General features: G+C 39.9%; 6 protein-coding genes across 7 annotated transcripts; 4 read left to right on the plus strand and 2 right to left on the minus strand.

Annotated features, from left to right (window-relative positions):
- The first annotated feature begins 2,404 nt into the window (after window positions 1–2,404).
- Window positions 2,405–12,995, plus strand: phf10 (PHD finger protein 10). The gene is made up of 12 exons (XM_085399100.1): window positions 2,405–2,561; window positions 3,874–3,983; window positions 4,275–4,405; window positions 4,509–4,592; window positions 4,684–4,808; window positions 4,935–5,084; window positions 5,608–5,717; window positions 5,819–5,966; window positions 6,586–6,738; window positions 11,077–11,185; window positions 11,708–11,896; window positions 12,079–12,995. The coding sequence occupies exons 1-12, from the start codon at window positions 2,490–2,492 to the stop codon at window positions 12,174–12,176; spliced, it is 1,479 nt and encodes a 492-aa protein (XP_085255226.1). The 5' UTR covers window positions 2,405–2,489; the 3' UTR covers window positions 12,177–12,995.
- Window positions 12,996–14,738: 1,743 nt separating this feature from the next.
- Window positions 14,739–18,130, plus strand: psmb1 (proteasome 20S subunit beta 1). Its single transcript, XM_085399773.1, has 6 exons — window positions 14,739–14,924; window positions 15,282–15,389; window positions 15,578–15,659; window positions 15,793–15,922; window positions 16,987–17,093; window positions 17,578–18,130. Exons 1-6 carry the CDS (start codon window positions 14,824–14,826, stop codon window positions 17,761–17,763), a joined length of 714 nt encoding a protein of 237 aa, XP_085255899.1. The 5' UTR covers window positions 14,739–14,823; the 3' UTR covers window positions 17,764–18,130.
- A 1,464-nt stretch (window positions 18,131–19,594) lies between these two features.
- On the minus strand, window positions 19,595–21,273 carry psmc3 (proteasome 26S subunit, ATPase 3). The gene is made up of 2 exons (XM_085399207.1): window positions 20,302–21,273; window positions 19,595–20,051 (listed from the first exon to the last, which is right to left on the minus strand). The coding sequence occupies exons 1-2, from the start codon at window positions 21,244–21,246 to the stop codon at window positions 19,713–19,715; spliced, it is 1,284 nt and encodes a 427-aa protein (XP_085255333.1). The 5' UTR covers window positions 21,247–21,273; the 3' UTR covers window positions 19,595–19,712.
- Window positions 21,274–21,281: 8 nt separating this feature from the next.
- Window positions 21,282–28,440, plus strand: tbp (TATA box binding protein). The gene is made up of 9 exons (XM_085399572.1): window positions 21,282–21,400; window positions 21,816–22,026; window positions 23,629–23,806; window positions 23,942–24,110; window positions 24,288–24,375; window positions 25,606–25,697; window positions 25,822–25,989; window positions 26,110–26,204; window positions 26,927–28,440. Exons 2-9 carry the CDS (start codon window positions 21,973–21,975, stop codon window positions 27,004–27,006), a joined length of 924 nt encoding a protein of 307 aa, XP_085255698.1. The 5' UTR covers window positions 21,282–21,400; window positions 21,816–21,972; the 3' UTR covers window positions 27,007–28,440.
- A 973-nt stretch (window positions 28,441–29,413) lies between these two features.
- pdcd2 (programmed cell death 2) lies at window positions 29,414–34,658 on the minus strand. Of its 2 annotated transcripts, none has more exons than XM_085399464.1 (8): window positions 34,371–34,658; window positions 33,573–33,681; window positions 33,388–33,444; window positions 32,806–32,994; window positions 32,131–32,295; window positions 30,284–30,384; window positions 30,093–30,206; window positions 29,414–29,987 (listed from the first exon to the last, which is right to left on the minus strand). In XM_085399464.1, exons 1-8 carry the CDS (start codon window positions 34,548–34,550, stop codon window positions 29,808–29,810), a joined length of 1,095 nt encoding a protein of 364 aa, XP_085255590.1. In that variant the 5' UTR covers window positions 34,551–34,658; the 3' UTR covers window positions 29,414–29,807. The 2 variants fall into 2 exon arrangements, with proteins under 2 accessions (XP_085255590.1, XP_085255519.1); XM_085399393.1 differs by having other exon boundaries at window positions 29,415–29,987; window positions 32,131–32,298; window positions 34,371–34,657.
- Window positions 34,659–38,660: 4,002 nt separating this feature from the next.
- rhoua (ras homolog family member Ua) lies at window positions 38,661–48,622 on the plus strand. Its single transcript, XM_085399820.1, has 4 exons — window positions 38,661–39,273; window positions 39,697–39,755; window positions 42,198–42,386; window positions 43,891–48,622. Exons 1-4 carry the CDS (start codon window positions 38,982–38,984, stop codon window positions 44,173–44,175), a joined length of 825 nt encoding a protein of 274 aa, XP_085255946.1. The 5' UTR covers window positions 38,661–38,981; the 3' UTR covers window positions 44,176–48,622.
- Window positions 48,623–70,101: the final 21,479 nt, after the last annotated feature.

Raw genomic sequence — 70,101 nt, forward strand, 5'->3', positions numbered from 1 at the left:
ACCACAGGTTCTCAATGGGGTTCAGATCAGGTGAACAAGGTGGCCATGTTATTAGTTTTTCTTCTTTTATACCCTTTCTTGCCAGCCACGCTGTGGAGTACTTGGACGCGTGTGATGGAGCATTGTCCTGCATGATAATCATGTTTTTCTTGAAGGATGCAGACTTCTTCCTGTACCACTGCTTGAAGAAGGTGTCTTCCAGAAACTGGCAGTAGGACTGGGAGTTGAGCTTGACTCCATCCTCAACCCGAAAAGGCCCCACAAGCTCATCTTTGATGATACCAGCCCAAACCAGTACTCCACCTCCACCTTGCTGGCGTCTGAGTCGGACTGGAGCTATCTGCCCTTTACCAATCCAGCCACGGGCCCATCCATCTGGCCCATCAAGACTCACTCTCATTTCATCAGTCCATAAAACCTTAGAAAAACCAGTCTTGAGATATTTCTTGGCCCAGTCTTGACGTTTCAGCTTGTGTGTCTTGTTCAGTGGTGGTCGTCTTTCAGCCTTTCTTGCACTGAACATAAGTTCCCTGCAATTTCTGAAGAATATTACAGTAAATCTGGCTGAAACTTGGCCCAGACGTACAGCAGGTTTCCCGGAGGAGGGATGTGTTGAAAGTTGGACCTCAACTACTCAGGATGATTTTTAACGAATTTCTGAAATTTCCATAATTGTAGTGTATTGGCTGTATTGAATTGCATATAAATGTCCATTAATTTCTGAGGAATTTTACAGTGAATCTGGCTGAAACTTGGCACACAGGTACAGTAGGTGTCCCAGAGAAGGAATCTGTTGAAAGTTGGACCTCAACTATTCAGGATGACTTTTAATGAATTTTTGAAATAAACATAATTGTAGTGCATTGACTGTATTGCACTGAATATGAGTTTACTGTGATTTCTGAGTAATATTACAGTAAATCTGGCCCAGAGGTAAAGTAGGTGTCCGAGAAGAGGATTGTGTTGAAAGCTTGGCATCAACTTTTAAGAATGATTTTTAATGAATTTTTGAATATGCAACCAGACTGTCACGATGGCTGTATTGGGCTGTTCCATTGTAATTTGTGTGCGCGCGTGCGTGTGACTGTTCGCGCGCGCGCGCGCGCGAGTCTAGGCTTTCAATCAGGATATAAAGCGAAAAGGCGCTACCGTAAAGACTGGTGTAAAAGCGCAAGGAAATTCATGCGGCGGATAGGAGGCGGCTGGCTTGACCGCGGCTCACAAATGACGGCTCACTTTACCGCAGTGTTATTATGACGGACACATTTTATGAGTTCATTTGGATTCTTCCTTTTTGCTGCCATCATCCTCTCCTGGCAGCGCAGGCTTGCCGCTGCTAAAACTAAACAGAGCTCCCTAAAAGGCACAGCCAATCACATTGGCCAAATTTGTCACATGAGGTAGGACTCCAGTAGAGGACGTAATTTAACTCTTTCTGCACCGCTGGGTGAATGAGACGTTGACAGATCGTTTTTTTTTTTTCTTTCTATCGGGTTTGATTTTCTTTACTGTGTCACAACCCGGCTCATAGGAAGTGACAAACAAATGGGAGACCACACACAGGCTTTTAAAGACTGTAAGACACATTTAATGAAAATAAGGTAAAGCAACTTAAACACAAGTTAAAGGACATAACAGCCATAACTGAAACTTCCAAATAAACATAACACGTGCCAGAGGGAGCCAAAAGCCAGCCACCCTGGTTCAGTCAAGGTGTCTTTATATACACTGGGACTGGCCTCTCAGGTGTGCTGCATCAATAATTGGGTCAGCTCCACCTACCTGCAAGAAACAGGAAAAGGAAAAAGAAAAACACAAGGCCAGCCCACTGGCCGTCACAACTGGAATAGATCAAATTATTGGTGGGGACAATTTAATAATAGCTGAATATTGGTGGGGACATGTCCCTTCCGTTCATGTCAAATCTACGCCCTTGGATTTAATAATAACGAATTAAATCATAGATAAGAAATGTTTGTCCACTTTTCGCGCATAGAATTTCGAAAAAACATCGGTGAAAATTATAAGTATGTATTATCACGCCCCCATCACGATGTTGCCCTGGGCAACCGCCCATGTCGCCTATATCAAACCCCGCTACTGTGTGGATCAAAATTCGTTGTAGGTACTTTTTATGAGGGAATTCTTGGCCTATGTCAAAACTGGCCTAAACCACGTTGTCAAAGAAATGACACGTGAACAGCGTCAGCATGTAAGGGTTAATATAACTCAAACTTGTTCAAACTTCTCATCAAACGTAGTTTTAATTTATGCAGACTGTAACGACCATGAATTCACTTTAACTGTCTATAATAATTAAGATAAATCGAGATTATACCACACAGTCCCAGTCCTGTCCTGAAGTCACGCGTCCAGTCCAGCAGGTGTCGGCCATGTTTCAACGCTCGCCAACAGCCGCGAAACTTCACCAACGAAGGAGTAACGAGCTAGTATGCTAGCCTAGCTGCAGAAATCATTTAGCAAAAAATATGGCTGCTGTGCTCCCCGTCAGGCCGCCCTGCGATAGCAACCCCGCTACCCCCGGAGCACAATCCATAAAGGTGACATTTGTACGCCATAACAATATTAATAATACTAATAATAAAAACACGAGTCACTGTTTGCTCAGTTCCCTCGGCTCTGTACGGCTATAGCCTGAGCTAATAGCTAACTGGCCATTTATGGGACACTTTAGTCCATGATTGATGATCAGTAGCCACATTAGCGTCCCTCCTTTGTTTTCAGCTGTGTAGTAATTGGTTAGTTAGCTCGTTCGGTTTGAATTTCCTCGTTTTATGTATCTGCAGTGATCTGGTCTGTGTACGTTTTGAATGATCTAAGTAAAAACGCGACGTTTAATGTCGTAATATTATAAGTGATTTGACAATTTGTGCTCCTTCTGTCAGTCAGTTCTGGCGTGTAAACTCATACATGTTTTGGTCTGTATTTAGCATAAAAAGTAATTATAATCTAACTCTATAATCTAACCGTCAATAATATTGAATAAAGCTTCGTGTTGATGTAAGAGGGAAAATATCCTTATCTGAAATCATTTTTTAGTGTGTTTCAAAATGAACCCTCTGTATTAAACTGGCTAAATCTCTGAATGTTAACTTTTGCAGTTGTTTAAAAAGTTTTCATCAGGCCGGGAAATACTATCATGTCTAAAATAGCAGTAGTGTGCACTGTGTGTGATTTTTATCTCATGCCTGTGGAGCATATACAGAAAATCACACTCGGTTTAAATACACTGTGATTCATTAATAGTAAAAGTATGCACTGCTCAGCCATTAAGTGGGCCTGATTTGTGGATACAGCAGGCTGAGCAGAGATGCCCAGACCTCTCTCTCCCTGGCCCCCTCTTCTATCTTTTCTTGGTGGGATACTAAGCTGTTACCAGGCCAGCTGAGAGAAGTAATCTTTCCAGCACATCCTGGGTCTTATCTTAGAATATGAAACAACTCATCTAGGAGGTGTCGTAGTCCCTCCATGAATTGTCACATTAACATGGTGTCAACCAAGTGATCCTGGGAGCCTCTAGTGGGGTCTCTCAAGGCAAATTGGTCTTAAGCGATGATAGAATGGAAACTCTTTCAGGAACCAAGTGGGTCAGATGGGCCCCCCACTTGGAGAATCACATGTTAAAATTTGTTGTAGCAACAGGAAGATGAATCCTGCAATTATGAGTCCTAGGGTTCAGGTTTACCAAGCAAAAATGAATTTGGGCTCTATTCATTTCTGTGTCATAAAAGTGTCGAATACAAAATCAGAAAGCTCCTAAAAGCTTTGTGGATATACTTCATGCTCTGGAGTTTTCAAACATCACATTATGTAATGTTAAAAATTAATTCTGATTTTTCTTTTCCTCTGAAGGAGGATGTCATAGAAGAAGTGTCCAATGATGGCAGCCAACCTCCCAAGAGAAGGAGAATGGGTTCAGGGGACAGCTCTCGAAGCTGTGATACCTCAAGTCAAGATCTTGGGTAAGCTGGTTTGGCATTCGGCAAGAAACATCCACTGGCATAATTTTCAAGCATTCTTGACAACCAAGTAGGACAGAAAATTTGTTGTTACCATATGTCACATTCTTTTTATTTTAATATATATCCCCAAAATATACTTGTATATGATAAACCCTAAAAGCTGTAACTGTCAGTATTGATGTCTATTTAGTTCTTCCAATGGCGATTTTTTTGTCTATATCAGCAAAGATTAATCTTACAAAATCTTGTCCAATCATCAAACTCTGTTGTCCCTCCAACCTTCCTTTCCAGTCCGACGTATTTCCCAGCAGAAAACCTGACGGAATACAAATGGCCACCAGACGATACAGGAGAGTACTATATGCTGCAGGAGCAGGTCAGCGAGTATCTGGGAGTCACATCGTTCAAGAGGAAGTATCCTGGTAAGAAGTGAGATTTTTTTGTGTTTACCTGTTTTTTGTTGTAAAGAGTTACTCTAAGATATTAACTGGTGGTGTTGGTTTGTGCTTTTCTGTTTCTTTTTAGATATGGAGAGGAGAGACTTGTCCCACAAAGAGAAGCTCTACCTTCGTGAACAGAATGTCATCACTGAGACACAATGCACTCTGGGTAGAAACCAGTCCTTCAAACTCAGACTCGACCGCTGTTCCAGTTGTGATATTAGAAGGTAACATCTTTCCGTTTCTTTCCTGTTCTTCAGGTTTGACAGCTCTGAGGAGTGATGAGGTGATCGATCTGATGATAAAGGAATATCCCACTAAACATTCAGAGTATTCTGTCATACTGCAGGAGAGGGAGCGACAGAGAATAGCAAAAGAGTACTCCGTAAGTTCACAAGCAACAAAAAAAGATCCTGTAGAAGTAGGGCCACATTATTTTCATCTAAAGTGTAATGAAAATCTTCTGCATACATCTCCAAATATATTTCTAACATTCTTTATTCTTTCATAGCAAATGCAACAGCAGAACCCTCAGAAGGTGGAGGCCAGCAAAGTCCCCGAGTACATAAAGAAGGCAGCAAAAAAAGCTGCCGAGTTCAACAGTAACTTCAACAGGGAGCGCATGGAAGAGAGGAGAGCTTACTTTGACCTCCAGACACATGTAAATCCAAACTAAAGTTGTTGTTTTTTTCAGGGTTTTAGTAATAGCCCAATAGATGACTTAATTTAAATTTCAGGCATTTATCAAAAAAAGAAAGCAGAGCGGATGTCTGTCTCCCAAAACCAAAAACAGCTTGCAAAGCTTTTTTTGGCTTCCTCTTTGGAGGCTATTGTTTCACTTACTTCAACTGGAAATTCTCCAGTTTTATGCCCTAGCGGTGCAGGTTTTTCTCTTAAAACATCATTACTTCTTTCTCTGTGATGTTTCTCTATAAAGAGAAAATCCGTGTATGGCACTATGTAGTTTAAAATGACTCGTGATACACTGATATATTCACATTGGTTAGATCAAAATTTGTTAGATGGTGCACAGGTGTCAAAAAAGTAAAATTGAATGACATAATTGTATATGTGGTTATAGCTGATTAGAGGCTTATGAATGCCACAACAAACTGTCTTTTTTGTTGTTGAGGTTTTTGTTTTTTTTTTAATTTTCTTATATGTGTTGTGTTTTGTTGTCCCAGATCATCCAGGTGCCCCAGGGCAGGTTTAAGGTGCTGGCTCCAGAGCTAACCAGGACAGGGCCCTACCCTGTGGCTCTTATACCAGGACAGTTCCAAGACTATTACAAAAAGTACGGCACCCACTAAAATAAGTACTTTCACTTCTAATTACTGTTCGGTGCAATGTATCAAAGGTTTCGCCCTGATCCTCTGTTATTTTGATGTATGACAGATACTCTCCCAATGAGCTGCGGTACTTGCCGCTGAACACAGCTCTGTTCGAACCTCCACTGGATCCAGAGCTTCCTGCACCGGACTCAGAGCCTGACTCAGACGACGCTGAGGATGGCAAGGATGACAAGAAGATCAAGAACTCATCTGTAAGACAGTATTTTGTGCACAGCTATATGAATTTGTTATGGGAGTAATATTAATCCGATGAAAGAGGTTTAGTTTATTGTATAGATTTTCTATTTAACCAGATATTCACAAAAAGAAAATCAGAAGTATAGAGTAACTGGATGCTACTTTAACCAAAAAGTTAACTAAAACAAAGAGTGACTTCTATTGTAGGTGTCACTGCTGTCCATGAATATTTTGATTAATCACAAGGCAAACTACCCAAGCTTTCATTAGTCATAAATGAGCCAATCTAGTTGCCTCTTACTCATGTTTGTATGTGATTACTCACTCTTCATTTTACATCGCCCTGTTGGGTATTTTCACAGAGTGATTTGATTGGCTGGGAAGGGAGAAGTTAAACCTTTCTAAGCTTTTTAACACAAACAGTGCAAGGAAAGTGAAGCAATGGATCCACATTACAGTTTGGTAACACACTGAAGTCTGAAATGCCCAACTGTGAGACTGATCCTAGGTCTCATGTCAAAGTCACTAACCTCCATCACAGTTACCTCGTCATGGATATGCTCTCTCGCACAGCAGTGCTATATCATTTGTCCTTCACTGATCCTCCACCTGTTTAATTCTTTTAATCTATAGGACAGTTCTTCCGGCAACACATCTGATGTGGAGAGCCAGGAGGGTGTGGGGAGACAGAGCCACAAGTCCAAGGCCAAAGACAGGACATCAACAACGGGAAAAGACGGCAGCCAGCGCCACTCTGCATCCCAGAAAGCCACCGCAGGGTACAAGGTAGAGGACAAAACCACCTGAACTCTTCTCCAACAACAGCAGCAGCACTTTTCTACCCCCTCCTCCTCTTTCTACTACTACCACTCCCTTACTCCATCCATCCCGCCACCCCTCCCTAGCTTTCTTCACTTTTTTTCTCCAGCTTCTACAGTTTGTCAGTTTTTCAGCTGGGACAGCCTGGTCCACACAAACACACAAACACACACACAAACACACACTGGGAGTCCCATCTTCAGGTTTTTTGTTGTTGTTGTTTTTAGGATTGCCACGTGGCTCCCCCCCCCCCGTTTTTTTGTTCCTCTTTGTACAAGACTGTGAGCAATAAGAACTTTTAAAGGAACAGTTCACGTTTCTTTCACCGCACTTTCACTTTTTTGATGATTTTATGTTTTTTTGGTGAAGACAAAGTTTTGCTTTTTGATCGTCTTCAGTATACCTCTTGTCTGTCCTCACTTGTCAGAAAAAATACTTCCAAGACAAGTAAGTGGATGTTTTTGGCTGCTAGTTTCTTCCTTTTTGGTCAAAAATGATAAAATGATTTTGTTAATCTAATATAGAAAATATAAACCACATATAGTTTGTAGTTGTTTTTAAAAAGTAGTTAATGTTAACACTAAAGAATTTTAACATTTATCTCCTTAAGTCTAGAAGGCACTTAACCCTACTGTTTTAAGTGTGTATCGGTAAAGTAACATACTTTGTTTATACACTCTGTGATGTACTGTTAATAAGTATCAGACAGCTGTTTTGACAAGGGCATTACCTGCCCCTGTGATGTCATCATGGCGTGACGAGGCCTTGCTGACCTTATTCACACTGTCGCTGAGCTGAGCTAGAAGTAGACTGACACACAGTCGTGGAATATCCTCATTTTAAACTAAAAGTCTTTGAACTTGATGCAAATGCACCACTTTGCTTCCCCACAGCTCATTGTGCACTTTCCATTTGTCTGTAGTTTTCCAATCCAACTTTATAGGACTATTCAGATGTTAAAATGGACCTGGGTATGTCCAGTTGAGTTCAGCTCAGCTTTGTGGTGTGGGCATGGTCCTTTTGATAGTGTAAGACCTGTTAAGACTTTCAGTGTTTGTTTGTTTTTTTTTAAAGTTTGCTTTAATTGACATTTTTATCATCACAACTTTCTGCATAAGAGCGTCCAAATGTGGCATGGCATGTTGGTAGCCAGAATCAACTAGAGGTAGTCAGCTAATAAAAGTATATGATATAGTATGACCTATCATTTTGTTAAGTAAAAATATGCCTGCTTCCTGTTAAGTGATGAAGAATTTATTTTTTTCCCCAGTGGATGAAAAGTTTGAGTGATTTTTTTTAAATGACTGTTACTGTTTTTCAAATGTCACCACATGTGAAAGGCTGCTAGCTGATTAACGTTACTTCGCTCTGGTTTGGCTACCATCTACTGGACATGCAGTGCTTAATGGTGACCTCACTTGAAAGCTGTTTTATAAGCAACTCACAAATAAAAGCTAATTATGAACACCAAAGATGGAATTAGATTGTTGAATACCTGGCTCTACAGCAGACTTTTGTTCAGGTTTTGCACGTTTAATATTTAGCGTAATATAAACAAAGTAAGTGTAGTGAGTAAAAGAGAAAAATCCTACTGAAGCTTTGGCTCTAGAGCCTTTCGGTAGCTTACACGTTGTTTCAGTCCTTAAATACGTGGCTCAGAGGAACCTAAAATATGTGACGCACTACACTGCTGCATTTTAAGCATTTTAAAGATGCAAACAAACACAAATAAGTGAGACTGGAGCCCCGGCAAAAGCAAACGAAAGAGTAACAATGCAAACCAACCCCACAATAGTTAGATTCAGCATTTCTCCTCATTTAATAAACAAAAATAATAAAACTAACATTAAAAACAAGACTGCTTATAAATCCAAACCAAACTAATAATTAATAGTGCGAGTCGAACCCCATGCCTTCCCTTCTCTGGCTTCTTATGCATGCAGGTGACGCAAGCCAATCAGTCAAGAGTCAACAGGTTAATAAGGATGATAGTAAATTATTATTATTAACCGTTATTTAACCAGGAAAAAAATTAACTCTTGAGCTAAAAATATATATATTTTTTTGAGATTGGGATTAAAAATGTGCCTGCACATCAAGGCACCGCCCTGCTGGTTCACTTGTATTGGCATTAATTGCATTAACATAACAATCAATCAGTAGATTGTATTAACAGTAAATCCAGCAGTTATAATGCAATAAAAAAACGAAAGTAGATTAAGTGTCATGATTGCTCTTATTCATTTTTGCTGTGTGAAAGTTAAAAAATTATGCTTCACCGTAACATATGACGTAACCGGAAACCCCTCTTAACTCCACGCTGTAATCTTCTACGTAACCTGACGTAACCCGACCTCCTGGGAAATGTAACTACCTGTCAGGCAGATGACTTAATATTAAAGTTACGGCGTAGGGGTAAGAAAGGTTTCCTTTTGTGTCGTAAGTTTCCACCCAGATTTCCCGCCTAAGCAAAATGCAGGCATGACTTATCTACAACCAACAAATACGTTTAAAGAGTCCGTTTTAAATGGCAGTATAGATGTTACTGGTGACATCAGTAATCCAGCCAGACCAAACACATAATCAGCGGGGCTCAGTTCAAGAGACTACTCTTAGTTTTTTCTCGTTTCCTTCTCCTGCTGCTGTTTCACTCTTAGTTTTCTTCTCTGCTCTGTTTCTAGTTTTTGATTGCCACCATTAGTAAGCCACGCCTTTTGTATAGTCTAATCTAATCTGTCAGGGGATATTTTTAATGATGGATGTCACGCTGTATCTTCAGGCATTTGAAGTAATTGGACATAATGCTATGAGTTTATAAGGATAAATAAATATAATAATAGTAATAAAGGGCTACATGTGATTAATGGGATGTTTCCATTAGCTCAGTTCATCTTTATAAGAATTTCATCCTCTTTAGATACTTGCTGAGTTGACTTTTACTCAACTTTTTGTTTTTAGAGCTGTGGCTCTACCCTCAGATGTTTATTTCTTCAGCTTCCTGTACAGTTACATCAAGATTCATAAGTTTTAAATGGTTGTCCATTTGTGTGATGTCTGGACTTAAATGTCCCCGAGCCACTTTTTTTCTGCTCTTTCTGTTTCTTTACTCTCTGCCATCTTTTGAACTAGACGGTGAATTCACAGGGTGGTCGTTCCATGTAAAATCAGTCAGTTCAGGAAAAGACCTGACTCCCCAGAATTGGCTGGTTTGATGTTTGTTTGTTTGTATTTATACAATAACTTAAGCATATCTAATAAGGTCAGGTGAACTTTATCCTCATACTGTGAAAACTGTCAGTTACATGCCCTTAGAAAGTACATTGTTATGGGTTGCAATTTGCCGCCATTTGTCGTCTATTTTGAGTCCTTTTAGCTTCCTCAGTAAAGGAGATATCCACATGAGTTAAAACGACCTTTAAGATCCTTTCAGAACTGCAACCCAATCAATATAACACTACCGGGGTCAAAATCTAAAGCTTATAATATAATGGGATGTCAGTTTCACCCTGTCTGTGATGTAGAGTAAAAAGTAACAGAAACAAGCATTGGTACCCTGGATGCTTGATTTGATGTCTAATAGTACACTGGAGAAAAACTTTAAAAAGTGCATTTTGGGGTCAACTTTATCGAAACAAGTTACAACATATGAAAGGTCCCATATTTTCTTACATTTTGACAACTGGCTAAAATCCTTTTAACCCACTCCTGTGTATGTCCAAAGCCTGTAGTTCGGGGAGTTATATAGGATAGGATTCTCAAATCTTCTAGGAGGCTGATGGGTAGCACTGCCAGCCACCAGTATTTTTATAGTTTGCATGGTGTCATTAGATATGCTAAAGTTACTAGAAGTTCCTACATTAAAAATCAGGTGATTCTCAGGGGGTCAGGTGGGGGTAACTCACTGATTTTCTATGGAATGAGTCAGGTACTTCATATTTCCACATTCATAAGTCATCATGAGAGAGTTTGCACACTCGTGGGGAGGACAGAAGTTATGTTAGGGTCAAAGCATTCATTAGTCAGAGTGTATAAATGTTTTTCAAATTTATTGAACATTTTAACATCATAAAGGGTAACTTTGTGTGGTGCTGCAGCTGATTGATCAGATGATATTTTAGGGCCATCCTGGGGTCACTTTTATTTAAAGATCACATTTATAGTTAAATAAGAAACATAATAAAATCTATGTTCACCAAAACCTTAAATGCAGCTTTGACACCAAATATTGAAAGTTTTGTTTCTAATTACACCCATGACTGCAGGATGCTCGTGTGTGATTTTTATAGCATTATTCTGCCCTTGCAGCCTAAGGTCATTCCCAGTGATATATGTGGCATTTGCCAGAAGGGTAAAGAGGCCAACAAGAAAGGCAAGCCAGAGGCTCTCATTCACTGCTCCGAGTGTGAAAACAGCGGTAAGTTCACACACTCAACTCCAGAGGGCAGTTTAATCACATCTGTTTGTATTTTGCTACAAATTGTCTAGTTAGTCATCAGCAGTTAACATGTATTAAGTCACCTCCATATTTAGTCAAAGGAAACTTTTAGTTAAGTGTTAAACAGCTGGCTAACCTTATATACCTGTGTGTAAGCATGATTTAAAGTATTTGTACTGTTTATGATACTGTATGTAAGAGAGTTTAGCTTGTGTGGTTCAAAGTCATCTGTCAATTGAATTAGCAGGTATTTGGATGAAGGCTGTTTAATTGGTAGAAAAATTCAGCATCTTATTTATTATACCTGAAAATGTTCTAATGTCACAAATATTACTGTTTTAGATGATGGGCTTTAGTATGTCGGTGGATAAATGCCTTACTGGGGTCAGTAAAATATCAGGGCGGTATTTTGCCTGTCTTTTCCATGTGTCATGTATTTATCTGGGTTCGTGTGTGTCTCTCCGGCTCTTCTGCTTCTTTGCACATGTCCGTGAACTTCAGGCCACCCATCCTGCTTGGATATGAGCGAGGAGCTGGTGAGCATGATCCAGACGTACCGCTGGCAGTGCATGGAGTGTAAGACCTGCACCGTGTGCCAGCAGCCCCACCACGAGGACGAGATGATGTTCTGCGACATGTGCGATCGAGGATATCACACCTTCTGCGTGGGCATGGATTCCATACCTACAGGTGAGTAGATGGACCTACAAAGGCGATTTTTAGACCAACAAATACCTGCGAAACATGATTTGGGGCTTAGCCAAGTAACCTTCAGGTTTAATCCCAGATTTTTAGGTTTGCAAAGGAAGTTCACTTCTTGAGCTGAGTGTAGTTTTTTTCATGTTTTTGATTAATTCTCTCTGTCTCCTCAGGTCTTTGGATATGTGAAGTTTGCGACAAAAATTTCACCACGCCCAAGAAGAAAGGAGGAGCTAAAACACCCAAAAAGAACAAGTCAGCTCAGAAATGATCAGCGGTTCCATTAATCATAACAATCCTGTTATCACATTCTAGACAAATGCACTGCTATTAGAAGCTGTGGAACTGGAAAATGACAGATAAGTGTTTGGCCAAACAGCTTTGACGGAAAAAGATAAATGCACAGTTTGTGATCCATTTAAAAAGAAAAAAAAAGCAAACACAGTAGTGAAGCTTCCTTCCTAATATTAAAAAATCCAAACTGAATGTTTAACCTGCTGTTGCTGTTTGGTGTGTCTTTAATATACAGACTAAGACTTTTCTGCTACAGGCCTATAATTTAAAACATAATTAATTCCCACCAATAAACACGATCAGTGCATTACGGTTTTATTAACTTATGTATGTGTCCACATTAGGGATTACCTTCAACAGAGCAGCTCGGGAGAATGACCTCCACATACATAAATAATGTAGAAGCTAAACTGGAACTCGGATCCATCCAGATTTGCTGCACTGAATCCTTTGACCAAACCACTAACAGTGTCGCCTGTTCATTGTTAAATCGTGCAGTTTGTGCCTCGTTATGTTGCTGCAGTGATAACTTGTTTGCTGGGAAAATGGTGCTTTTGATCGTTTTACTACTGAAACAGCTGATCTTTTTTTCTCTCAAAATTCTGTCTTTGTCTTTGTTTTTTTGGTGTGTTTTTATTTTTTTTATATCTTTTGAATTACAGTTTGTATGTTGATAATGTGTGATTCACAGAGGCGGGCCAGTAAAATCTTATTCAAGTGAATAATGACATGGTGCTTATGTAAAAGACACTGGCTGTCAGACCTCATAGCTGCAGGAGTTTTCAAGTTTTGGGAGTGAGTCTTTATTAACGAAACAAAGTCTCAGAAAAATGGAACCACTCGTAATTACATTGAATTGTGATTACATTGAATTTAGCGTCCATCACCTCGATGGTTAATTGATGTTTCTGCAATTAACTTGAAAAGTTTCCTGCTGTCCTGCAATAAGCAGGTTGTTAACGGGATATTTGTTGTTGAATATAATGCTTTGGTTATTGAAGTTAAATGTGTTTTTTGTTGTTTTTTTTAAATAAAGCTTTTTTTTTTTTAAAAAGAACAGTTTATCTTTTTTTCTATCAGTATTTTATGATGTTAAAAGGAGCCCCTGTCAGTCATGTGTCCTCCTGCTTTACCTTTCCATTTATTTTTTTCACAGGCTGAGCAGAAAAAACTGTCTCAGTTCAGCATTGCATTATTTTATCTCTTAAATATCAGAGCCAAACAGCTTTACCACCGCATAGACAGATGGCAATTTAGTTAATACTGTAAGGTTATATTGTGTACATTGCATTATTTATAGAGAAGTACATCCATAGTTCATATATTACTGATAAAATTTTCAGTATGTACTAACAGGTGTGCTTTTATCGCTAAGTGTGATTTTAATTTAGGTATTTTGTGCAGAAACTATAAATTTGAGATGCATGCTCACAGCAGTTCAGCAGTGTGATGAGGCTGAAGTAATCTGATTCAGCCACTGAGCCATGTTGGAGAAAGTGGCCTGCCACAGCACCATACAGGATAACTTTTTTTTAACTCTCCCAGAGAAAATCATCCTGGATCAGGCAACTGCTGCACTAAAATGTCACACACAGACTTAAGAATAGGTGATAATTAAAAAACAACTAACTTTAAAAAACCTCGACACTTCTCTGTCATTCACTCATGACCTGCTCATTTATCAGTTTAATTGACAGTGGAACAAATAATGTTTACAACAGTTATACTTACACTGGGGACTTGGTTCCTTCTGCCAGAGTTCATAAACTCTGAGAACAGGACGTGTGAGGGGTCAGATAAAATCCTGGTAGCCTGCTCAAAAGCAGGCAAAAATATCTTGGTGACTGAGGAGTGTTGTTGCTGTGATTTTTTTCTCTCCTGCCGTTTTAATCAAATTAAAATTTGATCTTGAGTGGTAAATTTCCAAACCAGTTGCTGATGCCATAAATTTAAGACAAACTTTGTAGTAGTTCTATAAAAAATTGACACAGTGTTGCAGCAGACCCCAAAAACTCAGTCTCCAGTGAAAATGAAGCTGCTGATGAACTCTGACACATATACTTTTCACATGTATGTTCCAGGTAAGTGCATTATGAATTTGCACCCCTAAGTATTTGTACATTATAAGCTGTCTAATGGCATTACCATGTATATTAATATGGGTCAAATCTCCAACTGATTTTAGATTCTTATTAATTTCTTCCTGTTTCTTTACATTAATATGCAAGTGATGCACAAAAGTTCCAAGAAGCCAGTATCCCCAGTATTTCAAGCCTAAAATAAACTAAAACTGTAATTGCTCAAAAAGAAATGCGCTTCAAGTCAATTCAGACTCTTAAGATTCTGAAGTATCTTATTTCAAAAAAAAAAAAAAAAACGGAGCAAATTTGATCTTTCGATTACAATTTGTCTTTCTTTCTTCAATTTCAGAGATATTTTTTTGGCTAGTGAAAGCATTAAACGTGTGGTGTGCATTACTTCGAGCGGCCTGTGGAGGCGCTGTCACGCGGAGGCGCTTTGAGGACTCGGTTGTGACGACCGTAAAAGAAGAGGCTGCCATATTGCAGTGATACAGCGAGTTTATCTGAAAGAAGCTTCAGCACCGTCGGCCTTTTCCTTCAATTATGCTTTCTTCTCAGCATTTCGGGGATCCTGGGAAGATGAAAGATTATCATTATACTGGTCCAGTAGAGCACAAGTTCTCTCCATACGCCTTCAACGGAGGGTGAGGGCTTATTTTCAATTCCTGTGTAGTTAGCTTGCGTCTTTGCTAACGTTTACATCCTATTACATTGGACTCAAGCTAACCCGCTCCGAAAATGAATTGTCAACAAAGCAGTTGTTGAGTTAATGAAAAGTTTCTGATCCTGTCTGCGATATAACTGTATACCTATATATTTATCTAACCTTAGTGGAAAAAAGTTATATTGTGAGCGAGAGATTTTTGTTAGAAATTAGTTAAACCTACAGTTTCAGTTTCGGATCAGTAGCCTGTAGCTGCCATTTGCAGTTTCCTGGTGCAGCAGACTTTTTTCCGCTCTTGTGAGGTGAACAGGCTGACCTCTGTGGTGTATTTCCTCAGAACTGTACTGGCTGTTGCCGGAGAAGACTTTGCCATTGTAGCCTCAGACACCAGGCTGAGTGAAGGCTACTCAATCCACAGCCGGGACTCCCCAAAATGCTATAAGCTGTAAGTGCACTGTCATCTCTCTGTGAAGCCACTGGGAAACAACAGGTTATGAATTATGGGTAGAGCCCCGTGAGACCTTTAATAGTGTGTACATTTTTTTCTTTTTTGTGCCAAAAATGAGCTGTTGTTTTCTGGGGATAAAGCTACCAGATAAATAATATATTGATCAGAATGTTCTCCTCTTGCAGGACTGACACAACTGTAATTGGCTGCAGTGGTTTCCATGGCGACTGCCTGACTCTGACAAAAATAATTGATGCCAGACTAAAGGTGAAGTGGTACAGAAAGACTTCACATTGCATGATGGATAATATAACAGGCTATCATCCACACCCACTTCAGGACTCTCAGTCAGCATCGTCTTGCTAAAACACAGCTGTTCTAATGCTTTCTCTCCTTTCAGATGTACAAACACTCGAACAACAAGACGATGACCAGCGGAGCCATTGCAGCCATGTTGTCCACCATCCTGTACAGCAGAAGATTCTTTCCTTACTACGTCTACAACATCATTGGAGGATTGGATGAAGACGGTGGGTGCTGATATTATGATGACTACATTTTTTTTAAACTGTGTTTGGGCTGCAGATCTTTTTTTCTTGCTATGGTTATAGATTATTTTTTGTGCAGAAGACACATTTAAGTGAATAAAGTTTGTGAGACTACATTAGTTTGTATAACAACTTTGGGAAACAAACTAAAAGTTGCCAAGAGACTTCATTAAACAACTTTTATTAACATGGTAAAATAAATGAGCTAAAGCTTGAGTGGACAAGCTATGATGAGCATTTCCACTGTAATGTGTCTATATATTAAAAAAGCAATTATTGTAGATATCAAGTCAGTTGGATATCAGACCTCTCTTAGCATACATAGCCATGAAAGATGGGTAACAAGAACTTGGGAGCCTTCATCCACTAGTGTGTGAACTTACCTGGCACATAGTCTAACACTCAGAATTTTTAGTCCGGTAAAAATGTCAGGAAAGATCACAGAGAAAACAACATACTTTTATTCTAAAGGCATTTTTGGAGCAGTCCACTGTTTGGCAGGCTAACTGGATTTTAACAGCATGTCTTGAACTCTGAATTTGTGCTAATGAACTCGGTAAAAGGTACAGGATACAGTTAAATACGTTTTTACTCTCTCAGTTAAACTGATAAATGAAAATGTCTTGCAGGATAGACAAAGAAGGAGGGAGGTTTTGATCTGATCACACTTTTTTAACCAAAACTTCAAGGTTTACTTACTTTAGTGTTCATATTTAAGAACTTTATTATTATTCTCTCTAATCCACCACTATAATCTAATGACAACATGCACAAAATAATAAGAACAAACGGGCATCCCCCCCCCCCCCCCCCCCCCCCCGCGCCAAAAAAAACAAAAAAAAAAACGACAATGATCCCAAAGAGGTGACAGTCTACAAAAAATAAAATAATTCATGTGTAGTGTAGTGCTGGGTGAGGTGTTATTTTTAATGTTACTCTTATGTCATACTGTTAGTTTGTGTTATGTTTAAAACTATTAAGATTTTACTGTGTTACTGTATGTAAAATCCTGTTTCTGTTTGTAATATTGTGTAATTGTAATACAGGTAAGGGAGCAGTGTACAGCTTTGACCCAGTGGGTTCCTACCAGAGAGACACCTACAAGGCCGGAGGATCAGCCAGCGCCATGCTACAGCCACTACTAGATAACCAGGTTTTTTAAAACGCGCGTGTACTAACCTGATGTTTCCATATTAACATTACTATATTCATGTGCTTGTATCTTGGGTGTGTATTTTTAAGCTTATTTAGCCTCCCAGTATCCACCAAGTCATGACAAACCACTTCATAGCCACATTTTAGGTTTCAGAATCTCGACCTTCCAGTTATTCTGTTATAAGACCTGCATTGAGGTATGCCATATGGAAAAAAAAAAACCATTCTGTATAAAGGAGAAAAGGCAAACCTGAACTTAGCTCTAAACAGGGTGCTGGTGACCTGGTGGATGGTAAGGGTGGACCTGCTCAGAGACTGCAGGTGGAAGGGAGCCTAATCTGGTCTCTGGACCCTTTTTTCTCTCGCTCGCTCACTCAAGATTTTTTTTGTACTTGGGTCCTTTCTAAACAAAAAATCAACTAAACATATTTTTCTGAGAATACAGACAAATACAGGACTCGGTCTTCTCTCTCTCTCCACAGATTGGTTTCAAGAACATGGAGGGTGTTGAGCATGTTCCTCTGACTAAGGATAAGGCAGTTCAGCTGGTCAAAGACGTCTTCATCTCAGCCGCAGAGAGAGATGTCTACACCGGAGATGCCCTTCGGGTCTGTGTCATCACTAAGGAGGGCATTAATGAGGAGACTATACCTCTGAGGAAAGACTGAGGAGGAAACGTATTGTTTCCATCTGCCTCTAGTTTTTCTGTTTGGTGCACATTCATTTTATGGCTTTGGCACCTTTACGTCAGGTTTCTCAAAACAGGAGTGTTGATTCAAGTAGCCACCTTAGTGGCTAACTGGGGAGCTAGTTTCCTTCCCCCTGTTTCCCAGATACTCCAGTTCTCCTGTTCACATGCTCTTTTATGTGGTCTGGCAGGCTGATCCTGGATCAGCACTCCTATTCTGAGAAGTAAGTTCTTCACTCGCCCATACCTAGACCCTGCCTCTGTTATGATTTTTCATTATGTTTTCAAAGGAGATCCTCTCTGCTATTCTTTTTACATTCTTAATAAATGTAAAGAATTTAAAAGTCTGCTCTGCTTGTTCATTGCACATTCCACCTCAGATAGACCTGTCTTTTATGACCAAAAGAATACAAATGGAAACAGTATCTTAATACAATATCTTGTTAAATAATAAAATTGGTTTGTTTTTTTGGTTTTGTTTTGTTTTGCTTTTTCCATTTAGAACCATCGGTTAGCATAGTAGGCATAAATAATTCATACACATCATCAGTGGATTAAAATCATTTTAGTTTGTTGGCTATGTACAACCCAAGTGATCTCATGTGACTGTATAATAAAATAAATGAAGCACCCAGTGAACAGTCAGCTATTGAAACTGATGTGCTTGAAACCAATAAAATGAGTTAGGTCAACTTTGACAAGGGCCAAATTGTAAAAACTGAGCTTGTCACATTAAGTACTTGTAAAAGTATTTCAAAGAAATGTATGACATCATCATCGTAGGCTGATGTATAAAAGGGTTGTGTGGCTGTAGAACAGTTGGAGCGCTCAGTGTGTGTCTATATGGTTGTCAAATTAAAAGCATGACTCATGTCGTGATCAGAACAAGTGTGTGTATAGGAAAAGAAAATCTAAAATGTGAACAGCCAGCATGTATTCATTGATCCATCCATTTTCTTCCACTTGGTATACAGTCGATCCAGGGTTCGGTATTCATGGATTTTTCTGTGGAAAGCAACTCCAAAATATTTGCAGATTATTTCATGGATTTTTAATGTAATTTTTCTGACTAAATACATTTTTTATGATAAAAAATGTACTTTTCAAATTTGAATATTAATGTAAACACAGCAAAATATCATTCAAATTGTTTTTTTTTTCTTAACAAAAGATGCGCAAATTCCAAACACAAAGATTCCGAAAAGATTGAAATAGGTAGTTATAAGCATTTTTAGAGGGGGTACTGAGTATTTGTGGATTTCAGATATTCATAGGGAGTTGTGGTCCCTAACCCCGGGGAATACGGGGGTTGACTGTACAAAATTGTTGGAATAATGAAGGACTACCTCCAAATTCTTCCACTTCACTTTAGATTAACAGCAAAATAGTTGAAACTTGGAGACAGTTGGACAATGATCCCAAACGTGTTAAAACTGATTAAGGAAAGGATAAACCAGGCTGATGCTGAGCTTCTGAAATGGCCTTTCCAAAACTCCAGTCTCAACCCTTTTGAAAATTTCTGGACTATGCTTAACAGCCAAGTCAAAAGACCGGAAACCAACCAATATAAATTAACTCTACCATTCCCCAGAATTTTTACTAAAGAACATTAAACGAAATATTAGTGTGTGTGTGTTTTGACCACAACTGTATGTTGAACCCTGCCATCTATTCTTAACTTTAACTGCTTTAAGTTAAGAATAAATTCATGACTACTATGCAATTCCAGATGTGCAGCTTCTAAATAGCACCAGGTACCCTTACATTATTTTTTTTAAAATTGTTAGCGGAAATAACAAAAGATACTCGAGGCATTTTATTTATTTTATTGACTCAAGATAATGAGAAATCATAACATGTGTTTTCTCAACAGCTTTTAATAGTAATCAAAGACTCTCACACACAAATACACAGACACAGGTAGTGTCCTCAGGCATAGTACTGAAGGTTAGCCTTCTTCTTAGCTTGGACCTCCAGGATTCCCTCCATGTAATCCTCATGGTTCAGCTCTGTGGCTCCGCGGCGCAGCGCGATCATACCGGCCTCCACGCACACAGCTTTGCACTGAGCGCCGTTGAAGTCGTCGGTGCAGCGGGCCAGCTCCTCATAGTTGACGTCGGGGCTGACATTCATCTTACGAGAGTGAATTTGCATGATGCGAGCCCTGGCCTCTTCGTTTGGCATGGGGAACTCGATCTTCCTGTCCAGACGACCTGAACGGAGCAGGGCAGGATCCAGGATGTCCACTCTGTTGGTGGCAGCAATCACCTAAATAATAAAGACAGTATCATTGCAATAAACTCCAGTCATCATAAAAGTATTAATGTGGGGGTTTGGATATTGATGAAATTTTAATGTTTTTCTTAATGAATTGTTGTACAAATTCACTTTAAGTGCCTCAGATCTACTCAGATGTAGTTTTAAATGTTTTATCAGTATTGAACATTAAATAACAGTGAAGTGGTAGCAGAATTGAGGTGCACTTTTGCTGTATTCAAGAGTAAAAAGGCAAATTTACCTTGACCAGCATGTTTGGCTGAAATCCATCCAGCTGGTTGAGCAGCTCCAGCATGGTCCTCTGCACCTCCCTGTCTCCAGCCTTCTCGCTGTCAAACCTCTTGGTTCCAATGGCGTCCAACTCATCTATGAAGATGATGGATGGGGCCTTCTCTTTAGCCAGGGCGAAGGCATCTCTCACCAGCTTGGCACCGTCTCCAATGAACATCTGCACCAGCTGTGGACCTGCAAGCTTCAGGAATGTGGCTTTGGTTTGAGCGGCACATGCCCTGGCCAGTAGGGTCTTCCCGGTGCCAGGGGGTCCATACATGAGGACTCCCTTTGGGGGCTGGATGCCCAGGTTTTCAAACTTCTCCTTGTGGTTCATCGGCAGCACTATCGCCTCCACCAGCTCCTGGATCTGCTTATCCAGACCTCCAATGTCGCTGTACTGCTCTGTGGGGCGCTCATCCACCTCCATGGCCTTGACTCTGGAGTCATACTCGGTTGGTAAGGTCTCCAGGATCAGGTAGGAGTCTTTGTTAACACCTACGAGGTCTCCCGGTTTTAGCTTCTCGGCGTCCACCAGCCCGATCACCGGCAGGAAGTAGGTCTGCCGGGTTGAAGTTTTGATAACTGCGCACTTTCCTTTTCTCTGGGAGTCCAGGTCCACGTTAGCCCCGTCCTCCTCCTGGTCGTTGGGGTCCACATCCAGCAGCTCGATCACGTTAGACACCAGGTAGGGCAGCGTTTTGTTCACCTTTATCTTCTCCGTGTTTTCTTTAATTTTATCCTTCATAGCCTGAAGCTCGTGGGTTACTCTCAGCACTTCGCTCTTCATTATCTTTATCTCGCTGTCGAGGAGACGAGTGCGCTGAACTATCTCCTCTGTGGACATTTTTAACACTTCTTCGCCGATCCCATCCTCCACTTCATCCCAAACTGATTTGTCACTCAGCGACGCCATCTTTGCTGTGTCTGCGGTGAACTGTGACACGACGGAAGAAGAAGAAGCTTCCGGAAGTAGGTCGTGAGCGCCCAAGAACAAGTCCGGGGTAGTTACGGAGCTAGAGCTGAATTTATGCTGTTCGTGTGTTGATTTTAACAGCGACATCTTGATTGTAAGCTAAAGAATGATTTTCTGGTTCATGCGGACAGATTTTCGAGTTATTTGCAGTTGTTTTTACCGCATAAATCCGAAATTTTTAAACGTTTAGCTTGCAGATTCATGATTGCTAAATTTGCTAATGCTAACTTCAGCTAGCCCGTGTGCTTACACGTTTCATTTTGTGCGAGGAATGTTTGGCAACTTTATTAGCGGCATTTTGCACGCTTAACTGGTTAAAGGACACCTCATGTACTGGGCAAGATATGAACGAGAGAGTTAAAGTAATGTTAGAAAAGGTTAAAGTTATTTAAATGAGTTCGCGCCACCGCTTGCTGCTGCACGATTTTGGTTTCATTCATTTGCATGTTGTTTACGCCACTTTGTTTGAGTTTTATCTGAGTAAAGTGTGCTTCTTGTCATCTTTTCAGCCAAGACACTACTGCCAGGGGTAAAAAGAAGAGTGCAGTGTTTGCGTCTGGTGTTTGACATTGTAGGCTGGAGGTTTAAAGAGCCCTGCTGGGTTAGTTATCACGCTTTTACTGCCTTCTACTGGGTGGCAGTGAAGTAACGTGGGAATCTAAAGGGATGGACCAGAACAACAGCATACCAGCCTTCCAAGGGCTGGTGGCTTCCCCTCAGGTAACATGGGCTTTGTGTTTCATCATTAAGACTTTTTGAAAATTAAGTCACAGATTTAGCCATCCGTTGTTTCTTTATATTTATGCATCCAAGGAGCCACGTTTTCTTCTATTTTTGAAGTGGTCTTAAACAATAGTTCTTCAGGCTTTCTAAAGTTCTTAAAATGGGTGCTTTTCTCCACATTTTCAGTTCAGTCCCTGTTTTCATAGAAATCTTTTTTTGTTTGTTAAACCACTTAAAATGACGTATGAGTCATTAAAGCATTAAAAAGGTACCTAATTCAAGGCATGTACCAGTGTTGTGTCTTGTGCTTCACTTCATTCATACATCTGCTGTATACTGAAGCCTCATCAGAAATGGTCTTAGTGGAACAATTATGGTCAAGAAGCCTTTCTTAAGAAAGGGAAACTGGAGGGGGAAATGCTACAACAAATTACACAAGAACTGGATTGAAAATCAGTGGTGAAGGGAAGAGGTCTAGAGCCATTCCCTGCAGGAAGTGAATTACTGTGATGACCTAAGACCATATACAATCAGGGATATTCAAAGACTTAAATCGATACAGGGTGAAATAGGTGTTGGTGATGCAAAGTGGGTGGACACAAAGTTTTACGTTTCTCAAATTTGAGGTGACTGATTGAAGTGACTCCCAATGAGAATGAGGGATACTGCTGATGAATGTATGTTACTTATGCAACTGGAGCCTGCTTTCCAGTGATGAACCATTAGCGACAAAGTGATGGATGATGAGTAATTTCCTCCCTGTGTCAACACCCCTTAAATCATCTTATGTGTTATTAAATATTAAGGTTGGGTGATTGGACAATATATTGACTATTGACGATAGGCTGAGCCTTTCACCGATCATTTTTACAGGAATGATTTATTTATTTATTTGCCTATGAGTAAGTTTGCTAATGATGTTGGTTAAAGCTAAGACAAGCAGTCAACGGAAAAAATAATTTAACTCAAACTCATAATAGAAAAAGGCAGTAGCCTATGTTCAGAAGAAAAAAACAACAATCATATTTTTAAAAAATTAAAAAAAACCCCACACACAATGGTGGGGAGGGAAACGGAGATACTGGCTAATAATCCAAAAAGTAGCTGTAATAATACTGAAACAAACAAGAAAAGAAGGTGAACTATTCCCTCCAAACAAAACATATAAATTCTAAATGCGCAAATCAGATTACATTACATCAAAAAGCCTGCACCTGCGTGAATATATTGTATATCGTTATTTATCGGGCCGACGATTGTCGTTTGGAAAATTTTACATATCATCCAACCTTACTAAGTATGATTTATTTCTAAAGTTACGTCTTTATTTCATGAAAAAAAGACACCTTGAGCTGTCACAGTTGTGATCTTTTCTGTTCTTTCACTGGTCAGAAATGGCTGTACTTCCAACAGAACCGACATATTCTTCATGGGTTTAAAGTCCGTGGAGAGACTGCTGTCATTTAGATTTTTCGTTTTATTTGTGTAAAGAGAAGAATCAGACCTAAAAACAAGAATACTAACACTGAGGGAACTGTCTTATATCTCTAGTTAGTTTCTGCTTCATTACGCCCTTCTTTTTGCTTTATCCCCATGCAGGGAGCCATGACTCCAGGCATGCCGCTCTTCAGCCCCATGATGCCATATGGCTCTGGTCTGACACCCCAGCCAGTGCAGAACACCAACAGTTTGTCAATACTGGAGGAACAGCAGAGGCAACAGCAGGCTCAGCAACAGCAGCAACAGGCACAACAACAGGCACAACAGGCCAGCTCAGGTACTCCACAAGCTGTCATTTTTTTATCTTCCACATTTATTATGAGAAATCTTGGTTTTATTTAGCCGTGGTGGAAGTTAATCTCCGGTTACACATAAATAACCACCTTTTTTTTTTTTTTTTCCCCCTTCGCAGGGACATCAGGGCAGACCCCTCAACTTTTCCACTCCCAGGCAGTGGGAGGCTCGACCACAACTGCACTGCCAGGAAACACCCCCCTCTTTACCACCCCGCTGACCCCCATGACCCCCATCACGCCGGCCACCCCTTCTTCAGAAACCTCTGGCATAGTACCGCAGCTACAGTATGTTTCACATCTCATCCCACCCACCCCCATTTTTGGTGATAACTGCTTTAAAAGGAAAGAAATTCCTGCACATATATTGAACCAAATTGTACTTTAAGGGAATGAAATTTTTAATTGTTTGTATGTCCTTCACTCAGTTGTTTTCTCTTGTTCTTTTCTCCCCTTCACTTTTAGAAATATAGTATCTACTGTAAACTTAGGCTGTAAACTGGATTTGAAGACCATTGCCCTGAGAGCCAGAAATGCAGAGTACAACCCAAAGGTGAGGCTCTTGGCTTTTTATTGCTCTACAGCTTACTGATGTGACTTTACTGGCTGCAGGCTACAAATTACAAATTGTGGATGTTCCTGGTAATTAATTTACTAGAAAGGCCTAAAGTCAAGAGTGCTGTGGCCCACTTGAAAACCAGGAATTCTGACAGGGCCCAAATCTTAAATATCCACTCTAATCAAAATAAAAGACAGAGTGGCGTATTTCCTTGATAATTGTATTCAAAAACTTAAACAACACAGGCCATTGGCTATAAATTGCTAATGCTACCCAATCATATGCAAAGTGACACAAACTTCAGTACAAGAGGAGTAAATTAAGGTCAGTGTAATGATTAATATAACAAATGAACTACCTCATATTTCCAGTTTTTAATTCATTTTTATATAATTAAATTCATTAATACAAATATGTAACTATAAATACTTGTGAGTGATTACAAACTGAATTTCTGTTATTACTTCGACGCACACTCTGGAATCCACTGTACTAGATAATAAACCAGAGAGAGAAACTCTCATCAGCTGATTAGTCTAAATTGGTCAAAAGAGACAGGGTGTGCTGTCTTTATATATATATATATATATATATATATATATATTCTGTGGGTTTTTAAGATCCAGCTGAAACAGTTAGGTACATTTTGTTGCACAATGATTGGTCGTGTAGATTTGCACTACTACACACAGCTGTCAGCTACCTAATTTCCACCCTGTTTACAACTTCTCATCACATAGAGATATTGCAGAAAGTGATGTCATTACATATTACAACTAATGGTTATCTGGTGTTGTAAATCCATCCAGCTGTCCATAGCGTTCATTTTCTGCCTGTGATCTGGGTGTGGGACTCAGGGGCGGCAGTCTAAGCAGGGATGCCTTCTTCTGCGTCAGCCACCACCTCTAGAAGAGCTGTAAGAGATGGCTGGTGGGAGGAGAGTTAAACTGCTTTTGAAACTGAAAAAACACGTTAACAGACTTGTGTTCTTGTTTATTCTTGTAGTCGACTAGTTGCACACAGCTCTAGTCTCAACATCTTTCCTTCTTCAGCCCCCTGTTTAACTCACTTTTAAAAAATAAATATTTAAACATGTCTCCTCTACCGAACTCAAATATCTATATAGAATTAAAATCCCAGCTTGGATCAAATTCAAGCAGAAATTATTGTATTTTAAAAGTAACGTGTGTAATAATGGTCAGCCTCGCTGTCTCCATTCATTAGCGTTTTGCTGCTGTCATCATGAGAATACGAGAGCCCAGGACCACTGCTCTGATCTTCAGCTCTGGAAAGATGGTCTGCACAGGAGCCAAGAGGTCAGATTACAGTTAAATTTTTTTATTTTATTTTTTTTACAAAAAAGGGGGGGAAAGTCTTTCTGCTTTACTTTACTAATATTTGACTGCTCCCCTGGGCTCTCGATGACATTTATCTTTCTAGTGAGGAGCAGTCGAGGTTAGCAGCCAGAAAATATGCGCGTGTTGTGCAGAAGCTCGGTTTTCCCGCCAAGTTCCTGGACTTCAAGATTCAGAACATGGTGGGCAGCTGTGATGTGAAGTTCCCCATTCGGCTGGAGGGATTGGTCCTCACACATCAGCAGTTTAGCAGGTAGTTTTTGTTTGTTTTAAAATGACTGAAAGCATGTGAATTGCAAAATTAAAAATGATTGTTAATGATTTTGTACTCTTTGCTTTTTAAGGACTAAAATAACCGACTTGTGTTTTGCAGCTACGAGCCGGAGCTGTTTCCAGGACTCATTTACAGAATGATCAAACCCCGAATTGTCCTGCTCATCTTTGTGTCTGGGAAAGTTGTACTCACAGGTAAGAGCCCATCCTGTCTGCTTAAAAAACAAAACATTTCTCTTTTGTGTGTATTAAACACAGGAGGAGAAGTTAAAGTTTGTTAGTCTTGTTTTCTAAATGTCCTCATGTCCTTGCCACTCATCGTAAATAAGATAAATTATTTTGATGTATGAGCCATACAAAAGAAATCGCGAGTCCAAGAATTAAACATGGAGTTGATGATACATTTAAAGTTGATACTGAACTGGACATTTTGTAGTTGGGAAAATGTTTCACACAGAATCTCTGCACAGTCGAATGATATACTGACTGTCGGAGAGACAGAAAGGATTTGATTTAATAGCTTCTCCAGTCGTAAATGATAAAGTTTGAGGGAGTTCCAGTCAGTTGATTTGTGTAGTTGGCGAAAATCAAATTAACAAAATATCTTCAAATAACCTCCTTGAACCCATGAGTCAATGAATCTATAATAAAACTATATAAAACTATAATAGTACTAAACGTTGATCAATAGATGCTTTTTTTTTTTTATTTCGTAACAGGAAATTGTTTTAAAGTGGATCGGGATAAAAATAATACAATAAATCTATAATAAACAAACAACAGTTAAAGTGCCACAGTGCATAGTGAGGACGTTATTCTGTGAGGGTGCAAACATTTTAAATTCAGTTTTCAAACTCTGTTAATGATTGTTGTGAATTAACTTTTGTAACTTACTGTACTCCCTGTTTTTGTTTAAGGTGCCAAAGTGAGAGGAGAGATCTACGACGCTTTTGAAAACATATACCCCATCCTCAAAGGCTTTCGGAAGACAACATAGACCCTGCATCTCTTCTTTTATCATCCCCACAACCCTGTTTCAAACATTGTTTTTTCTTTTTTAAGCTTCACATCAAGCATCAGCCTTACGCTGACCTCTTCATGTGGACCTCTGTAAGAGATGTGCTACAATGAAGTGATTCCCTCACTTTTACTTTTTGTCCCTACAGTATTTCATGTTATCTTAAAAGCAGGGTTTTAAGGATTGTCTTTTCTGTGTTATGATCTCACAAGTTTCTATATTTAAAAGTCAGTTTATTTCATACACATTTTAAGTCCTCTTTCGATTGTACATAAGATTGTAAGAAAGTGTAAAAACTGCTAATTAGAAAAGGGGCAGTCCTGGACTGTTTTATTTTATTTTTTGTTTTTTTGCAGTTAGTTTTCTACTTCTGGTTTTTATTAATTGCTCATATTTTATTTTGACATAATCAGCTCTGTAAGCCCCAAATCAGAGAGAGAGACTTCAAAACCGAACTCGCCTACTTTGCAAAGGTAGATTTCTTTCTAAATTTAAGGCCGGTAAGTTCAGCAGTTATTGACAGTGAATTCTCTTAAAGTTTGAAACACTTAAAGTTGAACTAAACTGATCCAAATCCTACAGCTGAAGTTGAGTAGTTCATCAGTTTGGTTTCCTGTTGCAATCCTGCTTAATTCTTTAATAGTTTGGAGTCGGTCTAAAATTTTCTCTGGAGCAGATAACATGTTGTAATTTTTGAAAGAAGTGTTTTAATGCTCAAACTTTCATGTGTATGTACATATAGAAATATTTTTTCTACTGTAAATAAGTGATTCCGACCTTGAAGGAGATGCTGCTCTGCAGATATTCTTTTTGTTTCTTTGACTAACAGGACAGCGTGTTTGTAAGATCACTGGCATTTAAGTTTAGCCAGGATTGAAATGTGACCTGCAAGAAAGACGCTATTAGCTTTGAGTACAAGAAGCGGCTGCCAACCTAATCCTGAATTTACATCTAGTGATTGATGGCAGGTAAAATATGCATCACGTTGCTGCATATTTTTAATATTTTTAATTTTAATAATTTGTTTTTGGCTAATCAAACCTATATTTAAAAGTTTTTTTTAGGTACGTTTTACAAACAGAAAAATATGACTCTGTCCTGGTTACTAGTGAACTGTGCTCAGACACACAGCTGGGGAAAAAAGCCGTTTAAATGTGTTTTAATTCTGGTCACGTTTTGATGTGCTTGTGTATCTCATGCAGGTTCAGCTGGGCACATCCTTCACACCAGTGTTAACATGTAGTTCTTAACCGGTTCAGAATATTTGATTGGCAGATCGTTTGGTTCACATGTTCAGTTAAGCCACTTTTATCAACTGTATGTATGGAAATCAATCAGGAACCTGTCGCATCTACATGCTTCTTAAACTGTTAATGTACTTCTCAGTGCGTTAATAAACTTGTACATACGGACTCCTTTGTTGGATCTGGGTCTTCTGTTGGATTAAGCACCGTTTTTGTTTGGTTAACCCCCTGTGTTTTGAATTCAATGTTATTTATGTCACCTCAAAGTGCTTTAATATTGCAAGCTAAGCACCCTACAATATTAAAAATACAAAAGCAACAATCATGACTTACTATGAGGAAGCACTTGGTGATGGTGGGAAAGGAAAACTTCCTTTTAACAGGAAGAAACCTCTGGCAGAACCAGGCTCAGGGAGGGGCCTCGGACTATAGCAGAATCAGAATCAGAAAGGGGTTTATTGCCAAATGTTGAGCAGGTTTACAACATTAGGAAATTGCTGCGGTGCTTCAGTGCAAACATAGTGTCATAAATAGCACTTAAATAGACATGAAAAAATAAAAGTAAGTAAACTTTAAAAGTTTTAATTCTAGAGAGGGTTTCCTGATTCCCAACCTGGGAGCTGGTTCCACAGAGGCGTCTGATAACTGAAGGCTCTGCCTCCCATTTTACTTTTGGAAATTCTAGGAACCACAAATGAGCCAGCAGTTTGAGAGGGAAGAGCTCTTACTAGGATAATATGGTACTAATTTTAGGTTAAATCCACAGCTGTAAACAGGTTTGGCAGTGGCTTCATCCTTGTTTCATATTATATAGCAGTAAAGGAGCATGCATCATAGCATACTGTAGCTGGTATCAAGTATTTGATGTGTTTTTCCTGTGCAGCCCTTTATCAGACTCGTTCATTAAAACATTCGGTTTTCTGTATCTGAATACATTTTAATTACTTAAATGTTCTGGCTAAGATACTTAACCTGAACTATGAATAGAGTTTGAAAGACGTAGTCAGTAACTTGAGGTGAGTCTTGCTGGTAAATGTCAGAATTTGTCTCAATTGGTGACTTATTGCTGTGGTTATTAAACTGTGTGGGTGGACGCTGGTGAGCCGCTGTGAGGTGATTAGTGGAAAAATCCAGATGTTTCTTTAAACATTGTTTTGCTAAATTTGTTTTTAATGATGCAACACACGTCTTTTTGCACACACGTCGTTTATACATTTGGAGATGGCATTTTACACTGATGTTTATGTTTGCACAAAGTTTATGATTAGTTAAATCTCCAGTCCATTTAATAGGGAGAGGCAGCATTACTCCCATGTGATTAGCTCAGTCAGCATAAGTAGTCAGCTCTTACCTGCAGCACCACGCAGCTTTTTGACTGAATGACAAGTTCAGGTGAAACATTTGGATATGTCAACATCAGGTGTCCCACCAAGCCACGTGGGTGAACGAACACACTGAAGCGGAGTCGCCTAAACATATTAATGAAATCAGCACCACCTGTGCTTTTCCTGCTATGCATGAAACAAGGGACGCCCATCATCTTCGTTCAGTCTGCGTGTGTTGATCTGAGCTGAAGTCCTGCTTCCAGATGAACTCGGGGCAGTACTGGTCGCTGCGTTCACAGCTGGCAGAGCACGTGTAGACAGCCGCAGTCCCCCAGTCAATGCTAGCTCCAGTCGAGTCCACGCTTAGACTGTTTAACAGCTGCGGCATCACCTACACGCACACAGGATAGCAACAGCACAAACTTGTGAATAAATCAACCATTAGCGAAAGATTAAAGACCCGAGCAGGTCTTCAACAGATCAGCAGGTCGATTACCTGGAACTCAAACGTCCTCTTGGCACCACAGGTGCATGGTGGGATATCCTCATCTGAAGGGATGTGCTGAGAGGAGACCCACAAGGGAGAGCCCCCTCGACTGTAACGTATCACCTAGAAATGACAAACACTGTGAGATATGGACAGAAGAAAACAACCGTCTGGATCTTTTCAGCTCTTCTATTTTCTACCTGGTGAGGTTCAGGTGCGATCTTCTTCTTAAACCTCTGGAACACTTTACTGTCTTCAGTCTCGTGCATTGCCATCTCGTCCAGGTCGCTCTCTGCCAGGGCTGATAGAGAACAGAAGGGTCAGGATTGGTTATAAATTATAATGAAATAAATATACAGTGGGGCAAAAAAGTATTTAGTCAGCCACCGATTGTGCAAGTTCCCCCACTTAAAATGATGACAGAGGTCAGTAATTTGCACCAGAGGTACACTTCAACTGTGAGAGACAGAATGTGAAAAAAAAATCCATGAATTCACATGGTAGGATTTGTAAAGAATTTATTCGTAAATTAGGGTGGAAAATAAGTATTTGGTCACCTCAAACAAGGAAAATCTCTGGCTCTCACAGACCTGTAACGTCTTCTGTAAGAAGCTTTTCTGTCCCCCACTCGTTACCTGTATGAATGGCACCTGTTTGAACTCATCATCTGTATAAAAGACACCTGTCCACAGCCTCAAACAGTCAGACTCCAAACTCCGCCATGGCCAAGACCAAAGAGCTTTCGAAGGACACCAGGAAAAGTATTGTAGACCTGCACCAGACTGGGAAGAGTGAATCTACAATAGGCAAGCAGCTTGGTGTGAAAAAATCAACTGTGGGAGCAATCATCAGAAAATGGAAGACATACAAGACCACTGATAATCTCCCTCGATCTGGGGCTCCACGCAAGATCTCATCCCGTGGGGTCAAAATGATCATGAGAACGGTGAGCAAAGATCCCAGAACCACACGGGGGGACCTGGTGAATGACCTGCAGAGAGCTGGGACCAAAGTAACAAAGGTCACCATCAGTAACACGCTACAACGGCAGGGAATCAAATCCCGCAGTGCCAGACGTGTTCCGCTGCTGAAGCCAGTGCATGTCCAGGCCCGTCTGAAGTTTGCCAGAGAGCACATGGATGATACAGCAGAGGATTGGGAGAATGTCATGTGGTCAGATGAAACCAAAGTAGAACTTTTTGGTATAAACTCAACTCGTCGTGTTTGGAGGAAGAAGAATACTGAGTTGCATCCCAAGAACACCATACCTACTGTGAAGCATGGGGGTGGAAACATCATGCTATGGGGCTGTTTTTCTGCCAAGGGGACAGGACGACTGATCCGTGTTAAGGACAGAATGAATGGGGCCATGTATCGTGAGATTTTGAGCCAAAACCTCCTTCCATCAGTGAGAACTTTGAAGATGAAACGAGGCTGGGTCTTCCAACATGACAATGATCCAAAACACACCGCCCGGGCAACAAAGGAGTGGCTCCGTAAGAAGCATTTGAAAGTCCTGGAGTGGCCTAGCCAGTCTCCAGACCTCAACCCCATAGAAAATCTGTGGCGGGAGTTGAAAGTCCGTGTTGCTCGGCGACAGCCCCAAAACATCACTGCTCTCGAGAAGATCTGCATGGAGGAATGGGCCAAAATACCAGCTACTGTGTGTGCAAACCTGGTAAAGACCTATAGTAAACGTTTGACCTCTGTTATTGCCAACAAAGGTTATGTTACAAAGTATTGAGTTGTATTTTTGTTATTGACCAAATACTTATTTTCCACCTTGATTTACGAATAAATTCTTTACAAATCCTACCATGTGGATTCATGGATTTTTTTTTTTTCACATTCTGTCTCTCACAGTTGAAGTGTACCTCTGGTGCAAATTACTGACCTCTGTCATCATTTTAAGTGGGGGAACTTGCACAATCGGTGGCTGACTAAATACTTTTTTGCCCCACTGTATACATCACTAAGACTGGACTTTTCTACATAAAAGTTCACTTTTCAATTGAAAACTGAGAAAAACTTTAACCTTTAACCTTACATTCTGCCAAGGCGGGACAATCCACACTCCTCTGAGTAATGATCCCTCCACCGTCCTCTTCTTCTTGTTCTCCTTCAGCCTCTTTGACATCTTTCTCCTCCTCCTCTGGCTCAGTGACCAGCTCAGTCTCAGGAAAGAGGAGCGGGGAGGGTGTAACAGGAGACCCTTCTAGACAGAGACGGACAAGTTTAGTCTTTCTAGTGATGAGAAATGACGGTCATAATTCTCTTAACTCAGGGAAAAGGATTATGGACCACTTCTCTTTTTATCCATCGCTTTTCTAAATATAGATACACTCTGGATCAGATCGGCTGCCCACTAAAGGGCTAACACCCATTTTACAATCACCAATTAATCTAAATGTACCGAGGGCTGTGAAATTACTCAAATATTATTTTCAATTACAACCTTAGCTTCCATCAATTAATAAAAGGTTTATTGTGCTGTTTTATGATTTTGAACTCATCACCTTTCTTTACTTTTGCCTCTTTATAAAAATCCAAATTCACTCCTTTCATTTTTTTTTTACTCTAAATTCATTTTATGTATTCATCTATTAAAATTTCAGAACCAGATTTCTTCTTTGGAAGGTTTAATGAACACAATCATTAAACTCAACACTGAAAAAATGTGATTACGATTTTTGCAGCTCCAGTAAATATCCCCCACACACACCTTGGCTGCAACACTCCTTCTTGTGAGATTGTTTCCAGTGGTGGGTCTGGTGGTGTTTTCCACAGTAGGTCACAGTGTGGCACCGAGAGCAGGCTTTGTTACCGGGGCATCCGCATACCCAACACAGTTTAACTCCCGAAACGGGCAACACACTCTGGCCCTCCTCAGCATCACAGGGTGGTTCATCCTCTAAAGGGAAGATGATAATTTTATATTTGTTGATATACAGTTTTGGTCAAAGGTTCACATACATACACATTTTTATACTCCACACAGGGTGAAAAGTATAGTATAAGGTTCAAATATATACATACACACTCTGTATATTTTGTTAAATGTTCTTTAGCAAATTGCACCTCAACCAGAAACTTTTGGTAGCTGGAAGGAACATCCAAGTGTGACAAAGTGGTTAAACTGGTATTCCATTCCTTCATTATTTCATCCACTTTGTGGAACCACCAGCACTACTAACAACAAAACAGTCCCAGAGTATGATGCTACCACCACCATATTCTTCTACAAATACTCAGAAATTGAATCTTGAATACTTCATTAAGAGTTAGGCAGCAAAAATTCACAAACCTGCTGGAGGGTCATAGGGGTAGAACTCGTTCCTCCTCTGTAACTGGTTTCTGAAAACTGGCATGAAGGAAAACACAGCTTTTTAAGAAATACTGCAAAATCTATTGAGAAAAATTAGTAGAATCAGACAACATCTCACAACATCACCCCTGGGAAGTGACAGACATCAAACAGTGAAGAACTACCTTTCATGCAGCGGCTGTCATTTCGCGTGTAGCACTCTGGAGTTTTGCAGCAGAAGAGAAAGAGCGTTCGGTGAAAACTTCTGTCCTGACCGGATATTGGTGCATACACCTGCAACAAGTCAGGTAAATCTAGTATTTATTTATTTATAGTGAATAAGGCTGAGGTGGGATGCAGAAGTTAAATTGGAGTTGACCCAGATTTGAGTATGTGTGCACTTAGGTATAGGGTGGGTGGGTGTGTGTGTGTGTGTGAGAGAGAGAGAGAGATCAGGCTTGTAAAAAGTACTTAATTAAAGTTGAAAAATACTCACACATTGTACACCACCTGGGTAATATGTTCAGATTCTTATATCAGAATATATATCAATAACCAGCCGGCTAATGAAGGTCTAGTACCTAAACCATGCAATTAAATATATTTTGGGGGATTCTAATTTATTAAGGATATATTTCAGTATGTACCTTTTTAGGAGGCTTATAAAATACAAATGTTTGATATGTGTGCCACTTTCCTTTCTTTGTGTTTATGCTGCTAAAAATGTTGTGTTAATATGTTTACTGTTTGTCTGTGAAGGTTCTCAGTCATCCAGGTCATCGTAGTCAAAGGAGCTTGCAAAGAAAAGCGTCTGGACTTCTTTAAGTTTACTGTTTAACTCTTTATACAGGACACCAAAACTGTAGTCTAAAAGTTATTTCAGTCTTTATATTATACTGTCAGCACATCTCTCTATACCACAGTACAGTACAGTGAAGTAAATATTTTTATGAAGTAGGATAACATGGCTCCTGGAGATTCACCTGCAGCAGGAAAACCATAGGCAGACGGCATATCTCACACTCCAGTCCGGGCAGAGAGGGCAGGCCTCTCTGGCTGAGCCACGCCGGCTTCCCTCCGACTTTACTCGGGAACTGAGGAGACCGAAGCCGCCACGGCTCCGCATCCTCCAGGAAACCCAGAACTACCTCCGCCGAGGACATACTGGTATTACAGAATATTTAACGAACAGACTCTAACCCTTACTAACGGAGCGTCTTCTACATCTCACAACCAAAACACATGCTGCTACAGTTCTGAAACTCGTCCGTGAGGAAACACAGCCCAGACTTTTGTTCCGTGGGCCTCGAAACTGTCACTCTGTTGGTAAATACTCATAAATATATGATAGTGCTTGGTGGCTTGAATTAACACGTTTGACTGCTATTCTACAAGTAGAGTTTTAATATGTTTTAATAAGTTTAACTTTAGTTGTATTTTGTTGTGTCCACCAGATGGCGCAAATGTCACACCTGTAGTCTAAAAAGTTTTACAAAAAGTCACGTTTGAATAATATAATTTCACGTTATTACAATATACATAATTATAACGTTCGTACATTATAATATTTATATTGTACTTTTCACGTTATAACGTGATATAGCTCTATTTTTCTTTCCCGAGGCTCCCCTCAATATTTATATTTTGCTTTAAATTGGAATTGGAGGGACTACAGCTCACAGCTCTGGAAAACCTCCTGTGTTGTACCAGTGCCAAAGACTTCACGCCCCAAGGACCTCAACAGCTACAGGCCGGTGGCTCTGACATCCCACCTGATGAAGACCCTGGAGCGGTTGGTCCTGGCTCAGCTTCGGCGCCTAATAAGCTCATCACTGGACCCACTTCAGTTTGCCTACCAGCCTGGCATTGGAGCGGATGATGCCGTCATTCACCTCCTACATCGTCCCCTCGCTCACCTGGAGACCGCTGGAAGCACTGTGAGAATCATGTTCTTTGATTTCTCCAGTGCCTTCAACACCATTCTTCCCTCGGTTCTAAAGGACAAGCTGGTGAACTCTGGAGTGGACCATCACCTCACTACCTGGATCCTGGACTACCTCACCGACCGACCACAGTATGTGAGGACTCAGGGCTGTGTGTCGGACAGGGTCGTCTGCAGTACGGGGGCCCCACAGGGAACGGTTCTGGCTCCGTTCCTCTTCACCATCTACACTGCAGACTTCTCCCACAATTCCACCCAGTGCTTCCTGCAGAAGTTCTCTGATGACTCTGCAATAGTCGGCCTCATCACTGATGGGGACGACAAGGAGTACAGAGGTCTGACCCAAGACTTTGTGGACTGGTGCCAGCTGAACTACCTCCAGATCAACGCCAGTAAAACCAAGGAACTGGTGGTAGACTTCCGCAGGCACAAGCATTCTCCACTGCAACCACTGAACATCCAAGGTATGGACATTGAGGCTGTGGACAGCTACAGGTACCTTGGTGTTCATCTGAACAACAGACTGGACTGGACTCATAACTCAGACGCCCTCTACAGGAAAGGGCAGAGCAGGCTGTACCTGCTGTGGAGACTCAGGTCGTTTGGAGTGGAGGGCCCACTCCTGAAGACCTTCTATGACTCTGTTGTGGCTTCTGCTATCTTTTATGGCGTGGTCTGCTGGGGCGGCAGCATCTCTGCTGGGGACAGGAAGAGACTGAACAGGGTGATCCGAAGGGCCAGCTCTGTTCTAGGATGCCCTCTGGACCCAGTGGAGGTGGTGAGTGACAGGAGAACGGCGGCTAAGCTGTCATCCCTGATGGACAACATCTCCCACCCCATGCAGCAGACTGTGACAGCACTGAGCAGCTCCTTCAGTGGGAGACTGCGGCACCCACGGTGTGGGACGGAGAGATTTCGCAGGTCTTTCCTCCCCACTGCTGTCAGACTCCATAATAAAGACTTTAACTGATCAAGCACACACATCCATACATATGCAATAATACTAAGTGCAATAATCCTTTCTGTCATCGTTGTATTTTTACTCAGTTGTATATAGTATTTGTATTTGTATTCTATTTTTATCTTATTGTATATTTATTTTATTTTATTCTACTGTATATAGTATTTTATTTTATTCTATTCTGTACAGTTGTGTACTGTATTTATTCTTATTGTATTCTAATTTTTGCCTCATAACTTTTGCACTGTCCACTTCCTGCTGTGACAAAACAAATTTCCCACGTGTGGGACTAATAAAGGTTATCTTATCTTATCTTATCTTATCTTATGCTAGGAGGCTATTTCAGCTGTCATAAGGCTGGAATAGCAAGGCTAATAAGTAAGGCTAATAAAGCAAGAGGCAGAGGGGGGGGGAAAAAAGAAAAAAAAATCCCATCCATGTTCTTAAGACACAGTTCTCTGGGTTTTCTGGGGGTCTTTCAAAGTTTTTGTTAAGCTACTTAACACTTCCCTATGAGTCAGGCAAGCATAAAAACAACAGAATACAAGGGATGAATCAATGTTGTGTCTGGCCCTTCATCCACGCACTGTTCACTAATGCCTCATTCATTCATTCTCATTCTTAAGAAGGGGAAATAAGGGGGGGGGGGGGGGGGGGGGGGGTTAAGGCAGAGGTATTAATAATTACACAAGAACTGGACTCAAAATCAGTAGCAGCGGATCTGATGGAGTGATGAATCATCATCAATGGAGGAGTTCAAGAGAGTTGAATGTCTACAGCCAACTGTAAAACACAGTGGAGGTACTGTTATGTTTTACAGCTGCATTTCAGCCTTGGTGTTGGGATCTTGTCAAAATTGATGAAATTATGAACGCAGAAAAGCACCATCAGTTTTGAAAAGCATCTGATTGGTAGCAGCTACAGTTCTTTTCTTTTTTTTAGCATAGTAATGATCCCACTAAAAATGCAGCATATGCATACCTGGATAGAAAAACACACAATAGTCTCCCCAGAACCTGGACCCTAACATTACTGAAGAAGTGTGGGATCATTCAGTTCAGTTAAATTTTATATAGTGCCAAATTGCAACAGTCATCCCATGGTGCTTTATAACTATTTTAAGGTGAAGACCTTACAATAATACAGAAGGAAACAACAAAAATCAGATGACCCTCTATAGACAAGAACTTGGTGACAGTGGGAAGGAAAAACTCCCTTTTAAGACAAAGAAACATCCAGCAAAACCAGGCTCAGGGAGGGGCAACCGTTTGGGGATGAGAGGAAGGGGACAGGACAAAAGACACACTGTGGAAATGAGCCAGATATTAATTATAAGTAATGATTAAATGCAAAGTGGTGTATCAATACACAGAAAGTGAAAAGAGATGAGTGAAAAAGAAATGCTCAGTACATCGTGGGAAGCCCCCATCAGCTTAGACTTGGTGTAAATAAGGGAGGGTTCAGCATCACTTGATCGTCTTGACAGAAAATGGAACAAAAGGCAGCCAATGTCCAAAAAAGATCTTTGAATGTCCTACAAGAAGCCTATAGAACTATTCTTGAAGACCACTTAAAGAAATCACAAGAAAGCTGGCTATGAGAGTTCAGACTGTGTTGAAGAATAGAGGTGGTCACACCAAATATTGACTTTCAACTCATTACAATTGGACAAAACTTTTCCCCCCTCATATACTGTGTATCCATGTGTGTGTATATATATATATATATATATATATATATGCAAACCACAAGGCATTTGTGTCTCTGTGAACTGGGGATCTTTTGTTCCTCTATGTTTGACTTCAGTTTGTTTTTAAGTTCCAGTAGTAAAGTACATAATAGGCTACCAGTAAACCAGCTTTGCTGTGGTGTGATAAGATGTGGTATGCGATTTGCAGTAAGTACTCCAGAATAGACAAAAAGAAGAGAAAACCACATACCATGGTTTTCATTTCAAAAAATGAAAATAAAGATGTTAGACTATAATGCTGATATTTCATACAAGGAAAACGCCACTATAATGCTTGATGAAAGCAGCAGAGCATTTTCAAAAGAAAGAAAACAAAAGCAACAGGAAAAAAAGAGGGAAAAAATAGATCAAATTTCAGTCTATGAAACCATCGTCTACTACTTTTTTTACTTAGTTAACACCAACATCAATCTAAACCTTAATGGATTTGTAAGACATCCGAAGAGTTTGTCCTCCGAAGAGTTGCAAGTCCATACAGTGTGAGTGCGTGCAACCGCTATGTGTCCCCACAACACCTGTAATCCAAGCACACACACACACACACACACACACACACACACACACACACACACACACACACACACACACACACACACACACAGAGGCACCGTGATGTCACTGAAGGGGAGTTAGCGGCGGGTCTGTCCGTTGGACGTCTGGACGGACATAGACTCAGACCAGCGGCCAACGTTAATTCATCCTCCGCTCTTAGAATCGGACTCTCATTAATAATTTAATAAATCATGACGCTTAAAGGGGCTGTGTTGGGTGAGCCTCGGGTCCAACCTTGGTGATTTAACCATGGTAACTAAAAGGAAGAGGGCTTCGGCTACCACATAAAGTCAGTTGACAAACTGTGGCGGACGTTAACGGAAGAATGGACGGAGTGAAAACTGGCCCTCAACAGGACTGAACCTCCCGCCCGGGTCTCCTCGGGCTCCATGTCACCCTCCTCTCCGTGCCAGATGCCCCAGCGGGGCGATGGCTGCTACAAGCCGGCACCGGTGTCCCCTGCTCCGCCTGTGCCCCCGCGGAGGGTCCGGAGCCGGGACAGAGGCTCGGGCAGGACGCGGCGATCCGCGGCAGGGTCAGCGGGAGCCGGAGCAGCGGAGAAGCGGGTGAAGTGCGTCCTGGTCGGGGACGGGGCTGTGGGGAAAACCAGCCTGGTGGTCAGCTACACCACCAACGGCTATCCAACCGAGTACGTCCCGACTGCGTTTGACAACTTCTCAGGTAAAAAATAGGAGAAACTCATGACATGGTTCATAGGATCCAATAAATCCAATGATCTAAGTTTCAGTTCATCAAGTGTTAGAAATGATATCTTTGGCTTTAATGATCCTATTTCACACAGCCACAGTTTTGCCTACTAGATGCTGTCTCAAGGGATTGATTTATGTGTTTACTTGACTTATTTAATATATTAAATATTTTAATTCATATTCTTTTAATTTTTTTTATCATACTGACTTTTTTGCCAGTTTGTGTTGTCATCAAAGTCAAAGTTTGTCATTTTATTACAACAGTAAACTTTACATTGGTGATACTAACCTCAAGATGATGTGTGTGTGTGTGTGTGTGTGTGTGTGTGTGTGTGTGTGTGTGTGTGTGTGTGTGTGTGTGTGTGTGTGTGTGTGTGTGCATGTGTGCATGTAGCGGTGGTATCAGTGGACGGGCAGCCAGTTAAACTACAACTCTGTGACACAGCTGGACAGGTCAGTGACCTCTGTACAAACTAACACTAGACACTCAGAGGGCAGTGTTTCCTGTTGTTCTTTTTTTAAATTCATGTTGGACACAATGCCTCTCCCAAGGAAATCATTCTTTCTTACTTTCTTGCCTGTCTGAGTAGCATCCAGTAAGACAAATGCCTTTTTTTTTTTTTGCCTGAGCTACAAAGGAAATGGGAGGGAAGAGGGGTAAGACGTGCTAAAGAGGCTGCATTGAAACAGGACAATGCACGTCCTAGCCCTAGTCAGTGGGATAACATGTAAACAGGTTAAAACATGAAGTTCATTAGGTTCTACATTGCAGGGATGTTTCATAGATGACAGGAACATAGATTAGGATTACTCACAGACTAAAGATAAATCAGTGTTTTGTGTATCTCTAGGTCTTTCCTTGGAATAACTCTCTGGCACACAGGAAGTGATGTAATTCTGTCTACATTTGCGAAGGAGTAGATGTTTGTTTGAAGATAGTGGAAGATGTAGAACACTGTGATAAGCTACAACTGGTTAAACATCAAACAGAGGGTATATGCTGATAGAGATAAAACAAATATGGTAAAACAAAATCACCACACATGCAGTATAATCACATAATCATGCACCAGAGTTATTATAGTCTTTTTTTTTCTAATGAGTTTTTATTTTTTACTTCATTTTGACTTTTTGTTTTTAATTCAGTTTAGTTTCAGTAAGTTTCCAGAGTGGATTTTCTTATTTCAGTTTAGTTTTTATTGTTCAAAAATGTTTAGTTTTAATTTATGTTTTATTAGTTTCAGTGTTAGTTTTTTAAGCATTATTTTTGAGGGCATAATAATAATAATCAGAGGCAAGATTTAGGAAAATTACTATAGGTATAACAAAAACCCCCAAAACATTTTAACTCACAGTCAGCTCACAGTCTTGTAAATAGAGTCTCAAAAAAACAAGTCTATCAGTGACTCATCAGGCAAGTTGTAATACATTTATTTGATCCAAAGTAACAAATACTCAAACATTAAAACTAAAAATGGACATTTCCTCTATGTTTTTATTTTATTTTTGTTAGTTTAAGTTTACAAAATCATTTCATTTGGTTCTAGTTTTTATTTTTATTTTAGTTTCACATCTAGTTTTAGTTTTTAAGTTTCGTTTTAGTTAGCTGTAATAACCTTGACATGTAACATGTAAAAAACATTATAATCACCATTTTTCAGCTCACTTCAGCTGTATTTATATGTAAGACAGTTTGTAGTATCTGGAAACTGCAACCATCAGCTGATGCCCTATGAGAAAGGATTTGGTGACAATGGGGAGAAAGAACTTATTTTTAGCAGGAAGAGAAACAGTAAAGTAAATCAGTAAGTAAAAGTTTATTTATATAGCACTTTTCACAGACATATGTCACAAAGTGTTTCACAAGAGAGGTAACAAAAACTCAATACAATCACAAATACATCATAAAAGCCCTGGTCTAATTAAAAGCTTTTTGAAATAAAAATGTCCTTAGCTGCTTTTTGAAGGTCTCCACAGAGTCTGAACGCTGTAGAAATATAGGAAGTGCATTCCACAGTCTGGATGCAAGGAAAGGTCAGTCCCCTCAAGCTCTGAAACGAGTGTGGGGGAACACCGTGGTCCCCCGGAGGTTACGAGAGAGGTGTATATGTGAATCAAATCAGCAATATAGGGAGGGGCCTGTCCATGTAGTGCTCTAAAGGTTAAAACAAAAATTTTAAAATGCAACCTAGATCTGATTAGTAGCCAGTGAAAGTGGTAGCCTTCTGGTACAACCAGATAAAGAATGAGGGGAAAGAGAAGAGTAAGGAGAAAGGAGGAACAGACAAACAAAAAACAGCAGAAAATACAAACTCTGGGAGAGAGAAGACAAACATTAATGACATGTAGCATCATCAGTTGTACAATCACCCTGGTTCTATAGCAAATGGCAAGAAACAAAAGTTAAACCTGCACTTCCAGAGAAAAGTGCACTGCTGGGATAATATGGTAGATTATCACTACAATGATCAGCTGCCCTCAAAAACAGTGGGACATTGAATGAGAGAGGAAAGATAAAGTTGGAGATCAAGGAAAAACAGAAAGACAATTTTTAGGTTTTGATAAAATGTGCTTCTCAAACTTTTTCTGATAGGCTTCACCCCAGAAGCAGAAGTAAAGTTCACACTCTTCTACCAATTATTATCTATCATGAACAGTAAAATGGGATCTGAGGTGAACTTTAATAAACTAAAGGTTAGCATGATAGCTTAAGTATGCTATATATTAAAACCAAAATCACATTAATTGAACATTGTGTTACTCCTAGTCCTCATCATCCCACCTGCAGTGGGGCCCGTCCTTTAGTTTAAGAACCACTGCCTTGAAGCAGAGGTAGGCAGTGATGAATCACAGTATCTCTGTGTGAACACTCTCGGTCTCTCACAACCTTTCCAGGATGAGTTCGACAAGCTGCGCCCTCTGTGTTACACCAGTGCAGATGTGTTCCTGCTGTGCTTCAGCGTCGTCAGCCCTGCCTCATTTCAGAACGTTCCTGAGAAGTGGGTACCAGAGATTCGGAAACACGCCCCCTTTGCGCCGCTGGTTCTTGTCGGGACGCAGTGTGATCTCAGAGAGGATGTCAAGGTGTTGATTTTTATTCTGTACATAAATCACAATTTATGTAATTCTATTGCCTGTTTCTCTCTCTTATCATTCTTATCATTGTGTAAACCAATGACACCATGCACAAACTAAATGGAAGCGTTATTATAGTTATTGCACAGCTTGGTTGTGAATCTAGAATTAAACTGTAACATTTTGAAGGTTATGACGTTCAGCTGGTGTTGATTCTCTTGTAGAGAAATATTTATTCACCTTTATGGTCATTTTGGCAGCCTTAGTTATACCACTGTCGAGGTTTATACATTTTGTCTGCTCCATTTAAATCAGTCAGGGTAGAGTAAATATTAGAAACACAGCATCGTTCAGCAGCACCACAAACTGGAGCCTCGTAAATGTCCAAGTCTCCGTGCTGTCTGGATGTTTTTTTGTGACCACAGAGAAGAGTTGTCGCAATGTCACAAGTTGGTAATGTTGCAACTTTCGACATTATGACCAAATGCAATTTTGGCATTGCATAATGTGTTTGTAGGAAAAAGCACATGCATGTATACTCAGGGGCTGTAGCTGTTTGGATTATAAAACCTTTTTGTGCAACTTACCCAGTGCATAAAAACGCTAAAGCCTGTACAGATGCATCTTTCCTGTCTCCTCAACTGATTGTGTGCTGAGGTCAGTACTGTCACTTTACAGCAAGCAGGTTCCTGCAAATGTGTTCCTGCTATACATCAGTGTTGTCAGATTCTAATCTTTCTGGCTTCGTCCCACAGTAAAAAGATATGTGAGTTTAACTGGCAATTCTAAAATTGACCATGGATGCAATTTACCCTTAATGAAAGTATGAAGATGCAATCTGATATCAAAGCGTGTAATAAACACGCTGGTCCACCGTGTCCATTTTCATGTCCACTTCATGTTTTGACCGTCGTAGATTTCACGTTTTTGCTTACACATTTTTCGATGATGCTGGGTATATATATATATATATATCTGTTGTAGTCTAAAGCACTTTGAATGATCAGTACAAATGTCAGTCCATTTCCAGCAAGTAGCAATTGGCAAAAACACAAGACTAATTCATTTAAGAAAAAGAGACAAACAAGAGCTTAGACGAAAAACATACAAAACAGGCAAAAAATGTAAAAAATTATAAAAAGGAAGACTAAAAGCAGGCAATACAGATTAAGAGGACCGAAAAGGGAAAACAATAACTAACTCTGTGAGAAGGATCTCCTCAGGCCGGTGCTCATGTAAACATGCAGTCACCCTCTTGACTTTAAAACAGCCACAAGGGCCACACCTGGATCTACTTTTATGCTGTATGTCTTTCCCCCATGAAGATGAGATTTGACTCTAATAGGCATCCAAGGGGGAAAGAGATATAACTTAAAGTCAGATCCAGATATACCTTAAAAGGCTCAATTAAAATGTAAAAAGCAATTCTAAGACAAATAGTATTGGGGTGATGTGATGCTATTTGCTTAAACTAGTAAGTATATTTATTTCATATTTTTGTAATTTTCTTTAGGTCCTCATTGATCTGGCGAAGTACCGTGAAAGACCCGTGGACCCAGTGGATGCCCAGGACTGTGCGATGGAGATTGGAGCAGTGGCCTACTTAGAGTGCTCTTCGCTGACCCAAAAAAATCTCAAGGAAGTGTTTGACACAGCCATATTGGCCAGCCTGCAGAACTACAGCTCCCATAAGCACCAAAGGGGGAAAAAGAAACGCAGAAAAAAGCAAAGACAGACACCGGACAAGATGAAAAGTCTGTCAAAGTCGTGGTGGAGAAGGTACTGTTGTGTGGCTTAGAGGAGACTTTATTCTTGTCTGATTCAGCTGGGTTTTAGTTGACAAGCACAGAAAGGTGGTTTTCTCTTTAAAAGGAGACGGATACAGGACCTCTCCTGGACTGCGGCTGGGAAGTGTCACAGATGTAAAATATTTTGTTTTTAGCCCCCATTCTGGATTCTGGATGAGATTTACTACTGAGCCTCCCTGCAGGAGAAGGTGGTGCTGTGTCTCCTGGAATTAAACTGGCATGAACCAGTTCTATTGTGGGACTAGCAGAAGATGTGATAATATTGTTCAGGATTAGACTGGTACAGATTTGAACAGGAACTTGGAACTGTGTTTTCTCTGGAGTTAGATCCAACCTATAATGGATTTATGCAGCCTGGTTACGAACCCTGGAGGGGAACTGGACTGTCTTCAGAATATAATTGTTATTATTGGTGGCTTAAAAACTGTGCGTCCAATTCCTGGTCCTTTTTTTAAATTGCTTCTAAATTTAGTCTGGTTTCAGATGCCCATGATTAGAAAGAACTGCTAACTGAAATAGACCGGACCAGACCAAACGTTGTCATTTTGGAGTTTCTGACCCAGACAATGATCAGTGGCTATAATTATAGTCAGAACAAGTCCAACCCTCAGTTAATTTTAGAGCTGCTTTTTATAACTGGGGCCATTGTTATTCATAATGAAAAAAAAAACTTTATTAAACTGTTAAGTATTTCCTGGTGACACACATGTTTAGTCTATAACCTGGATCAGGTTTTCCCCTTTTATTATAGTGCTGATCTGGACAATTATGCTGTTAGATCTGGCATGAAATTAAGCATAGTTTTCAGCGTGTCCTGACAGAAAAAGGTTCGGTGAGGCTTAGGCTTTGGATAGGTGCCAATCATGTCTTTCTTCTTGTGCTTTGATCAAAAGTGAGATTTCAAAGAATAAGGAGCCAGATAATGAAGAAAAAATCATAATATGTTAAAAAGCATGTCTGAATATCCACTGCTCTCTAATAGCAAGTTGTATCTTTAGTCAAGAAGATACAACCTGGATCCAGGACTCAGTGACCCACTTTGGGTTTCCACTGGTAGCTGTGGTATTTTATCATCTTCATCTAGCCCCCATTATCACTGAAAGACTGAACAATCTGTTAAAATAGAGTGGTACCAGTGTGGCGTGGTTAAATATAAATCTCTGCACTGTGCTGGTGACTGGTGCTTGACCTTAATCGGGCAGGAGGACATTTTGTAATTCATGATCGCATTGTTCCACAAACGAGAACGTTGCTCAGTGCAGTACTCAAGTGGCTCTTTTCACATGGAAATGAAGAATTCAGTTTAAAACTGAGACATTCGAATCTAAATCATCTACAGGCACAAGCTGCAAGGCAGGCAAATAAAAGCCAATTGATGTTAGATATTTGTTCTGCTTGATGTGGGTTTGATTTATCTTTGCAGACACTTAAACAACCTTAACTATGAGCACGTAATGTAATTAAACCCACGCAGTGCTCTTTGCATGTGCTTGTTTCTGTAAGTTTGCAAAAAAAAAAGAAAAAAAAGAAAGTGACTTCACCTTTTTTTTAAAAAAATGCAATTAAGACTGTGAAGTTTGAATTTTCTACTAGCAATGTTAACCATCCGTTTTTCTGCCCTCACTGTTATAGCCAACCCTGTGTTTACTGTTTTCTGTGATAGTGCTTGCAGGCTGTCCTCTCTCAAATAGATGTAGCTTTATGTGTTGTAAAGCAGCAATAAAAACAAAAGTGAAGATGGAAAACATGTGGCTGTCACACACTCAGCTGCCACACCTTCCTTCGTACACCATAGTTACTAAACCGAGAGCACAGACCAGCAGGGTCTGTTTTATTTTTCTTCAGTGTCTCCGTCTAAAAAGGCCCGTTGTATTAAAGTCACTGCAGCAGACAGGAAAGAGCACAATGTTTGTTATGCCATTTTGTAGCATAAAACACAATTATTCATAGAGATCAGACATGAACACTGTCATAGCTGCATTTCAAAATTTGGAAGTTTTATCTAACTTCCCAGTTAAATGTCAGAATTTATTAGAAAAAAAAAGATAATTATATTATGAAAAACAGATTTATTATTTGACTGACGCATTTCAGCTTGCGGCCTTCATAAAACATATCACAGACCAGATTCTAAACAGCACAGAGTAAAGATATATACAAGAGCCAGCATACATATCCACCAATGAGGCACCAAAAAGGATGGCCTGGGCAAATGGTTTAAAGCTCAGGGTCTTAAAATTGTTTAAAAGATTTGATTTAATGACATATTTTCCTTCTTGTATTGTTAGTAACATAAAAATAACTGAGGCTGTGGATGTGTGAAGTTACAATGATATCAGGCCCATGTAAGATGTAACTGACAGGTATTTTGGCTTTTAAGCGTGGTGTGAAAACCTTGTACAGTTCTCAAAATAAGCATTTTCCCCCAAAGAACTACCCCGCATCACATCTGTGGCCATTGGGTTCTTTACTGGTGTGAAGCAGAGTAAGCCATGTTGTGCCTGGGAAGTTCAATTCATTTTAATAATGAGACTTTTATTTAGATTAAAATATCCACAGTTTGGAATCCACGTAGTGTTTTCTGTCAGAGTTGCATATTTTCAGCCAATTAGTAAATTACACTCTTGTGCTCATTTTCAGCTTCATAATTATTCTTGGACTCTAGAGTAGCTTTGCATGAGTCACAGTTCAAAATAATCCTTATGTTTCTTGCACTGGGCCTTCTGTCATCTTCTGTCTGAAACAAACTGTTTTTAGGCCCTTTCAACCTTTTTTGGATTCCTCTTGTAAACAGAAGGTCTGAAAAGTTTGGCAGGTGGGTGGAGCTTCTGTGCTCAGAAATTACCATATTAAAGTCATCACCTCTCAGTGACATCATAAAGATCCAAGAGTAAAAAAACAGCCTCAGCCTTTGGGCTCACAGGGATATCTGATGTCATTATTTGAAAATTTGCCTGTGTTTAATACGACCATCCATGAGTGTAACAGTTGATGTATAACAGAAAATAAGAAAAAGCAAAACAGATCAGCTTTAGAATGGGTTTTACTAGAGCTGCTTGGTAGCTTTCTATTGAAGATGTTACAGTGGAGACTGAATGGTTTCACTGTTTCACGGTGTTTTAGGCTTGATAGCAAACGCATTGTTTCTTGCAGGGGAAAAGGCATAATAGGTTACTTGTCTTGCTGTTTGTGTGCAGTCTTGGCTGATGGTGCAGTAAAGTAGGCTAAAGGTCATGCAGAGTCTTTATCATAGCTTGTGTTTCCCTTTATCAGCTTTTACCTAGTTTAAATTTTCTGGAAAGTAGGATGTTTGCTCACTGCAGTCTTTCAGTAAATATACTTTTTTTTTTTTTAAATGTATACCTACTGAAATACATTAAATCAACATATTCTTACATAGGTCTGAGTTGGATTTGAGGATAAATCCTCCTTGATGATTTTTTCTCCTCCTTATACATTAAAATTTGATTCCATAAAGCATGCAAATTATGCCACTCTGTTCATGACTGACTGATTAATAGGATATTACAATTCAAACTGCTGTCATGTGATACAACTTTTAATGTGTAAGACTGACTGTGCTACCAGAAAACAGCATAGATTAAGTTTTACTTCTTTTAGCTGCCCCCTCCCCCCTTTCCCTCCAAGTGTTCAACAGCAGCATGCACCCTGCACTGTATGATGGATGTAAGGCATTGCAATGTAGAACAGATCGGTCTCGGGAAGTGAGCAGTGTTTAAAGACAGTCAGAGAAGACATGTGGTGTGCTGGTATTCTTCTAAAGCTAAGACAGAAATGTTCTGTGTTTGGAGCAGGTCCAAAGTCAGGAGTGTTATAGGTGTTATTGAGCTATGAGTTTTCAGAGATGTGGTTGAGTTTAGCTATTGCAGTAGATTTGGTGCTGGAACTGGATTCCAGAGTGACCTAATTATCCCTGCTGAGGACACTTATCAATAAGTAACTTGTGTAGTGCTATTGGATAGCAAGTTAAAGTCATCCAATAGGAAAATGTTTGAGTCAGACTACAACAAGAACTGATCCTCTGTTTACTTTAGGTCTAAATGTGCAACTTCATGCACATTTAGACCTAACTGGGCACTAAATGCCCATGTTGACCTAATTTCTGATTGCACAAGACTGCACCACGTGGTTATGTGAGTGTAAACAGAAGCATTGCCAAACAGAAGGTCTCATTTTTGAGGTTCAATTGTTTTACTGAGGTTGATACCCCCTAGAGGACACCTGAGCTCACTCACATGAGACACCAGCTGAAAGCTTCTCTTAGGAAACTAGTCCACTGAGCCTGTGTGAAGCGCCAGTGTTTTCATTTTCTCTGCATATAAAAACACTGCTACAATTCTCTGTTTAACCGAGGGCTTTGGTTTGTGTTTGATATATTTGTACAGATGTTTTATACCCTGAGAAATAAAGAATATTTGGTATAAAAATATGTTGTGTTTGAGTGCTTAGTGGCAGACTGAGAATGTGTGTGTATATAAACTCTACTCCCACAGGCTGTAAACAAGACTGAGGTTTCATTTTAAGGTGCATGCATGTTTGAAATGAGGGCAGTAGGGCATGCAGCATTTTAGCACCATTGCTTGAATGCAGAACGGTTTTGAGTTTGACAAAAGTCCAAACTCCACAGAAAGTACCTGAAGTCCAGAAAATAACTATGAGCACCAAAAAGGCATGAAAACCCTTAGGAATACTGGAAAGCTTGAAGGAGACAACACACCTGGCAGGTAAGAAGAACAAATTCAGGTATATATGCTGAGGAGACTGATGGCTATCTGTAAACATGTGTGAAGGACCACACGGCTGAGATATTTGGCGGGATGGAACATGCAAACTAACAAGGCCAGGAAATAAAACTGACAACAGTGTAAACAGACTAAGAATCATAAAGTAAAACAGCACATGACTTATTATTGCTTTCTTTGGCTTCCTCTCAGAGTCCCAATACATGCTTTTGAGGTTAAATGGTGATTCCAAACTGTCTACATGTGTGTGGAGGTGAGAGTGTGTGATGGTCAGTCTCTTTGTGTTAGCCCAATGATGGACTGGCACCCTCCTGCCCTCGCCTTGTGCCAGCTGGGTTAGATCCCAGCCTCTCTATGACCCTGAGTTAAATAAGCAGTCAAGAAAACAGGCCAGTGGTGTCAAGCGTGCATTCACTCAAGCCCACTGGATAGCTTTGCCACTGATTAATCATTAGTCATTAATATTTTGGGGTTTTTCAATAAAATCCACTGCTACTCCTAGTGGGCACTTGTATGGGTGAGAAAATGCATGGAAAGTTAAAAGCATTTCTAGAGTTGATTGCCTGGATGGGTGGCATCTTGTGTAGTCAATCTTTTGTGTCTTTAACTTTATATCAAGCTTTCTTAACATTAAAGGAAATCTAAGCTATGGAATTTTTTAATGGAATCAAACTGAGCTTCATACGGCCCATTAACTGAAGGGAGTTTAACACCCCTGAAGTATGAAATAGTTCGTTTACAACATGTGGTTTATATTTGTGTGTTTTGTCAAAAAGGAGGTTTATAGTTAACTTTCTAAGTTAACTTTTAAATAAGCAGACCCTCAACTACTTTGTTAGAAAGTACGAGCGCCTACTAACATGTTTGTTCATGTTGTTTTTGCTGATGTCATGTTCCAGCTTGCTTTGTAATGTTACGCTCAGCTGATGAACATCAGGACAGTGAGATGAAAGATGTGAGCAACGTCTGAGGGCATAGAGACCAAACACAGATACAGACAAATACACACACACACACACAAAGAAAGCCTACAGAAAGTCATCCAAATTCAGACTGGATCATTGTAAACAGACTCTCTGCTTCCAGGCCCTTACGGTTATGCAAGAGCTTTATTTTGAAGGCTGTCATGTGACATTTGGTTAGTGGTCTGTCTCAGCTCTTGGAGACTCTGTGTGTGTGTATAGGAGAAAGTGATTGTAAATCTTACTGAGATACAAACTGCTTTGCTCCACATGACAACACAGTTAGTGAATAAAGAGGCGGCCGACTTTGTTCTCCTTAGGTCAGCTGCTCTGTGACTCGAGCAGTGCCAGGTCCTGTTGGATGATCAGCTCCTGACACAAATTACAGCCTGTTTTCCAAAATGCAATAATGTTATTCCCTTATTTCATGTCAGTTCTGTTTTGATGGTTTTTATGTGCCAACCGAACCTCGTAGGAGCAGTAACAAATGATTATGTAATTCTGCAATCGTAGTCAAAATGTAATACAATACCCCCATTAACTATGCTTATGATAAAATGCACAACTGACTAAAAACACATGTCACGAAGGCTGACACATCACTAGTTTTATAAAGCCACTGACCTCATGATGAGGTCTTAAAAGTGTTGGTGATGCCAGTTCTCAGAGGTTCCCAAAGCTTTCCGTGTTTTTGTTGCATTAGTCTTATCGAATTGCTCAAGTTTCAGATTTGTTTGGTTTACCATTCATAGCCACATCCTGTGTCCAGCTGGTGTTTTTAAGACTTAAAATGATTAAAATTGTACACTGTGAAATTAGTATAAAACTGCTGGTTAACTTAATAAGGTGCAAAATAAGATCATGCTGCAGTTGCATTAATGTTACTGTATTAGGCAGATGTTTTATCAATATGATGATATTCACACAAGAAGCAATAAGAATGGAAATCGGTAATACACATGAGAGTGCATTTATGCTAATAAATGTTACAGTCACATGTTCACAAAGCTGCCAGTATAGTCAATGGTTTAAGTGTTGGCTCCAATTCATTTTATAATTTTATAGCCCTCTCTGTGTGCGTGCGTGCGTGCATGCGCGCGCGCGTGTGTGTTATGTAACCAAAAAAGGAGCCAAAGTGACATCAGTGCTGACTCTTAATGAGCAGAGCTGAAATATGATCTCCACTTTCCTAACAAGCTATAAACCCAATCAATGTGTGTTCTGACAGCTGCTGTATGTATGTGTGTGTGTGTGTGGGCACGAGCATGTGCTAAAGAGTGTTAAGAGAAAGTACAGAACAGGAAGTTCAGGGGAAAAACAGATGGGCAGGAGTAGATAGAAAAACACAAATAAATACTTGATCAGTTAGTGACAGAGTGAGAATTAGAGATCTTTAAAATCCAGTTTTAATACATTAGAAAACTTTATGTAAAATTAAGAAATAAGAGATGCCTCCTGCCACATTAATCAGACTCACTGAACTATCTCCAGAGATGCAGGCTTGATAACAAGCTGGACTGTCCCTCTTCTCTTTAGTCTGGAGGACACGGCGTCCATGATTTCTGATTACTGAACACTTTTTCTCTGAGATACTCGTCCTCTCCAACATGCTCTTTTTAGACCCAATCATATAAACCCAATCAACTGCCAGTTAGCATAACATTAGTTGCAAAATGTTCCTACGGCTTGTCTCTTTTTTTAGTACCACTTACTTTTACAACCCTTTAATTGCCCTGTCTGAGCTTTCTTTGTTTTAAGTGTTTATGTCATCAAATTCAAAAGAATTTACATGAAATGATAAATGTCACAGTTTAAACGTTTTTGTTTTCTATATTCTTTTGTGAAACAATATAGGTATATGAGATTTGCAAATCACTGAATTCTGTTTTTAGTTGCATTTCACACAGCATCCAGTGGGATTGTGTATTATGGAGACAATAGTAATGACAGGGCAATCTTCAAAGATAACATTTTTTGTACTGAATAAAGAAACAGGACATAATCTGGACTGCATTAAGCAATCCTTTAAAACTTACTTGCTGCGGTAAATGATTTTTATTTTAATGTAATTTCTAGCAAAGTTGATAACAACCAGCTGCTTTCGTTTTGAGTGCTCAGCTTGTCTTTGTTAAGTAACACTAATAGTGTTGCCTTGCTGACAACATTATTAGTGTTACTTATTTTTTATACTGAATCCAGGTGTTATCCATAAGAAAACATCTTGCAACTAGCTGACTCAATAGTTTACAATCATGAGAGGCTATCATTTTTACTGAAGGGTTTTGACCTTTTTCCACAGAGTGCAGTCACAATCAGAAAAGCACAAGAGTGAGGCTGAATGGCTGATTTATATTTAGCGTTGCTGTTTTTGTTTCAGGTTCTTGGTAGGGTGGATGCTGGCCTGCTGACCATGACCATGACTCATGACATTGTTAGTTACACCTGTGTTTTTCCTGCCATGGCGAGTCAAAATATCTTCTGTAAGTAAAGCTCTTCTGTTATCTGCATCAGACAGGAAAACAGCTCAAAAAGAACCAGATGTTGTATCCATCTACACTGATTACTGGAACTAAAAAATAGATTATGACTATGGCTTATACCCAGCAGCTGTTAGTCAGACATTAGTAAGACATCTACGTACAGAAATGTAAAAATGAAAATTTTCATAGAGCTCCATGCACTACTGTGAAACTGTGAAAAACTAAGCATAACCATAGTAAGGTTGGTCTTCTGCACTATTTGTGATACTGTTCACCCATTTACACATCCATCATTTAGGTGTCTCCAGCACCAATTGACAATGGACGGTGGTAGAAAACCTTTGCAGGCACAGAGGGAACATGCAAATGTCATACAAAAAGGCCAGAGGAGATCACAAAATACACAGCAACAACTTAATCTACACATTGTGACAATGAGTGGATTTTCCCCTCACAATGATCCGCACAGACCCACTGTTCAAACACGCTGACACACGCTCCTGGAATCTTTACTGAACGAGTGAAACTGCTGCCTGAATGGACTTTATCTCTGGTCATTCACCTGCTCTCAAACAAATATGCTCTTTCCTTTTTTTTTCTCCCTTTCCGTATCACTTTCCAGTCAAATACACTCTCTCCTCTCTTGGTCTCTCTCTGCCCTCTTGCTCACATAGTTTATGAGGATAACCCATGAGGGAGAAGGTGCCATATAGCATTTGAGTTGAGAAACAGTGTGACACACATTCAGTGTATACACCTTCCTCCCACTTTCCAACTCTTCACATTAATACAGCTCATCTGTGAACTGCTAACAACAGCTGACGACTGTAACCGCCATAAAATCCCTGTAACCGCCCTGGAAATGCTGTGTATTTAATAAATGTGTTATTTCAAATGCCACTAAGCCTTTATATCATGGCCTCCATGATATAAAGGCTTAGGGGTCACCAGCACTGTGAAAACTTGAAGAAACACTTTTAGCTTGAAGTAATTGTTTTCTGCATGACTTCATCAGTCCCTCACATCCTTGCTGGGGAACTCTGGCCTGCTCTTCTTTACAACACGGCTGTAGGTCATTGAGGTTTGTTGGGATTTGTTTATGCATAGCTCTCAGTCCCACCACCGCATTTTAATCGGCTTGAAGTCTGAACTGTCATTGCAACACCTTGAGTCTTTTTTTAATTTAGCCGTTTTGTTTTAGATTTGTTGGCATACTTGGACTCATTGTCCTATTCCAGTTTCAGCTAGGCTTTAGTTGTCAGACAGATGACCTCACAATGAATACTCTGGCATACAAAGGAGTTCATGGAGGACCCAATGATTTCAAGGTTCCCAGATCCTGTGTCTGTGAAACACATCCGAATTATCACCCCTCCCTCCACCACTCTATTTCACAGTTGGTGTCAGGTATTTGGTTTTAACCAAGCGGGGTTCTATGCATTATGACCAAACATCTCCACTTATTGGTCTAAAATACATTGCTACTGAAAGTCTTGTGGTTTGTTCAGCTTTTATAGAGGCTCTGATGATCAGTTAATCAGATACATTTGATTAGACACAGTAGACTTAAACTGGATAAACGTTTAAGGACATGGACAGATTAATGCTGTATTTAATTTTTCACAGGACTGTACACAATTGACACTCAGCTATTTTGAAAACAAATTATTATTTTCATGTTTTACATTTTCCCATAAACAGCCGCAACCAAAAAGTACTGCAGGGGGACTGATTAGGATTTTCCTTATTTTCTGTATATAGACTGCAACAATAATGAATGCTCATATTACAAAGTTTCAAAGACTGAGGTATGTGCTGTTAATAACTATGACTTAAGCTTTAAAATGTTTGTTTTGTGTTTTTTAACTCTTGCTTCTAGATGATCAGTTAATCAGGGACAGGATATCTCTAATATGATCATCTCATAGCAGCTCCACCTGTCTGACCATCAAACTTTCTGTTTGAGACATAAAACAGCTCGTTTCAGGGAGTCGATGACTTTGAGGGGCTATATTAATGCTCCATACAGGATTGACGAGTATTATTTTTAAATTTGAGTCGTGTAAGTATAGAATAAAACTGTGAAGAAAGAAATGAGCACAGCAGGTTCTCTTTAAATTAAAAAACAAACAAACAAACAAAAAAACTTTTTGCAGCAGTTTAGCCTTGATTTTTGACAGGATATGAGAGCAGATAGACACACAGGAAATGGCAGGGTGGACTCAAATGTGGGTGCCTGGAAAAATCTTTCAGTATATGGGTCACATGCTCAACTAAGTAAGCTATACTGGCAGCCCAACAGGTCCTCTTTATGAAAGATTTAACTAAATGGTACAATTGGTGTTTTAATACTCAATAAACCATAATAAAATACAAAAATACTCAAAGTCCTTATAATCCAAAGTCCTTTAGTAATCTGTTATATGAATGTAAATGCCTTGTAATAAAACTATAAATGTTTTATTAATAATCATTATACTGGCACATACTAATTATTAATAAGCATGTTATAAGGACTTTTACAATTTTTACCACCAATTAAGTAACACCTATTACAAGGACCTTACAAGTATTACCCAAGTCTCTTTTTGGCGTATGCATAAAACGTGGTATTTGCATACTTCTCGTTTGTCAAGATAAACCTCTTGTTATCAAAGGCATGTGGTTTCATATCATTGCTTGTTCTGACTTAATATATCTCATCTAATTAGTCGCTGCTCGAGTGTGTTTACTGGAAAAGATAAAAGCTCTCGGTAATGAAGTCTGCAGGGTGCGTTTCAGTCTGCAGCAGCTGCAGCTGACACCACAGCTGATTCACAAGGAAGCTTTAAACTCTGAATCGGACACTCAAACAGCGTGAATCAGCCCAGCATTACACTTGTTTTTCAGTTTTAAAGAACATACTTTTTCTAACAATGTCAGGGTTCACTACGTCAATGAAAGTAAAAATACTAGCCTCAGTATTTTGCATGTGATACACATTAACTTTAAGCATATAATAGCAAACTGTACATGATGTTTTTGCTGAATTTACTTCACCTGAGAAGCTCCACAGGGGTCAGTGGACTTCATGCACCACTAAGAACAATAAAGGTGTAATTTTTCATTTGTCATGCCACAGATGATATCAATTAAATACAGTATATCCACACAGTCCAGAGGGAGACATGCTGATCTGAAAGCAGATGTCGAGCTATAATGTTGAGTTAATAGACTTGAATTTTGAGCTAAAAATGCAATAAAACTAAGTAGAAAATAATCTCTTTTTCTTACATAGACTCATGAGCAAAGCCTTATTTAATGACCTTTTTTCTGTCACACCTCTGAAAACCTGTCGTGTGTTTGATTCGCTCAGCTGAAGTTTATTTTGCAAAATGCAACAGTTTATACAGGGATGCTATTCTGTTTCACTTCATTCATTAATTGAGTGAAACTGGAGCTGTGAGAAGTCTGGAAGTAGGAGCTTTGACAAATCTCATTTAGAGGAGAGCAGATCAGTCTTAAATTGCTCACAAATCAGTGCCTCAGCAAGAGTCAGAAATTCCTAATAATTATAAGAATGCCTAACATCTGGGCAAAGTCTGCTGATGCTTTCCATCGGTCGTGTGTTTCCATGTTATCAGTAAACGGGACATACTGACAGGTTTTTCCAACTGCTCATTTCATGGCGTAGATAATTTCTGGATTATCGTGGAGCGAATAACCAAATGTCAGTTGATCCCGAGCCTGTTAGATGTAATAAGATGTACTAGGCTTTGTTGCAGAGCTGTATTATAAGACTGAGATTTAATGCTCATGGGTGTTTTTTAATGTGACACTCTTTAACATTGTTAAGTTGACTGGTTTGATGCAGTTTCTTAGTACAGGAACGTGTAGGATCCCAGTTTGAGAAACATTAGAAGACAGCTTTGTGTTTGTTGGGCTTCAGCTGTAGTGGAAGAAAAGAAGTGCAAGAAACCGTGATACACAGCTACACCTACACATGTTTTTTATGGTTGGAAAAATCCAGGTGTGACTAATAATATTAACGACTTCACTTCTCAATTAAGTGTCCCAATGAGCCATGACAGAAAGTCTGCAATAGCAGGAAGCAGGAATGAAGTGGAAGCATCATTAAAACTATTAATTACATGAATGGCTTTCCAGCTATAATTTGGCAATAAGTGAAAAAGGTGCATTGACCACTCACTTTTAAAGGTGAAGGTCAGTGCTAAGAGCTGAAGCATGTGAATTTTCACACGCACTTTAGTAAATTACAACACAGTGACTAAGGTCAGGATTCAAGACTCTGTAGTCCTTTACACGTTGACAGTTTGTAACAGAGTCGTGCTTTGTTGCAGATGCAGCAGTTGGAGACTCAGCATGTCTGTTTGCTTCATCCTCTTCTTTTCTTTCTTTCTGTTCCTTTTCTTTTTCTATTCTTCCGCTTCGCCTATTTTCACTAACCTGGCCTTCACCTCCTGTCTGCTGCAGCAGAATATCCACACAGATGATAATATGAATAACAAAATAAAATAAACAAGCAGAATAAAAACATTACAGTGCTCCCTTTTAGCAGGAAGAATATTTTAAAAATTTTCCAGTTTTATTTTGAACTTTGTTTATACGTTTTCCAAATTCTACTTTTACTTCCTGTCTTTTCCAGCTTTTGAGACCTCATGCTCATAGCTTGGCAGGAAAATTTTCTTTGTTTACTTAAGAGTCTCTTCTGGAACAAATGGTTAGCATTTTAAGTGTTGTCTTTATTAATTTATACAATATAATAAATGTATTTTTAAGTAAAATTTGCTGTTAGCCAAATTTAGGTTGCTCATGTTAGCTTGCTAAAAGCATTAGCTACTTTTTTGGCTAATGCTGACTGAATGCTCAGAAAATGTCATTGGTTAACTGCAATGTTGATCATGGACCAACATTATTATGAAGATGTAGGAACAACACTAACACAGAGATATTATACTGTACATACGCACACATAGCTCTGTGTTTCCTTCGTCTGTGCTAGTTTGCATGCTAGCTCTTTGTGTTCCTGCAGTCACTTTAAACTTCTTGGGACTTTGTTCATTTTCAAGTTTCTCATTAGCCTCAATAAAAGCGTGCCTTTTGTCATTAATTGTGCTTGGATTATGACTGTACAGTAAACACAGTGAACTGTGGCAAACATATGCTATGATATTGGTGCTCAAGTTATACTAAAAAAATATGCCGATTGTGGCTTTAAGCTAAAGAATAAAAGGCTTAAATGCAAGATTTCAACCCACCCTTATGTACTTTGTGTGGTTGTAACTTGAAAAATATTCATAGTATGAATAACTATTTACAGAGCTTTGTTAAATATGATTCTGAGTCGGTCAGTGGGAGGTAATGATTGATCACACTGATGAAACCGACAGGTGAATGAGACAGGTGAATATAGCGTCTGCCACCTTGACAGTTTGTAATTGGATTTCATGCTCTGTCACAGTTCTCAGGATTTACAGTATCTTAACATTTTAAAATGAACACATTTTGTGAGTCTCTCTCTTTCACATACAGACACACATAAACACTGTTCTGGGAAATGGGGATTAGTTACTGATACTGAGAGGTGGGAGTAATCAGCCTCCCTGTGTAGCCTCTGAAACCAGATGTAACCAGCTGGCACACACACACACACACACACACACACACACACACACACACACACACACACACACACACACACACACACACACACACACTGTGACCAACAGGCTCATGGCCAGAACTTTTGTCCTTTTCTCAACTGTGTGAGCTGACACACAATGAGGAGAGAGGGAGGCCTAGTTTCAGCTGTGCAGAGTTCAGAGACGCTGCTTCAAATGAATCTTTGTGATCGAGGACAAATGTTCTTCAAAGGTCTGGAACACTTGGACTTTATTACCTTTCCGTGCTGCCGCTTTAATTAAACGCTTTAATCTTTATCTTCACATTAAAATCACGGGCAAGTGAAAGTTGCACATGAGCTTGGATAAGTGTGTGTTTTTTTGGAAAGAAGCACAAGTGCATGTGTGAAGTGCACCTTGCAGGACTTGCATGTCTGTTTGTTTAACCCAGAACAGGCAGCAGGGGAGAGACTGGGTGTGTAGTGTTGAGGCAGTAACTGAAGGGAGTAGGATTCATCCAATACAATGAGTCATGAGAGACTGATCCTTAAAGCAAAGGGAGGATGATTTTGCACAGTTTGTGTTTTTCTGGACAAATTATGCTGAATCTAGATTATCACAGAAGCCTCACCTCTATAAATAGCAAACCTTTTATTTATTTAAATTTAGATAGCTTTAATAGAAAACCCTGAATATGATACCTATTTTAAGCTCTTCTGTCAATAATTGAAGACCTTTGGGACTTAACGTATATGGAACACACTGTTCTGATTTATTGATAGCAGGTTGCCACTTTGAAAACCTACCTGTCAATATAATAGTATACATAAAGCAACAGAAGACTAGCTTATTAATGTCCTGTAATAACAAGTATGTAGTTTATCAAGGAAAAAAATGTCCCATGCTCTCTCCCCCCCCCCCCCCCCCCCCCCCCCCCACACACACACACACACACACACACACACAAAACTGGACTATTTCTTAAGGTTTTGGGTGAATCCCCAAGCGAATCATGAATCATACAACCTTTCAACAATTCCTTGAGTAAGCCCTTGGTGACAGTGGAGAGAAAAACCTCCCTTTCATTAGGAAGAAATGCCGGATTCAGAGTGGACAGGGTTTGTTGAGGGCAGATAAGCAGAAAAGAAAAAGCAGAGCGTGGAGAGGCAACAGACTGTAAACACTGAGCCTGTTGCTCTGATCAGCAAATGTAGATTTGAGACGGTCAGCTCCACCAGCATCAGAGCAAAGATGTAAAGAGACAGAGAGAATCAGAAGAAAAGGGATAAACTACAGGGGAGAGAAGATACAGTTTTAAAAAATAAGCAATAGTAGCAAGTAAATACGTGAGACTGAAGTGGAGGAGAGGTGCTCAGTGCTTCATGGGAACTCCCTCTGCACCGTGGGCCTGCAGCAGCACATTTAAGGAATGGATCAACCCAAAACTGGGAGCTGTTTTCACACTGAGGAGCCTGATAGTTGAAGATAAGCTAAGATATACTTTATTTATCCCAAGAGTTGGGAAATGTTTGCATCACGGCAGCCAAAACTTTAAACACAACCTTTAACAACAGAGCTTAAATGAAGTATCCTTCCATCGATCTTCTTATACCTACCTAATTCAGGGTTGCCACAGTGCTGGAGCTGATCCCAGCTGTTAGGGGCCGAGAGCCAGGGTACACCCTCGATGGTTTGCCAGTCTATCATAGGGATAACACAGATACAGATAACCATTAATGCTCACATTTACATGTATGTTCAATGTATAATCACCAGTTAAAGTCAGATGCATGTCTTTGGACTGTGGGAGGAAGGTGGAGGACTAGAGCCCAGACCCTCTTGCGGTTTGTTTGTTGTTTGTTTCAGAAACTCATCGACGTGTCTTTAACACCCTTTACGAATTAGATTTCTCGGGGATGTTTAGTTAGCAGCAGAGGCTTTAAGGTTGTAAACCTTGTGCTAAAAACTTGCACATGAGCCTAGTGTTTTAGACACAGATCAATAACCAACCTCCCTTTTATTTTAGAAAGTTATAGCCTCATAACATAAAAAAGCCCCTCTCTGAGCTAGAACTGCATAGCATTCATCAGCTCAGCAGTCATGAGCTCAGACAATTGTTCATATGATCCAGTTGTGCTGCATATAGACTGCAGAGCCTCTGATGCAGCAATGAGATGGCTATCAACCCAGTCACAAGATAAAACAGCTGTGGGGAAAATCAAGATTGCTCCAGTCACGAGATCTTCAAACCACCTTCAGATGTATCTATTCTTCCTTTAAGATGTCAGCGTTTATTTTTGATCGGTGTCACAAACATGTTTTACTTGAAGAACGGCCTTTCTTTGCTGTAATGTCTATGACAGCTGAACAAATTCTCTTTCACTGGTAAACACGCAGATGACAGGAAGTGTTGTCTGCTCCACACTATAATGAGACCTCTTGGCCATTAAACACTCTCCGTAATGGCATTAAATGTCCTCACTGCGGACGCTCGCTCATGGGGGCTTCAGATTGATAGAAGGAATTAGGTCTGGTTAAACTAAACGTTTGACTTGCACACGTGTGATATCACATATACAAACATGTACACACATACGGTGGCCTTGGCTGTCTTTGAGTTATCACTAAACTACCAGTTATTCAATTATTATTTACTGAAGGTGCAGCTTTGACTTTTTCATCTTTGTATGTTTTTCTCTTTTTTTCCCCATCAGCACCCCGTTACTAAATCCATCCATCCTTTTTCTTAACCATGTATCCAGTTCAGGATCAAGGTGGGGCTGGAGCCTATCCCAGCTGTCCTAGGGTGAAAGACACACAAGTTTCTGGAAGGTGGGAAGAAGCCGGAGTACCCGGAGAAGACCTCCACACAGAAAGGTTAGAGATTTGAGGCTTAGAGGTTATCACTTCACTGCTTTTGCATCTTTGGATTAAACCTTTAAATTCAGAAGTGTCTCAGCTGCATTTTGCTGATCCCTTTGCATTGTCTTCTTTTTCCTGTAACCTTGCCGTGCTAATACAGTAATGCTGTTTTTGTGAGATTCATAGTTGTGCTACCAAATTTTTAACCATGATGAGGTTGGGGGGTCCGAATCTGGCAGTGCTCAGAAGATTTAGATAAAAGTCAAACTTGACATTGACACCAAATGAATATCTGTAAAGCCAAAGGCTGCTTATTCATCACAGCTTTGCCCTTCATGCCTGCTTAAAGAGCCATTAAAATGACAAGCTCATGACAAGGTTAGAAGAACAAAATGTTCTGCTTCTATTATATCTGATTTACTTTGACTACTGTGAGATAATCCTTACAGTTATCTATTTACAGGAATGCTCAGTTTTACTTTTCTGTTTGATGATAAACAGTTTGAGTAAGAAATGGGAGATAAGGGAGGAAAGAAACCAGAGAAGGAAAAATATCTTTGAGGAAAACAGGCGGGTATGCTGATTTTTAAAAATGGAGTTAAAGGAGGAGAATCTGTGGCTGGGAAAGAGTGAATAAATGAGACGGTGAAGAAATGCGTGGTGATGTAAGGGCAGCAGTATGTCCGCTGATCAGACAGCAGCTTGTTTCCTCATTCTCTTATCTCTGACCTCACCGCTCTGGTGTGTGAGTGTTTGCCTACTGTACATACTGATGTCCTGATATATGTGTAGTAGTTCCTGCATGCACACTTTTCTTTGTGTGTCTATGTAGGCAAACAATCATCTGTGTGGTATGTGCTACCCTGATATAGTGGGCTTTCTATTTATATTTAGCATGTCTTGTATCTTACTGTGTACACTCATTTGCTAGCATGTATGCACAGTGCTGTGAAAAGGTTTTTTTTTTTGCACATACACCTTTTAGATCATCAGATTAGACAAAAACTAACCTGCGTAAATACAAAATGCACTATTTTGAAACGAGTTCATTTATTTAGGTTAAAAAAATTGAGCGAAACCTACCTGACCCTGTGTGAAAAAGTAATTATCTCTTAAACTGGCTGTGCCACCTTTGGTAGCAAGAACTGCAGTCAAGTGTTTGTGATGGCAGTGAGGTTTTCACATCGCTGTGGAGAAATACCGGCCCAATGTTCTTTTCAGAATTGTTTTAAATCAGCCACATTGGAGGTTTTTCTTATAACAACCTGTTTGAGGTCATGCCAAAGCATCTCAATCTGGTTTAAGTCCAGACTTTGACTAGGCCACTCCAAAACCTTTGTGTTATTGTTGTTGTTTTTTAAAGCCATTCAGCGATGGACTGTGTTTTGGATCATTGTGCTACTGATGGCCGGACATTCTCCTTCAGGATTTTCTGGTAGAGAGCAAAATTTATGGTTCCACCATTTACACCGCAGACCATCACACTACCGCGACCATTCTTTAACTGTTGGTATGATGTTTTCTTTTTAGGAAATGCTGTGTTAGTTATATGTCAGATGTAAGAGGATTCAAACCTTTCAAAAAGAGCCACAGAATTATTTTCAAATTTTTTTGATCATCAAAATGTCTTCAGGCAAATGTGAGACAAGTCATATTTTTCTTTGTGGTCAGCGTGTTTTTCTCCTTTGAGCTCTCTCATGGATGCCATTTTTGCCCAGTCTCTTTCTTATTGTTGAATCATGAACTCTGACCTTAAATGAGGCAAGTGAGGCCTACAGGTCTTTAGATGATGATCCATTCTTGGATTAATTTTGGTGGGTTGGGGAATCCTGGGAATTTTCACCCTCATTCCAAGTTTTTTCTTTTTTTGGACAATGGCTTTCACTGTGGAGCCCCAAAGCCTCAGAAATGGCTTTGTAAGACTGGTAGATATAATTGATTTTGTTTCTCATCTGTCCTTCGAGTTTCTTTAGATCGTGACATGATGTGTTACGTGTTGAGATCTTTTAGCCTGCTTCTTTTTGTCACACTGGTTCTGTTTAAGTGATTTCTTCTTCTAGCCTTGGTGTGGCTAGTGAAATTAAACTCACTGACCTTTCTAATCACTTTATTTCATTTGAGTGTCACTTGATCATGTTTTGCTTCTAATTTTTTAATATTTAAATCATCTACAGATAAACAGTTTAAAACATTTAATATCTAACATAAAGTATCTTAAAGGAAATTACTGAGAGTGAAATCATTGTGTTGGTGATTTGGTGATTTTATTTGAGGGTTGCAGTACAAACATCTTTCTTATCTTTCGTATATTTAAATTAGCTTTACACTAGGGTTGTTTCAGTAAGGGCATCTGATGCTGTCCACTGTGGTAAGGCCTTGGGAATACAGAATATGGAATATAAGTTAGAGGTTAATGAAACCTACAAATTAACCCGTGCTGTGCTACAAGTCTACAAATCTGTTGAAATCTGTGAAAACTGAACACGAGAACAGGAAGGGAGCGAACGGGACATGAGACAAAGTTATCACAGTGAAGAGGAAAGATCAGAAGACAGGGAGGAAGGGAAAAAAGAGGAAGTGGAGTGAAGAGGTGACAGGAAGTAGGAGTGGGTGGAGGAGAAAATGGAAAAAAGGGAGGTGAAAGGGACAAGAGGAAAAGAAAAGGAAAAAAAGGATGTGAGGAGTTCTTTTTACTATCAGTTTGTTCAATGTGCTTAGGCTGAAAACACACAAACACTCACAGAGGATGTATCTGGAACTGACACGCTGGTACTTCCTGCAAAAGAACAGCTGACTGTGACATATGTGTGTGTCTGCGTTATCAGCTACGCTCATGCTGATAGGACAGTCCTGTGATTTGTGGTGGACATACGTCTTCAGAGGTCAATTTGTGGACTTTTTGTGTGCCCTTTATTTATTACATAATTTACACAAACAAAAAAATGCACATGAATGTAACACCCTCTCGTTTAGCTCTGGTTTTAGTCTTCCTGGGGAAATTTTTGGCTTTGTTGGTTCAGGTTTTTCAAATAACCTTTTCACAGAAAAGAGGTGCTGACAAAAGAGTGACGTCAAACTAAAAATTGAAGAGTTCACAGATTGAACTCCTTACCCCTAACCGGTCTCAGCAGATGACCGCCCCTCACTGAGCTTGGTTCTGCAGGAGTTTTCTTCCTGTTAAAAATGAGTTTTTCCCCTCACTGTCGCTTGGTGGGGTTGTCTCTGCATTATTGTGGGGTCTTTACCTTGCAGTATAAAGTGCTTTTAGGTGACAGTTGTTGTGATTTGGTGATATATAAATTAAATTGAAATTTACCATCTACCAGCTTGTGGAGGATCCCGTATCTGGGCCACATGGGTTTTACAGGATGAGAGGCTATAAGTGGCATGGAAGACATATGCACTTGGCTTCCTGTTCACAGCTAGCCAGTGGTGAAACTGGAATGAAAGTTTACAAGCGCAGACACCAATGCACCCACACTGTACACATGCCACAATCTTCTGGTAGACATACCAGGGTGAAATGACAAATGGACAATCAAGATCTGAGCTACACAGGCTCTGCTAAAACACCCATCAAAAAGGGTCCTTATGGGGCTGTTATTATGTAGTTTTAATCATCCTCTATCATGTGTAGCATCAATGCACAGGGACACGAATGCAGATTAGAAGTGTCTGCCTTTAGAAAGACCTTGCAGTTAACCGTTTTTGGTCGCTGCCCATATTTTAATTGCACTACTGTGACCACTGGAATGTGTGTGTCTGTGTGTGTGTGTTTGCTGGGAAACAGCTAAACTCTACAGCGTGAGGGCAACAAGGCCAATGCAGTTTTAGAGCATGAGATCGAAAACGACTGTGCAAGTCTAGATGAATGCCTACAGTGTCTGGCTACAACCTGCTATTGTGGTCTAGCTTTCTATATAGGACCTGTTGGCTAGACTACACACACACAGACACACACACGAACGCACGGTTCTATATGTACAATTGCAGGTCTCCTGTGGTTCTCTTCCACAGTCATCAGTCAAGTTTAAGAGTCTACAGACAGAAACAGCTCCCCCAGCACGCACACAGCTGGACAAGGCCACCATTGAGCTCCATGGCCGTAGCCTTTAAAGAAACTTTTTTACACCTAAAGCAGGGAAGAAAAAACTAGCAGCAGCTTTGGACAGTGGCCTGAGTATTTGAGAAACTGCCAAAACATAAAATCTTGTGCAGAAAATCCTGGAAATTATGGGACTGGTTTTCAGAAGCAACAACAAAAGTCACATTCACACTGATAGAGACACAAAATCTTGTGTGTTTCGGTCTGTATTTCTGTCCTTTAGTCCAATAATGAAACCCCCCCCCCCCCACACACACACACACAAACTAATAAACTTTGCACGCACTCTCTGTACACACAGCACAGTGCTAATCTGGACTACCAGAACAAAAAACATCCTGCCTGGTAAAGACCCGGAGAAATCGCGTGTATTTGTGTCTGCAAAAACATTTTTAGATTCCAAGGACAGTGTGTGTTTCCTCTCTTGCTTTCTATTGTTCCTGCAGCAACTATGATCCTCGGGGAGCTGCACAGCCACCAGAACTGAAGGGCTTCGACCAATGACGAGGCAGGAACAGAGAAGCCCCGAGGCTAGCGAGGAGTCAAGTCTGTCCTCCTTTGCTTTGCTGTTCCTGTGGGGGTTTAAAGTATAACACATTTTGTCTTCCATAGAAGGCCTGGAACTGTGTACTATGGACGAAGGACAAACTGTATGAAGGGTTTTTCATTCAATACAGAGAATGTGATCTACATGATTAGTTGTTCCACCTGGTTAAAGTCCACGAACATCAGCAGGGCATGAAACCCCCTGCCTCTTTGCCCTTCATGGAACATAGATTTATATACACTACATTGTCTTTTAACTTTATCACATGGCAGAAACACAGTGCAGATGTGGTAAACGACCTGCTAAAGTTCAAATCGAACATCCGAATGGGGAAGAAAGAGAAACTGAGCGACTTTTAACAGGGATTTTTCCACTCAACTATCTCTACGGTTTACAGAGAATGGTCTAGAAGAAAAGAGAAGAAAAGTCCAGTGAGCAGCAGTTCTCTGGGTGAAAAAGTATTGTTGATGTCAGAGGTCAGAGAATGGTCAGACCACTTCGAGCTGATAGGAAGGCAACAGTAACTCAAATAACCACTTGTAACAACACGTCGACCCTTGAAGCAGATGGTCTACAATAACCCACACTAGGTGCTATTCCTGACAACTGAGGCTACAATTCACACAGCTTCACCAAAACTGGACAATAAGGTTGAAAAAAATGTTGCCTGGTCTGATGAGTCTCAATTTCTGCTGTGACATTCACATGGAGGGTCAGGATTTGGTGTAAACAACGTGCATCCTGCCTTAATCAACAGTTCAGGCTGCTGGTGGTCTAACAGCGTGTGGGATATTTTCTTGGCATACTTTGAGCTCCTTAATACCAACTGAGCATCATTTTAACATCTTCTGATGACTACTGATGTCACAAAGTGCCAGTCATCTCAAACTGGTTTCTTAAACATCACAATAGAGCACCTCTAGGATGTGGTGGAACAGGAAATTCACACGACGGACAGGTGATGTGCGTATGATGCTGTCAAATCAATATGGACCATAAGGACAATATAGATCTGAGGAATGTTTCTAGCACCTTGTTAGTTCTGTGTGATAAAGAATTAAAGGCAAAAGAGTGGCCAACCCAATTATAAAAAAGTGTTCCTATTAGTGTCCTGGTACCTCTGTATCAAATCAAGTCTATTGTCTGCTGCCATCTGCAGGACTTTCTGAGAATTACCTTTAAGACTGGTACCTCCACAACTGGATATTTCTAACTGGTAGCAAAAAAAGATTTTTCTCTGTTCAGCTTCTATATGGATAATTTAAGAATTAAAGCATTTGGGTATTTAGTGTGTGCCTTTTGTGAATTTAAGAACTTACTAAAACGCTGATTGCAGGGGCTGAAGCAATGGGTCCAATTATTTTTACATTGTATGCAGTAAATACTTTAGTGCAGGATGGCTGCATGGCACTATGGGTTCATAATCTAAAAATCTTGTTAATAATTTTACCGACTCTGGATACTGTAGGTCCTGTGAAAACTAAGGTCTCTAATCAGAAGTACCTGACTCCGTAGTATAATTCTCAAACACGTACCCTAAAGCAGATGACTCGTAATCTGGAGAGGAAATGGCGTGTCACAAATTTAGAGGATCATCATTTAGCCTGGAGAAATAGTTTGCTGCTTTATAAGAAAGCCCTCCGCAAAGCCAGAACATCTTACTATTCATCACTGATTGAAGAAAATAAGAACAACCCCAGGTTTCTCTTCAGCACTATAGCCAGGCTGACAAAAGGTCAGAGCTCTGTTGAGCCAACAATCCCTTTAACGTTAACTAGTAATGACTTCATGAACTTCTTCACAAATAAAATTTTAATCATTAGACAAAAAAAAAATTACCAGTAATCATCCCACAGATGTAATATTATTTACAGCTACTCTTAGTACCATTGATGTTAAGTTAGACTATTTTTCTCCAATTGATCTTTCTGAGTTAACTTCAATAATTACTTCCTCCAAACCATCAACGTGTCTTTTAGACCCCATTCCTACAAAACTGCTCAAAGAAGTCCTGCCATTAATTAATTCTTCGATCTTAAATATGATCAACCTATCTCTAATAATCGGCTATGTACCACAGGCCTTCAAGCTGGCTGTAGTTAAACCTTTACTCAAAAAGCCATCTCTAGACCCAGCAGTCTTAGCTAATTATAGGCCAATCTCCAACCTTCCTTTCATATCAAAAATCCTTGAAGTTGTCAAACAGCTAACAGATCATCTGCAGAGGAATGGCTTATTTGAAGAGTTTCAGTCTGGTTTCAGAGTTCATCAAAGCACAGAAACAGCTTTAGTGAAGGTTACAAATGATCTTCTTATGGCCTCTGACAGTGGACTCATCTCTGTGCTTGTCCTGCTAGACCTTAGTGCAGCATTCGATACTGTTGACCATAATATCCTATTAGAGCGATTAGAACAGCGTTCTTCCATTTGCGCAACATCTCTAAAATTAGAAATATCCTGTCTCAGAGTGACGCTGAAAAACTAGTTCATGCATTTATTACTTCCAGGCTGGACTACTGTAATTCATTATTATCAGGATGTCCTAAAAATTCCCCGAAAGCCTTCAATTAATCCAAAATGCTGCAGCAAGAGTCCTGACAGGGACTAGAAAGAGAGAGCATATTTCTCCTGTTTTGGCTTCCCTTCATTGGCTTCCTGTTAAATCCAGAATTGAATTCAAAATCCTGCTCCTCACATACAAGGTCTTAAATAATCAGGCCCCATCTTATCTTAAGGACCTTGTAGTACCATATCACCCTATTAGAGCACTTCGCTCTCGCTCTGCAGGCCTACTTGTTGTTCCTACAGTATTTAAAAGTAGAATGGGAGGGAGAGCCTTCAGTTTTCAGGCCCCTCTTCTGTGGAACCAGCTTCCAGTTTGGATTCAGGAGACAGACACTATCTCTACTTTTAAGATTAGGCTTAAAACTTTCCTTTTTGCTAAAGCATATAGTTAGGGCTGGACCAGGTGACCCTGAATCCTCCCTTAGTTATGCTGCAATAGACGTAGGCTGCCGGGGATTCCCATGATGCACTGAGTTTTTCCTTTCCAGTCACCTTTCTCACTCACTATGTATTAACAGACCTCTCTGCATTGAATTATATCTGTTATTAACCTCTGTCTCTCTTCCACAGCATGTCTTTATCCTGTCTTCCTTCTCTCACCCCAACCGGTTGCAGCAGATGGCCGCCCCTCCCTGAGCCTGGTTCTGCTGGAGGTTTCTTCCTGTTAAAAGGGAGTTTTTCCTTCCCACTGTCACCAAAGTGCTTGGTCATAGGGGGTCATATGATTGTTGGGTTTTTCTCTGTATCTATGAAGCGCCTTGAGGCGACTTTTGTTGTGATTTGGCGCTATATAAATAAAATTGAATTGAATTAAAAAGGACTACCTGAAATTAATGAAAACCAAAACCCCACAAATATTTCCAGTGACCTCAGCTTGACCACCTTAAATGTTTGGAAAAACCCCCAAAAAAACAAAAACCCAAACAAACATGAATCTGGTTTTAACAATAAATAACAGGCGCACACACACAAATACGGTTGATTATTTAAAAAAATGTATTTGTATGTACTTACATACTGGTGTCAAAAGAGTATGCACCAAAATGTCACACCGACTCACAATTACAAAGAAAAAGCATTTTCCATTTCTTCAATTACAAGTATTGAAAAAAAACTATGTACAGAAAAAAAGGGCATGGTGACGAGATAGGACACTGGAAACAACTTTACAGTCACACGATGTCTTAAATGAGACTGGGGAAAAAAAAAAAAAGTCTACACCGTTTTCTTAACCTCAATTTGTATTTCCACTCAGGAAAAAAAACCTTGTGCATCCTTCCCCCAGTCCAGCGTCAAGGAGATTTCAGAGTGTGCTCACAAAAAGACTTTAATTTTTTTAATTGTTAGAAAAACTGCCAGAGGACTGATTATCATAAATGAAAAACAAACAGCTGAGTGGAAATACTTTTTACTTAAAACGCATCCTAAAGATATCCTTAAAAATTAGTTATAGTGGGAATGAGACAGGCGGCGTGCGAGTAGCTGAGGTGAAGATAGGTCCCGGGCTCTAATCGCCACTTCTCTCTGGATGGACATTAAAGGCCTCGGTTCCCCTGCTATCAAATCTTACTGATGGAAAGCACACAAGCTCAAAAACCCTGGCTGGAAACAGAATTGAAATGAACCAAAACACAAAACCAGGAATGAAGAAAGGCAAGATAAGGTGAGGTGTTGGGCTGTTGCATCAGCAGCAAGACTGAAATTAAAAAATATATATATCTTTATCCTTACTTGTGAAAGAGTGCTAAAGGGAGAAAAATATAAATGGCAAATTAGAGCAACTGGACAAGAGTCTGTGTGGTCCTCATCCTGATGGGCAGAGCTACACAAACTGACAGAGCTAAACCAGCACATCCATTCTCACTGCATCCTGAAGCTTCACTTTGGGAGTCCTCTCGTTCAATTCATTCTTATACAGTTACAGCGTAGCAACCAGCATCCATTCCAGCACTCTGGGTTCAGTGTGTCTGAAGAGGATGTGAAACAAGAATTCATGGTTGGCAACATCTGA

This window comes from Rhamphochromis longiceps, linkage group LG1 (assembly GCF_057381845.1).
Source record: "Rhamphochromis longiceps isolate RC_006_pf linkage group LG1, R_longiceps_female_GT1.1, whole genome shotgun sequence".
Taxonomy (NCBI): Eukaryota; Metazoa; Chordata; class Actinopteri; order Cichliformes; family Cichlidae; genus Rhamphochromis; species Rhamphochromis longiceps.

Coding starts and splice junctions, on each gene's coding strand:
- phf10 (XM_085399100.1), top strand. CDS start 2,490: ATGGCTGCTGTGCTCCCCGTCAGGCCGCCCTGCGATAGCAACCCCGCT. Junction 4,593..4,683: donor TGAGACACAATGCACTCTGG/GTAGAAACCAGT, acceptor CCTGTTCTTCAG/GTTTGACAGCTCTGAGGAGT. Junction 11,186..11,707: donor CTCCGAGTGTGAAAACAGCG/GTAAGTTCACAC, acceptor CGTGAACTTCAG/GCCACCCATCCTGCTTGGAT.
- rhoua (XM_085399820.1), top strand. CDS start 38,982: ATGTCACCCTCCTCTCCGTGCCAGATGCCCCAGCGGGGCGATGGCTGC. Junction 39,274..39,696: donor TGCGTTTGACAACTTCTCAG/GTAAAAAATAGG, acceptor GTGTGCATGTAG/CGGTGGTATCAGTGGACGGG. Junction 42,387..43,890: donor ATCTCAGAGAGGATGTCAAG/GTGTTGATTTTT, acceptor AATTTTCTTTAG/GTCCTCATTGATCTGGCGAA.
- psmb1 (XM_085399773.1), top strand. CDS start 14,824: ATGCTTTCTTCTCAGCATTTCGGGGATCCTGGGAAGATGAAAGATTAT. Junction 14,925..15,281: donor CCATACGCCTTCAACGGAGG/GTGAGGGCTTAT, acceptor GTATTTCCTCAG/AACTGTACTGGCTGTTGCCG. Junction 15,923..16,986: donor TGGAGGATTGGATGAAGACG/GTGGGTGCTGAT, acceptor ATTGTAATACAG/GTAAGGGAGCAGTGTACAGC.
- pdcd2 (XM_085399393.1), bottom strand. CDS start 34,550: ATGTCCTCGGCGGAGGTAGTTCTGGGTTTCCTGGAGGATGCGGAGCCG. Junction 33,445..33,572: donor TGACAGCCGCTGCATGAAAG/GTAGTTCTTCAC, acceptor CCTTCATGCCAG/TTTTCAGAAACCAGTTACAG. Junction 32,995..33,387: donor CCCCTATGACCCTCCAGCAG/GTTTGTGAATTT, acceptor TCTTCCCTTTAG/AGGATGAACCACCCTGTGAT.
- tbp (XM_085399572.1), top strand. CDS start 21,973: ATGGACCAGAACAACAGCATACCAGCCTTCCAAGGGCTGGTGGCTTCC. Junction 22,027..23,628: donor GGCTGGTGGCTTCCCCTCAG/GTAACATGGGCT, acceptor ATCCCCATGCAG/GGAGCCATGACTCCAGGCAT. Junction 25,698..25,821: donor GTCTGCACAGGAGCCAAGAG/GTCAGATTACAG, acceptor TTATCTTTCTAG/TGAGGAGCAGTCGAGGTTAG.
- psmc3 (XM_085399207.1), bottom strand. CDS start 21,246: ATGGCGTCGCTGAGTGACAAATCAGTTTGGGATGAAGTGGAGGATGGG. Junction 20,052..20,301: donor AGCCAAACATGCTGGTCAAG/GTAAATTTGCCT, acceptor TTTATTATTTAG/GTGATTGCTGCCACCAACAG.